Source organism: Triturus cristatus, chromosome 1_1, assembly GCF_964204655.1.
Source record: "Triturus cristatus chromosome 1_1, aTriCri1.1, whole genome shotgun sequence".
NCBI classification, from domain to species: domain Eukaryota; kingdom Metazoa; phylum Chordata; class Amphibia; order Caudata; family Salamandridae; genus Triturus; species Triturus cristatus.
This window is the reverse complement of record NC_140579.1, coordinates 1,105,693,312-1,105,765,400: the sequence shown is the minus strand read 5'-3', so window position 1 is coordinate 1,105,765,400 and position 72,089 is coordinate 1,105,693,312.

The window sequence follows — 72,089 nt, the reverse complement described above, 5'->3', positions numbered from 1 at the left end:
GACTATTTGCTCTGCACACGCCACCCGTGGACCTCCTGGTCACTAACTGACGTTAGCTCCTTGTAGGCCCAGCGATTCTAGAGGCCCTAGGCCTTTTCCCTTTTCTGTTCGTGGTACTTATACCACTATTTTAGTATATGGTTTGAGTGGCCACCAGGGCCTATCCATATAAAGTGCAACTTCTGTGTATTCTGTGATAATCTTGTTTGACGATTTGTGCTCCTGTGCTCATAAAGAGACTAGGGGTTACTTTGATAAATAAATACATATATATTTTGAATATATATCTGTGTGGTGTCCTTTCATTGGTATAAAAGGGGGTTGCATTTGGTAAAACAGCTGGATTAACACGCTTCACGAGTTTAGCCTCAAAGACTGCTTAGCCTACGCTACCACTAGGGCAGCTAGTCCAAAAAGGTTGACTTACAACCACACCATAAGGGTTGCTTGGCATGGTACAAGGTGGTCACTAGAACTAGTGAACAGCATATACCAGGCCAACTTCTCACAGTAACGATTCCTTAAACTCTGTGATACGGAGCCCACTGACACTGAGGAGCGACTCCTTACACTCTGTTATACTGAGCCCACTGACACTGAGGAGTGACACCTTACAATCTGTGATACTGAGCCCACTGACACTGAGGAGTGTTGCCTTACACTCTGTGATATGGAGCCCACTGAGACTGAGTAGCGATGCCTTACACTCTGTGATACGTAGCCCAGTGACACTGAGGAGCGATGCTTAACACTCTGTGATACGTAGCCCACTGACACTGAGGAGCGACGCCGTACACTCTCTGAGACGGAGCCCACTGTCATTCTGACACTGAGGAGCGACACCGTACACTCTGTAATACTGAGCCCACTGACACTGAGTAGCGACGCCTTACACTCTGTGATACGGAGCCCACTGACACTGAGGAGCGACGCCTTACACTCTGTGATACGGAGCCCACTGACACTGAGGAACGATGCCTTACACTCTTTGATACGAAACCCACTGTCATTCTGGCACAGAGGAGCGACGCCGTACACTCTGTGATACAGAGTCCAGTGACACTGAGAAGCGACGCCTTACACTCTATGATACGGAGCCCACTGACACTGAGTAGCGAAGCCTTACACTCTGTGCTACACAGCCCACTGAGGAGCGATACCTTAAACTCTGTGATACGGAGCTCACTGACACTGAGGAGCGATGCCTTACAAGCTGTGATACTGAGCTCACTAACACTGAGGAGCGACGCCTTACACGCTGTGATACGAAGCCCACTGACACTGAGGAGCGACACCTTACACTCTGTGATACGGAGCCCACTGACACTGAGGAGCGACGCCTTACACGCTGTGATACGGAGCCCACTGACACTGAGGAGCGACGCTGTACACTCTGTGATATGGAGCCCACTGACACTGAGTAACGATTCCTTAAACTCTGTGATACGGAGCCCACTGACACTGAGGAGCGACTCCTTACACTCTGTTATACTGAGCCCACTGACACTGAGGAGCGACACCTTACACTCTGTGATACTGAGCCCACTGACACTGAGGAGTGTCGCCTTACACTCTGTGATATGGAGCCCACTGAGACTGAGTAGCGATGCCTTACACTCTGTGATACGTAGCCCAGTGACACTGGGGAGCGATGCTTAACACTCTGTGATACGTAGCCCACTGACACTGAGGAGCGACGCCATACACTATGTGAGATGGAGCCCACTGTCATTCTGACACTGAGGAGCGACACCGTACACTCTGTAATACTGAGCCCACTGACACTGAGTAGCGACGCCTTACACTCTGTGATACGGAGCCCACTGACACTGAGTAGCGACGCCTTACACTCTGTGATACGGAGCCCACTGACACTGAGGAGCGACGCCTTACACTCAGTGATACTGAGCCCACTGACACTGAGTAGCGACGCCTTACACTCTGTGATAAGGAGCCCACTGACACTGAGGAGTGACGCCTTACACTCTGTGATACGGAGCCCACTGACACTGAGGAGCGACGCCGTACAATCTGTGATACGGAGCCCACTGACACTGAGGAGCGACACTTTACATTCAGTGATACGGAACCCATTGACACTGAGGAGCGACTCCATACACTCTGTGATACGGAGCCCACTGACACTGAGGAGCGACACCATACACTCTGTGATACAGAGCCCACTGACACTGAGAAGCGACGCCTTACACTCTGTGATACAGAGCCCACTGACACGGAGGAGCGACGCCTTACACTCTGTGATACGGAGCCCACTGACACTAAGGAGCGATGCCATACACTCTGTGATATGGAGCCCACTGACACTGAGGAGCGACGCCTTACACTCTGTGATACAGAGCCCACTGACACTGAGGAGCGACACCGTACACGCTGTGATACGGTGCCCACTGACACTGAGGAGCGACGCCTTACACTCTGTGATATGGAGCCCACTGACACTGAGGAGCGACGCCTTACACGCTGTGATACGAGGCCCACTGACACTGAGGAGCGACGCCTTACACTCTGTGATACGGAGCCCACTGACACTGAGGAGCGACGCCTTACACGCTGTGATACAGAGCCCACTGACACTGAGGAGTGACGCTGTACACTCTGTGATACGGAGCCCACTGACACTGAGGATCGACGTCTTACACTCTGTGGTACGGAGCCCACTGACACTGAAGAGCGACGCCTTACACTCTGTGGTACAGAGCCCAATAACACTGAGGAGCGACGCCTTACACTCTGTTATACGGAGCCCACTGACACTGAGGAGCGACACCGTACACTCTGTGATACGGAGCCCACTGACACTGAGGAAGGACACCTTACACTCTGTGATACGGAGCCCACTGACACTAAGGAGCGACGCCTTACACTCTGTGATACGGAGCCCACTCACACTGAGGAGCGATGCCTTACACTCTGTGATACGGAGCCCACTGACACTGAGGAGTGACGCCTTACACTCTGAGATACGGAGCCCAGTGACACTGAGGAGTGACGCCTTACACTCTGTGATACGGAACCCACTGACACTCAGGAGCGACGCCTTACACGCTGTGATACGAAGCCCACTGACACTGAGGAACGACACCTTACATTCTGTGATACGGAACCCACTGACACTGAGGAGCGACGCCGTACACTCTGTGATACGGAGCCCACTGACACTGAGGAGCGACGCCATACACTCTGTGATACGGAGCCCACTGACACTGAGAAGCGACGCCTTACACTCTGTGATACGGAGCCCACTGACACTGAGGAGCGATGCCATACACTCTGTGATATGGAGCCCACTGACACTGAGGAGCGACGCCATACACTCTGTGATACAGAGCCCACTGACACTGAGGAGCGACACCGTACACGCTGTGATACGGTGCCCACTGACACTGAGGAGCGACGCCTTACACTCTGTGATACGGAGCCCACTGACACTGAGGAGCGACGCCTTACACGCTGTGATACGAAGCCCACTGACACTGAGGAGCGACACCTTACATTCTGTGATACGGAACCCATTGACACTGAGGAGCAACGCCGTACACTCTGTGATACGGAGCCCACTGACACTGAGGAGCGACGCCATACACTCTGTGATACGGAGCCCACTGACACTGAGAAGCGACGCCTTACACTCTGTGATACAGAGCCCACTGACACGGAGGAGCGACGCCTTACACTCTGTGATACGGAGCCCACTGACACTGAGGAGCGATGCCATACACTCTGTGATATGGAGCCCACTGACACTGAGGAGAGACGCCATACACTCTGTGATACAGAGCCCACTGACACTGAGGAGCGACACCGTACACGCTGTGATACGGTGCCCACTGACACTGAGGAGCGACGCCTTACACTCTGTGATACGGAGCCCACTGACACTGAGGAGCGACGCGTTACATGCTGTGATAGGGAGCCCACTGACACTGAGGAGCGACGCTGTACACTCTGTGATACGGAGCCCACTGACACTGAGGATCGACGTCTTACACTCTGTGGTACGGAGCCCACTGACACTGAAGAGCGACGCCTTACACTCTGTGGTACGGAGCCCAATAACACTGAGGAGCGAGGCCTTACACTCTGTGATACGGAGCCCACTGACACTGAGGAGTGACGCCTTACACTCAGTGATACTGAGCCCACTGACACTGAGTAGCGATGCCTTACACTCTGTGATAAGGAGCCCACTGACACTGAGGAGTGACGCCTTACACTCTGTGATATGGAGCCCACTGACACTGAGGAGCGAGGCCGTACACTCTGTGATACGGAGCCCACTGACACTGAGGAGCGACACCTTACATTCTGTGATGCGGAACCCACTGACACTGAGGAGCGACGCCGTACACTCTGTGATACGGAGCCCACTGACACTGAGGAGCGACGCCGTACACGCCGTGATACGGAGCCCACTGACACTGAGGAGCGACGCTGTATACTCTGTGATACGGAGCCCACTGACACTGAGGAGCGACGCCTTACACTCTGTGATACGGAGCCCACTGACACTGAGGAGCGATGCCTTACACTCTTTGATACGAAACCCACTGTCATTCTAGCACAGAGGAGCGACGCCGTACACTCTGTGATACGGAGCCCAGTGACACTGAGAAGCGACGCCTTACACTCTATGATACGGAGCCCACTGACACTGAGTAGCGAAGCCTTACACTCTGTGCTACACAGCCCACTGAGGAACGATACCTTAAACTCTGTGATACGGAGCTCACTGACACTGAGGAGCGATGCCTTACAAGCTGTGATACTGAGCTCACTAACACTGAGGAGCGACGCCTTACACGCTGTGATTCGAAGCCCACTGACACTGAGAAGCGACGCCTTACACTCTGTGATACGGAGCCCACTGACACTGAGGAGCGACGCCTTACACGCTGTGATACGGAGCCCACTGACACTGAGGAGCGACGCTGTACACTCTGTGATATGGAGCCCACTGACATTGAGTAACGATTCCTTAAACTCTGTGATATGGAGCCCACTGACACTGAGGAGCGACTCCTTACACTCTGTTATACTGAGCCCACTGACACTGAGGAGCGACACCTTACACTCTGTGATACTGAGCCCACTGACACTGAGGAGTGTCGCCTTACACTCTGTGATATGGAGCCCACTGAGACTGAGTAGCGATGCCTTACACTCTGTGATACGTAGCCCAGTGACACTGAGGAGCGATGCTTAACACTCTGTGATACGTAGCCCACTGACACTGAGGGGTGACACCGTACACTCTGTGAGACGGAGCCCACTGTCATTCTGACACTGAGGAGCGACACCGTACATACTGTAATACTGAGCCCACTGACACTGAGTAGCGACGCCTTACACTCTGTGATACGGAGCCCACTGACACTGAGTAGCGACGCCTTACACTCTTTGATACGGAGCCCACTGACACTGAGGAGCGACGCCGTACACTCTGTGATACGGAGCCCACTGACACTGAGGAGCGACACCTTACATTCTGTGATACGGAACCCACTGACACTGAGGAGCGACGCCGTACACTCTGTGATACGGAGCCCACTGACACTGAGGAGCGACGCCATACACTCTGTGATACGGAGCCCACTGACACTGAGAAGCGACGCCTTACACTCTGTGATACAGAGCCCACTGACACGGAGGAGCGACGCCTTACACTCTGTGACACGGAGCCCACTGACACTGAGGAGCGATGCCATACACTCTGTGATATGGAGCCCACTGACACTGAGGAGCGACGACATACACTCTGTGATACAGAGCCCACTGACACTGAGGAGCGACACCGTACACGCTGTGATACGGTGCCCACTGACACTGAGGAGCGACGCCTTACACTCTGTGATATGGAGCCCACTGACACTGAGGAGCGACGCCTTACACGCTGTGATACGAAGCCCACTGACACTGAGGAGCGCAACTTACACTCTGTGATACGGAGCCCACTGACACTGAGGAGCGACGCCTTACACGCTGTGATACGGAGCCCACTGACACTGAGGAGCGACGCTGTACACTCTGTGATACAGAGCCCACTGACACTGAGGATCGACGTCTTACACTCTGTGATACGGAGCCCACTGACACTGAAGAGCGACGCCTTACACTCTGTGATACGGAGCCCATTGACACTGAGGAATGACACCTTACACTCTGTGATACGGAGCCCACTGACACTGAGGAGCGACGCCTTACACTCTGTGATACGGAGCCCACTCACACTGAGGAGCGATGCCTTACACTCTGTGATACGGAGCCCACTGACACTGAGGAGCGACGCCTTACACTCTGTGATACGGAGCCCAGTGACACTGAGGAGCGACGCTTTACACTCAGTGATACGGAACCCACTGACACTCAGGAGCGACGCCTTACACTCTGTGATACGGAGCCCAATAACACTGAGGAGCGATGCCTTACACTCTGTGGTATGGAGCCCACTGACACTGAGGAGCGACGCCGTACACTCTGTGATACAGAGCACACTGACACTGAGGAATGACACCTTACACTCTGTGATACGGAGCCCACTGACACTGAGGAGCGACGCCTTACACTCTGTGATACGGAGCCCACTGACACTGAGGAGCGACGCCTTACACTCTGTGATACGGAGCCCAGTGACACTGAGGAGCGACGCCTTACACTCTGTGATACGGAACCCACTGACACTCAGGAGCGATGCCTTACACTCTGTGATACAGAGGCCACTGACACTGAGGAGCGACGCCTTACACTCTGTGATATGGAGCCCACTGACACTCAGTAACGATTCCTTAAACTCTGTGATACGGAGCCCACTGACACTGAGGAGCGACTCCTAACACTCTGTTATACTGAGCCCACTGACACTGAGGAGCGACACCTTACACTCTGTGATACTGAGCCCACTGACACTGAGGAGTGTCGCCTTACACTCTGTGATATGGAGCCCACTGAGACTGAGTAGCGATGCCTTACACTCTGTGATACGTAGCCCAGTGACACTGAGGAGCGATGCTTAACACTCTGTGATACGTAGCCCACTGACACTGAGGAGCGACGCCGTACACTCTCTGAGACGGAGCCCACTGTCATTCTGACACTGAGGAGCGACACCGTACACTCTGTAATACTGAGCCCACTGACACTGAGTAGCGACGCCTTACACTCTGTGATACGGAGCCCACTGACACTGAGTAGCGACGCCTTACACTCTGTGATAAGGAGCCCACTGACACTGAGGAGTGACGCCTTACACTCTGTGATACGGAGTCCACTGACACTGAGGAGCGACGCTGTACACTCTGTGATACGGAGCCCACTGACACTGAGGAGCGACACCTTACATTCTGTGATGCGGAACCCACTGACACTGTGGAGCGACGCCGTACACTCTGTAATACGGAGCCCACTGACACTGAGGAGCGACGCCGTACACGCTGTGATACTGAGCCCACTGACACTGAGGAGCGACGCTGTATACTCTGTGATACGGAGCCCACTGACACTGAGGAGCGACGCCTTACACTCTGTGATACGGAGCCCACTGACACTGAGGAGCGATGCCTTACACTCTTTGATACGAAACCCACTGTCATTCTGGCACAGAGGAGCGACGCCGTACACTCTGTGATACGGAGTCCAGTGACACTGAGAAGCGACGCCTTACACTCTATGATACGGAGCCCACTGACACTGAGTAGCGAAGCCTTACACTCTGTGCTACTGTGAGAAGTTGGCCTGGTATATGATGCTCACTAGTTAAAGTGATCACCTTGTACCATGCCAAGCAACCCTTATGGTGTGGTTGTAAGTCAACCTTTTCGGACTAGCTGCCCTAGTGGTAGCGTAGGCTAAGCAGTCTTTGAGGCTAAACTCGTGAAGCGTGTTAAGCCAGCTGTTTTACCAAATGTAACCCCCTTTTATACCAATGAAAGGACACCACACAGATATATATTCAAAATATATATGTATTTATTTCTCAAAGTAACCCCTAGTCTCTTTATGAGCACAGGAGCACAAATCGTCAAACAAGATTATCACAGAATACACAGAAGTTGCACGTTATATGGATAGGCCCTGGTGGCCACTCAAACCATATACTAAAATAGTGGTATAAGTACCACGAACAGGAAAGGGAAAAGGCCTAGGGCCTCTAGAATCGCTGGGCCTACAAGGAGCTAACGTCAGTTAGTGACCAGGAGGTCCACGGGTGGCGTGTGCAGAGCAAATAGTCACACGCGTGCTCCCATAGGTTTCAATGGGTGCGTAAAAAGTACAAAGTTACTGCAAAGGAGATCTTCCGGGTTGACTAGGAACTTAAGATTTGGAACACAGGCACTAGAGATGTAATACTACACTTGGGCACAGGTGTGCCAGCTTTACCTCACCCACAGGAAGCGGGTGCATAGGCCTCGAAGTGCGTCGGGTTTCTTCTATCTGTTCCGTGGAGCTTGAAGACAAAGATGCTGCAGGCGGTCGGTCCGGGAGAGATGCAGTGGATCCAAGAGTGGATCGGAGATGTTGAAGACCTGTAAGCAGAGGGGACAGTGTTCACAGTCACTAGCCAGTGACCAGCGTGGCACCAGGTGGGTACCAGGCGATGTCGGGTGCAAACAGGTGATGAGGGGTAGCTTGTCTCCGCAGCCACGTGGTCCCTGAAGGTCGATGACGTCCAGGAGTCAGCTCACGAGCTGTCCCAAGCAGGCTCTCGCTGTCGGCGGTGTCGGCGACTTGATCGAAGCAAACAAGCCTTGGCAAAAGCAATTGTATGAGGATTCGGAAATCAGCTGTTGGTTCTGACCAGCAAGGTCAGAGGGATTGCTCCTTTGGAGGGGAGCAAGGGCCAGTCTGGAGCAACCAGACCAGCAGTGTATTTCGTAGAGTTCGTCGCCAAGATGGCCACTAGCCAGCGGGCCAGCAACCGGTTAGGCGCGTCGAGTGGCAAAATGCAGAAGGGCCCCACGCAGATCGTGGAGATGCTGGAGGGCTCACCTTTGGTGCAGATGCTGCTCGGGGGTTGGGCTTCTCAGATCCCAAAGCACAACTTGGAGGGAGCCTCGGTTGTTGCACTTGTCAGCTTGTCGTAGTCGTTCCAAGATGGCTGGCTCCACGTGTCTCGGTGCCTCCACGGGTCTCCTCTTTTCAGGGACTGTGGATCGGGCGGTGAGAGGTCTGGAGGTCCAGGTCTTGTCAGTCTCTGGGCTCGGGCTCCGGCGGGAGGCGGCGGCAAAGCAGACGGTGATTCGCTGGATGGTGCTTGCGTTAGCAAGGTGGTCACTCCCTGACCACAGGGGAGATTTTCTTCAGTCTTCTGTGCAGCAGAATGTCGAAGTTCCCGTCTTCTTCTTAGTTTCAAGTTGATTCCAGGATGTCTGAAGTCTTAGGACACAGCTCCTACCTTTAAGCGGATTCTAGGGGCCGGACTACCTGCTAGGTCCCTCCCTATGGGTGGGACCAGGAAGGGGGGTGGTTACACCCCCAATCCTTTGTCCAGCTCGCCCCAGGCCCAGGACTGGTGTGCCCCAGGACCGGTTTGAACTGGCATATGCACCGAGGCTCCTTGTGAGCCACAGGCATGTCTGGTTTCTTTCAAGCCCTACCTGACCAATACACAAAATCCTGTCTGGGGTGGTGCACGCACCTCCCCTGGCAGGAAACCCTTTGTCCACACCTCCCAAGCTGGAAGGACTCCCAGCAGCAGGAGGGCAGACTTGTGTCTGTGGTGGCAGCATCCATTTTGTGGAGCTGAGGCTATGTCTGATTTTACCCGGGTTTCAGGTACTGTACATGTCGTGTCCCTCTAGAAGGGTGGAATGCTAACCCCGTCGCCAGAATTGGCGAGGGGTTAGTATTCCAATTCGTATGACACCTTACTCGACATGTTTTGATAAAGCCAAACCAAAGATAGCATTTAACCGCGAGGTTCATAATGCACTTAAGAGTATATGGTATGACGATATCTGGAAACAGTAGAAGGAAGTTGTTCCGACCACTGCAGACAGGCTCAGCTCATGCCAGAGCACCATCTCACATGGAACCAAGCACTCTGCCTTCAGGATTGTTAAGGCCTGCCATAGGAGTGACTTATAGGTTTCCAGGTGTCCCATTTAAGGTTAGGTATAGGTACACTACACCTAAGTAAGAGGTGATTACACCAACTTACCCCAGCTGAGTGATCAGCCAGTTGTGTCAGATTGTTAGGCCAAGCCTGGGGTGGCATAATACATGCTGCAGCCCTTGGCAGGCCTTGGGTACACCAATGCCCTGGGTACCTAGTGTACACTGGTACAGGGGCTGACAGGGTGATCCACTTCCAATTGGTTATGCACCTAGGGTGCATAGTTTTAATTTAGTAGAGAGAACAGCAGGCTGGGGGTCTGATTGGCAGGCCCACAGCCTCAATATGTCAAAAACCAGTGAAGCAAAAAGCAAAAATTTGGGGTGACCATAGGATAGCAGACCCTACTCTCCTACACAACCCCCCCCAAACGCTGGGACATTAAACTAGCCTTGACCAGTCTCGTCTTCATGTCCTAAGTGGAAGTACCTGGAGAGACCATCTGCATTCCCATGGTCAGTACCTGGCCGGTGCTCCACTGTAAAGTCCATCCCCTGTAGGGAAATGGACCACCTAAGCAGTTTGGGGTTTTCACCCTTCATCTGATTTAGCCACAAGAGGGGCTTATGGTCGGTCTGAATCTTGAAGTGAGTGCCAAACAAGTATGGCCTCAGCTTCTTCAGGGCCCACACCACAGCAAAGGCCTCCCTCTCAATAGCTGACCAATTCTTCTCTCTGGGGGTCAACCTTCTGCTAATAAAAGCAATGGGTTGGTCTTGACCATCTACATTAAGTTGTGACAGCACAGCTCCCACACCCAACTCAGAAGCATCTGTTTGGACAATAAACTCTTTGGAGTAGTCAGGACTTTTCAGGATAGGTGCAGAGCACATGGCCTTCTTCAGGTCATCAAATGCCTTTTGACAGCTTACTGTCCACTGAACCTTTTTGGGCATCTTCTTGGATGTCAGATCATTAAGAGGAGTCACAATGGACCCATAGTTCTTAACAAACTTCCTGTAGTACCCAGTCAAGCCCAAGAAAGCTCGAACTTGAGTCTGGGTGGTTGGAGGGGACCAGTCCTTGATGGATTGTATCTTACTCTCCAGTGGTTGAACTTGGCCCCCAACTACAAGGTGGCCCAAATACACAACCTTACTCTGCCCTATCTGGCACTTAGTAGCCTTGATAGTGAGGCCTGCCCTCTGCAGGGCCTCAAGAGCCTTCTTCAGGTGGATCAGGTGATCCTCCCAGGTGGAGCTAAAGACAGCAATGTCATCAAGATATGCTGCACAAAAGTCATCCAACCCAGTAAGGACTTGGTTCACCAGCCTTTGGAAGGTGGCAGGTGCATTCTTCAGACCAAAGGGCATCACCACAAACTGATAATGCCCACCTGGGGTTGAGAATGCTGTTTTGGCCTTAGTCTCCTCAGCTAATCTGATTTGCCAATAGCCAGCTGTTAAGTCAAATGTGCTCAAAAACTTTGCAGAAGCTAGTTTGTCTATGAGCTCATCTGCCCTTGGAATAGGGTGTGCATCTGTCCTGGTGACAGCATTGAGTCCTCTGTAATCCACACAGAACCTCATCTCTCTCTTGCCATCTTTGGTGTGAGGTTTGGGGACCAGAACCACTGGGCTAGCCCAGGGGCTCTCTGAGGGTTCAATGACACCTAATTCCAGCATTTTATGTACCTCAGCCTTTATACAGTCCCTGACGTGGTCAGGTTGTCTGTAAAGTTTGTTCTTTACAGGCAGACTGTCACCAGTGTCCACAACATGGGTACACCAGTCAGTTTGACTAGGTATCAAGGAAAACATATGTGAAAATGATTGTAGAACCTGTCTACATTCAGTCTGCTGATGGGCAGTGAGGTTGCCTCCAAGGGTCACTCCTTCAACTGAGCCATCTTCAGGGTTCTGAGACAACAGGTCTGGGAGAGGGTCACTCTCTTCCTCCTGTCCCTCATCTGTAGCCATGAGCAAGCCCATGTCTGCCCCGTCAACATATGCTTTAAGCCTGTTAACATGAAGTACCCTGTGGGGACTCCTGGGAGTTCCTAGGTCCACCAAGTAGGTGACCTCTCCCTTCTTTTCCAGGATTGTATGGGGTCCAGACCATTTGTCTTGGAGTGCTGCTGGGGCCACTGGCTCCAACACCCATACCTTCTGTCCTGGCTGAAACTCAACCAAGACAGCCTTTTGGTCATGCCAAGCTTTCTGTAAGGCCTGGCTTGCCTCAAGGTTTTTGGATGCCTTCTCCATATACTCAGCCATCCTGGAGCGGAGACCAAGTACATAGTCCACTATGTCTAGCTTAGGCTTTTTGAGAGGTAACTCCCATCCTTCCTTCACCAAACACAGTGGGCCTCTCACAGGGTGCCCAAACAACAATTCAAAGGGGCTGTAGCCAACTCCTTTTTGTGGGACCTCTCTGTAAGCAAACAGAAGGCAGGGTAGAAGGATGTCCCATCTTCGCCTGAGCTTTTCAGGTAATCCTTTGATCATACCCTTTAGGGTCTTGTTGAATCTCTCAACAAGCCCATTGCATTGTGGGTGATAAGGGGTGGTGAACTTGTAGTTGACACCACATTCCTTCCACATAGCTGTCAAGTATCCTGACATAAAGTTGGTACCTCTGTCAGATACTACCTCCTTAGGAAACCCCACTCTGGAGAATACTCCCAGCAGGGCCCTGGCCACAACAGGTGCTGTAGTGGTCCTAAGGGGAATTGCCTCTGGATACCTGGTGGCATGATCCACTACCACCAGTATAAATCTGTGCCCAGATGCAGTGGGAGGATCCATGGGACCCACTATGTCTATTCCCACTCTTTCAAAGGGGACCCCCACCACAGGTAGTGGTATTAGGGGGGCCTTTGTTGTGCCACCTGATTTGCCACTGGCTTGGCAGGTGACACAGGAGCGACAAAACTCCTTTGTATCTTCATTCATATGAGGCCAGTGAAAGTGAGGGACAAGCCTGTCCCAGGTCTTGTTCTGGCCTAAGTGTCCTGCTAAAGGAATGTCATGGGCCAAGGTAAGAAGGAAGCCCCTAAATTGCAGAGGTATGACCAACCTCCTGGTTGCACCAGGCTTGGGGTCTCTAGCCTCTGAATAAAGGAGCCCTTCATCCCAATACACTTTATGTGTACCTTGAGCATTCCCAGCAGCCTCAGCAGCAGCCAGCTGTCTGAGGGGTTCAAGAGAGGGACAGGATAACTGAGCCTGCCTCAAGTCAGCCCTTGAAGGTCCCCCTGTCCCCAGAAACTCAACCTGATCAGGTTCAAGCTCTTCAGGGACAGTTCCTTCAGGGTCCTCTAGATCAGCTTCCTGGGAAGGCTGATCATCACTCTGAGGCAGGGGGGAAGGCACAGCCTTGACCCTCCTGTTCTTCTTCTTGGTAGGTGCTTGGTCCATTGTTCCAGGATCCAAGACCTGAGGTTCAGTGAGGCACTTTTTGGCCTGTGACCTGGTCACAGCAAGGACATGTGATGATATACCTAACATCTCTGCATGAGTCCTGTACTCCACTTCTGACCATAGAGAACTCTCTAGGTCATTGCCCAACAAACATTCTACTGGGAGGTCTGCACTAACCACAACCCTTTTGAGGCCAGTTACCCCTCCCCATGAGAAGTTAACAACTGCCACACTGTGTGAAGTAGTGGCATTGCTGGCATTGGTCACCAGGTAGTTCTCACCTGGTATGTACTGTCCAGGGTCCACAAAGCCTGGTGTCACCATAGTGACACTGGCACATGTGTCCCTGTAGGCTTGAGCCACTTTGTCATTAATTAAAGGAGTCTGTCTGTACTTGCCCAGATTACTGGGGCTCACAGTCAGGGACAAATCAATGTCCCCATCACAGATCAAGACTGCCTGTGTAAGGGTTCTGTCTAAGTCAGAATCTCCTTCAGTTCCCATAGTGATTCCCACTACACCCTTTGTCTGGGGACCAACACTGCTAACAGTAGTACGGGGAGCAGGTGCCTTAGGGGCAACAGTGTTGGGGGCTCCACCCTTTTTGCAATCACTAGTCCAGTGAGTTGTATTTTTACAATGATTGCACCAGGGTTTCTTCTGACCTTCTTTCTTCTTCTTGGACTGTTGGGACCCACCCTCCTTAGCAGTAGTTTGGGGCCCTGTTGAAGACTTCTGGTCTTTAGGTTTCTGATCTCCACCCTTTTGGTCTGTTTTCTTCTGATCACCCCCTTGGCCCTGGTTCTGGTTCTTTTGCTTAACCCTGGTTCTGACCCATTTGTCTGCCTTCTTTCCCAATTCTTGGGGAGAGGTCAGATCAGAGTCAACCAAGTGTTGATGCAGTTGCTGGTTTTGACAGTTATTTAAAATCTGTTCTCTCATCATCAAATTATACAATCCTGTAAAATCAGATACCTTACTTCCCAGCAACCAACCCTCCAAAGCCTTAGTGGCACATTCAACATATTCAGACCAGTCCTGAGTCTGTGTCTTTTGGGTGTCTCTGAACATTAACCTGTACTGTTCAGTGGTTAAGCCTAACCCATCTACCAGAACACTCTTCAGGACTCTGTAGTTTCTGACATCCTCTTCTCTAACAGTGAGGAGTCTGTCTCTGCCTCTTCCTTCAAAGGAGAGCCAGAGGATTGCTGCCCACTGGTCTTCAGGAACCTGCTGTACTTTGCAGGCTCTCTCAAGAGCAGTTATCCATTTGTGGATGTCATCCCCACTTTTGTAGGGGGGCACAACCTTAGACAGGTTCCTATTGTCAAAGACCCTATCTTTGTCCTTAGGGACAATGCTGCCACCAGTGGGTATAGACCCACTCTCTCTAGGTTGCCTAGCCTTGTTCAGTTTTTCTTCCATCAGGGCTACTTCTAGCTCCTGCTTCCTGATCCTCAGCTGGGCTTCCTGCATTCTGGCCTCATGTTCCCTCCTCTGAGGGGTGGTCATCCTTTTCCTGGAGTGACCTTGAGAGCCTCTAGAGCCATGAGAAGCATTGGAGTCACCTGAGTGATTCCTTTGCCTCCCAAGCCCTGTGTTAAGTCCACTGGGGAGATCCAATGGGGTGAACCCATTGTCAGTCCCCAATAGCCTTAGTTTAGCTGGGCCAAGTATAATACTTGGCACTGGGCTAGTTCTCCCTTCATCATCACTACTTTCTGTATCCTCACCACTTTCCTCCCCTGTAGTATGGTTCTCATCTAAGGGATGGCTATTGGAACTGGGTACCTCTGTAGTATCTTCAGAAGGGGGGCCTCCTGTTCCTGACCCTAAGGGGGCTAACTGGGAAGCTTTCTTGAGTGCTCTCTGATTCTCATCATTCTGTAAGAGCTCTCTGAGCTCAGCAGAGTTTGGGTTCTTGGGCTGTTTAAGGCCTCTAAGAGTTGCCAAATGCCTGAGCTCATTCTGATTAAGGGTAGCAAAGCTGGATGGTGCCCTCTGGGGGTCACTCTCAACAGAGATGGGTACAGTGGACCCCTCTGCCCCGGCCATTGCTCTTAAGTGTGGGTGGATGTGTTGCAATCTACCTACACTTGTGTTTACCTACTAAACCTATCTAGTAGTTGTAGTCAGGGTGTGCTACTCCCTTTGCTCTACAACAACTAAGTTCAGTAGAACTTATGTATATCTAATCTTGTTTTATATGTACCTACAGGTACCTATGTGATCTTTCAATTGGTAACCAAGAGATTACAATGGTAAAACACAGCAAGCTCAAATCCAACCGCTGCTCACCAATGTGAGAAGTTGGCCTGGTATATGATGCTCACTAGTTAAAGTGATCACCTTGTACCATGCCAAGCAACCCTTATGGTGTGGTTGTAAGTCAACCTTTTCGGACTAGCTGCCCTAGTGGTAGCGTAGGCTAAGCAGTCTTTGAGGCTAAACTCGTGAAGCGTGTTAAGCCAGCTGTTTTACCAAATGTAACCCCCTTTTATACCAATGAAAGGACACCACACAGATATATATTCAAAATATATATGTATTTATTTCTCAAAGTAACCCCTAGTCTCTTTATGAGCACAGGAGCACAAATCGTCAAACAAGATTATCACAGAATACACAGAAGTTGCACGTTATATGGATAGGCCCTGGTGGCCACTCAAACCATATACTAAAATAGTGGTATAAGTACCACGAACAGGAAAGGGAAAAGGCCTAGGGCCTCTAGAATCGCTGGGCCTACAAGGAGCTAACGTCAGTTAGTGACCAGGAGGTCCACGGGTGGCGTGTGCAGAGCAAATAGTCACACGCGTGCTCCCATAGGTTTCAATGGGTGCGTAAAAAGTACAAAGTTACTGCAAAGGAGATCTTCCGGGTTGACTAGGAACTTAAGATTTGGAACACAGGCACTAGAGATGTAATACTACACTTGGGCACAGGTGTGCCAGCTTTACCTCACCCACAGGAAGCGGGTGCATAGGCCTCGAAGTGCGTCGGGTTTCTTCTATCTGTTCCGTGGAGCTTGAAGACAAAGATGCTGCAGGCGGTCGGTCCGGGAGAGATGCAGTGGATCCAAGAGTGGATCGGAGATGTTGAAGACCTGTAAGCAGAGGGGACAGTGTTCACAGTCACTAGCCAGTGACCAGCGTGGCACCAGGTGGGTACCAGGCGATGTCGGGTGCAAACAGGTGATGAGGGGTAGCTTGTCTCCGCAGCCACGTGGTCCCTGAAGGTTGACGACGTCCAGGAGTCGGCTCACGAGCTGTCCCACGCAGGCTCTCGCTGTCGGCGGTGTCGGCGACTTGATCGAAGCAAACAAGCCTTGGCAAAAGCAATTGTAGGAGGATTCGGAAATCAGCTGTTGGTTCTGACCAGCAAGGTCAGAGGGATTGCTCCTTTGGAGGGGAGCAAGGGCCAGTCTGGAGCAACCAGACCACCAGTGTATTTTGTAGAGTTCGTCGCCAAGATGGCCACTAGCCAGCGGGCCAGCAACCGGTGAGGCGCGTCGAGTGGCAAAATGCAGAAGGGCCCCACGCAGATCGTGGAGATGCTGGAGGGCTCACCTTTGGTGCAGATGCTGCTCGGGGGTTGGGCTTCTCAGATCCCAAAGCACAACTTGGAGGGAGCCTTGGTTGTTGCACTTGTCAGCTTGTCGTAGTCGTTCCAAGATGGCTGGCTCCACGTGTCTCGGTGCCTCCACGGGTCTCCTCTTTTCAGGGACTGTGGATCGGGTGGTGAGAGGTCTGGAGGTCCAGGTCTTGTCAGTCTCTGGGCTCGGGCTCCGGCGGGAGGCGGCGGCAAAGCAGACGGTGATTCGCTGGATGGTGCTTGCGTTAGCAAGATGGTCACTCCCTGACCACAGGGGAGATTTTCTTCAGTCTTCTGTGCAGCAGAATGTCGAAGTTCCCGTCTTCTTCTTAGTTTCAAGTTGATTCCAGGATGTCTGAAGTCTTAGGACACAGCTCCTACCTTTAAGCGGATTCTAGGGGCCGGACTACCTGCTAGGTCCCTCCCTATGGGTGGGACCAGGAAGGGGGGTGGTTACACCCCCAATCCTTTGTCCAGCTCGCCCCAGGCCCGGGACTGGTGTGCCCCAGGACCGATTTGAACTGGCATATGCACCGAGGCTCCTTGTGAGCCACAGGCATGTCTGGTTTCTTTCAAGCCCTACCTGACCAATACACAAAATCCTGTCTGGGGTGGTGCACGCACCTCCCCTGGCAGGAAACCCTTTGTCCACACCTCCCAAGCTGGAAGGACTCCCAGCAGCAGGAGGGCAGACTTGTGTCTGTGGTGGCAGCATCCATTTTGTGGAGCTGAGGCTATGTCTGATTTTACCCGGGTTTCAGGTACTGTACATGTCGTGTCCCTCTAGAAGGGTGGAATGCTAACCCCGTCGCCAGAATTGGCGAGGGGTTAGTATTCCAATTCGTATGACACCTTACTCGACATGTTTTGATAAAGCCAAACCAAAGATAGCATTTAACCGCGAGGTTCATAATGCACTTAAGAGTATATGGTATGACGATATCTGGAAACAGTAGAAGGAAGTTGTTCCGACCACTGCAGACAGGCTCAGCTCATGCCAGAGCACCATCTCACATGGAACCAAGCACTCTGCCTTCAGGATTGTTAAGGCCTGCCATAGGAGTGACTTATAGGTTTCCAGGTGTCCCATTTAAGGTTAGGTATAGGTATACTACACCTAAGTAAGAGGTGATTACACCAACTTACCCCAGCTGAGTGATCAGCCAGTTGTGTCAGATTGTTAGGCCAAGCCTGGGGTGGCATAATACATGCTGCAGCCCTTGGCAGGCCTTGGGTACACCAATGCCCTGGGTACCTAGTGTACACTGGTACAGGGGCTGACAGGGTGATCCACTTCCAATTGGTTATGCACCTAGGGTGCATAGTTTTAATTTAGTAGAGAGAACAGCAGGCTGGGGGTCTGATTGGCAGGCCCACAGCCTCAATATGTCAAAAACCAGTGAAGCAAAAAGCAAAAATTTGGGGTGACCATAGGATAGCAGACCCTACTCTCCTACAGCTACACAGCCCACTGAGGAGCGATACCTTAAACTCTGTGATACGGAGCTCACTGACACTGAGGAGCGATGCCTTACAAGCTGTGATACTGAGCTCACTAACACTGAGGAGCGACGCCTTACACGCTGTGATACGAAGCCCACTGACACTGAGGAGCGACACCTTACACGCTGTGATACGGAGCCCACTGACACTGAGGAGCGACGCTGTACACTCTGTGATATGGAGCCCACTGACACTGAGTAACGATTCCTTAAACTCTGTGATACGGAGCCCACTGACACTGAGGAGCGACTCCTTACACTCTGTTATACTGAGCCCACTGACACTGAGGAGCGACACCTTACACTCTGTGATACTGAGCCCACTGACACTGAGGAGTGTCGCCTTACACTCTGTGATATGGAGCCCACTGAGACTGAGTAGCGATGCCTTACACTCTGTGATACGTAGCCCAGTGACACTGGGGAGCGATGCTTAACACTCTGTGATACGTAGCCCACTGACACTGAGGAGCGACGCCATACACTCTGTGAGATGGAGCCCACTGTCATTCTGACACTGAGGAGGGACACCGTACACTCTGTAATACTGAGCCCACTGACACTGAGTAGCGACGCCTTACACTCTGTGATACGGAGCCCACTGACACTGAGTAGCGACGCCTTACACTCTGTGATACAGAGCCCACTGACACTGAGGAGCGACGCCTTACACTCAGTGATACTGAGCCCACTGACACTGAGTAGCGACGCCTTACACTCTGTGATAAGGAGCCCACTGACACTGAGGAGTGACGCGTTACACTCTGTGATACGGAGCCCACTGACACTGAGGAGCGACGCCGTACAATCTGTGATACGGAGCCCACTGACACTGAGGAGCGACACTTTACATTCTGTGATACGGAACCCACTGACACTGAGGAGCGACTCCATACACTCTGTGATACGGAGCCCACTGACACTGAGGAGCGACACCATACACTCTGTGATACAGAGCCCACTGACACTGAGAAGCGACGCCTTACACTCTGTGATACAGAGCCCACTGACACGGAGGAGCGACGCCTTACACTCTGTGATACGGAGCCCACTGACACTAAGGAGCGATGCCATACACTCTGTGATATGGAGCCCACTGACACTGAGGAGCGACGCCTTACACTCTGTGATACAGAGCCCACTGACACTGAGGAGCGACACCGTACACGCTGTGATACGGTGCCCACTGACACTGAGGAGCGACGCCTTACACTCTGTGATATGGAGCCCACTGACACTGAGGAGCGACGCCTTACACGCTGTGATACGAGGCCCACTGACACTGAGGAGCGACGCCTTACACTCTGTGATACGGAGCCCACTGACACTGAGGAGCGACGCCTTACACGCTGTGATACGGAGCCCACTGACACTGAGGAGTGACGCTGTACACTCTGTGATACGGAGCCCACTGACACTGAGGATCGACGTCTTACACTCTGTGGTACGGAGCCCACTGACACTGAAGAGCGACGCCTTACACTCTGTGGTACAGAGCCCAATAACACTGAGGAGCGACGCCTTACACTCTGTGATACGGAGCCCACTGACACTGAGGAGCGACACCGTACACTCTGTGTTACGAAGCCCACTGACACTGAGGAAGGACACCTTACACTCTGTGATACGGAGCCCACTGACACTAAGGAGCGACGCCTTACACTCTGTGATACGGAGCCCACTCACACTGAGGAGCGATGCCTTACACTCTGTGATACGGAGCCCACTGACACTGAGGAGCGACGCCTCACACTCTGAGATACGGAGCCCAGTGACACTGAGGAGCGACGCCTTACACTCTGTGATACGGAACCCACTGACACTCAGGAGCGACGCCTTACACGCTGTGATACGAAGCCCACTGACACTGAGGAACGACACCTTACATTCTGTGATACGGAACCCACTGACACTGAGGAGCGACGCCGTACACTCTGTGATACGGAGCCCACTGACACTGAGGAGCGACGCCATACACTCTGTGATACGGAGCCCACTGACACTGAGAAGCGACGCCTTACACTCTGTGATACAGAGCCCACTGACACGGAGGAGCGACGCCTTACACTCTGTGATACGGAGCCCACTGACACTGAGGAGCGATGCCATACACTCTGTGATATGGAGCCCACTGACACTGAGGAGCGACGCTGTGAGAAGTTGGCCTGGTATATGATGCTCACTAGTTAAAGTGATCACCTTGTACCATGCCAAGCAACCCTTATGGTGTGGTTGTAAGTCAACCTTTTCGGACTAGCTGCCCTAGTGGTAGCGTAGGCTAAGCAGTCTTTGAGGCTAAACTCGTGAAGCGTGTTAAGCCAGCTGTTTTACCAAATGCAACCCCCTTTTATACCAATGAAAGGACACCACACAGATATATATTCAAAATATATATGTATTTATTTCTCAAAGTAACCCCTAGTCTCTTTATGAGCACAGGAGCACAAATCGTCAAACAAGATTATCACAGAATACACAGAAGTTGCACGTTATATGGATAGGCCCTGGTGGCCACTCGAACCATATACTAAAATAGTGGTATAAGTACCACGAACAGAAAAGGGAAAAGGCCTAGGGCCTCTAGAATCGCTGGGCCTACAAGGAGCTAACGTCAGTTAGTGACCAGGAGGTCCACGGGTGGCGTGTGCAGAGCAAATAGTCACACGCGTGCTCCCATAGGTTTCAATGGGTGCGTAAAAAGTACAAAGTTACTGCAAAGAGGATCTTCCGGATGGACTAGGAACTCAAGATTTGGAACACAGGCACTAGAGATGTAATACTACACTTGGACACAGATGTGCCAGCTTTACCTCACCCACAGGAAGCGGGTGCATAGGCCTCGAAGTGCGTCGGGTTTCTTCTATCTGTTCCGTGGAGCTTGAAGACAAAGATGCTACAGGCGGTCGGTCCGGGAGAGATGCAGTGGATCCAAGAGTGGATCGGAGATGTTGAAGACCTGTAAGCAGAGGGGACAGTGTTCACAGTCACTAGCCAGTGACCAGCGTGGCACCAGGTGGGTACCAGGCAATGTCGGGTGCAAACAGGAAGAAAGGTGTAGCTTGTCTCTGCAGCCACGTGGTCCCTGGAGGTCGACGACGTCCAGGAGTCGAGTCACGAGCTGTCCTACGCAGGCTCTCGCTGTCGGCGGTGTCGGCGACTTGATCGAAGCAAACAAGCCTTGGCAAAATCAATTGTTGTAGGAAAAGGAAATAAGCTGATGGTTCTGACCAGCAAGGTCAGAAGGACTGCTCCTTTGGAGGGGAGCAAGGGCTAGTCTGGAGCAACCAGACCAGTGGTGTATTTCTTGAAGTTCGTCGCCAAGATGGCTACTAGCCAGCGGGCCAGCAACCGGTTAGGCGCGTCGAGTGGCAAAATGCAGAAGGGCCCCACGCAGATCGTGGAGATGCTGGAGGGCTCACCTTTGGTGCAGATGCTGCTCGTGGGTGGGGCTTCTTAGATCCCAAAGCACAACTTGGAGGGAGCCTCGGTTGTTGCACTTGTCAGCTTGTCGTAGTCGTTCCAAGATGGCTGGCTCCACGTGTCTCGGTGCCTCCACGGGTCTCCTCTTTTCAGGGACTGTGGATCGGGCGGTGAGAGGTCTGGAGGTCCAGGTCTTGTCAGTCTCTGGGCTCGGGCTCCGGCGGGAGGCGGCGGCAAAGCAGACGTTGATTCGCTGGATGGTGCTTGCGTTAGCAAGGTGGTCACTCCCTGACCACAGGGGAGATTGGCTTCAGTCCTCTGTGCAGCAGAGCGTCGAAGTTCCCGTCTTCTTCTTAGTTTTAAGTTGATTCCAGGATGTCTGAAGTCTTAGGACACAGCTCCTACCTTTAAGCGGATTCTAGGGGCCGGACTACCTGCTAGGTCCCTCCCTATGGGTGGGACCAGGAAGGGGGGTGGTTACACCCCCAATCCTTTGTCCAGCTCGCCCCAGGCCCGGGACTGGTGTGCCCCAGGACCGGTTTGAACTGGCATATGCACCGAGGCTCCTTGTGAGCCACAGGCATGTCTGGTTTCTTTCAAGCCCTACCTGACCAATACACAAAATCCTGTCTGGGGTGGTGCACGCACCTCCCCTGGCAGGAAACCCTTTGTCCACACCTCCCAAGCTGGAAGGACTCCCAGCAGCAGGAGGGCAGACTTGTGTCTGTGGTGGCAGCATCCATTTTGTGGAGCTGAGGCTATGTCTGATTTTACCCGGGTTTCAGGCACTGTACATGTCGTGTCCCTCTAGAAGGGTGGAATGCTAACCCCGTCGCCAGAATTGGCGAGGGGTTAGTATTCCAATTCGTATGACACCTTACTCGACATGTTTTGATAAAGCCAAACCAAAGATAGCATTTAACCGCGAGGTTCATAATGCACTTAAGAGTATATGGTATGACGATATCGGGAAACAGTAGAAGGAAGTTGTTCCGACCACTGCAGACAGGCTCAGCTCATGCCAGAGCACCATCTCACATGGAACCACGCACTCTGCCTTCAGGATTGTTATGGCCTGCCATAGGAGTGACTTATAGGTTACCAGGTGTCCCATTTAAGGTTAGGTATAGGTATACTACACCTAAGTAAGAGGTGATTACACCAACTTACCCCAGCTGAGTGATCAGCCAGTTGTGTCAAATTGTTAGGCCAAGCCTGGGGTGGCATAATACATGCTGCAGCCCCTGGCAGGCCTTGGGTACACCAATGCCCTGGGTACCTAGTGTACACTGGTACAGGGGCTGACAGGGTGATCCACTTCCAATTGGTTATGCACCTAGGGTGCATAGTTTTAATTTAGTAGAGAGAACAGCAGGCTGGGGGTCTGATTGGCAGGCCCACAGCCTCAATATGTCAAAAACCAGTGAAGCAAAAAGCAAAAATTTGGGGTGACCATAGGATAGCAGACCCTACTCTCCTACAGACGCCATACACTCTGTGATACAGAGCCCACTGACACTGAGGAGCGACACCGTACACGCTGTGATACGGTGCCCACTGACACTGAGGAGCGACGCCTTACACTCTGTGATACGGAGCCCACTGACACTGAGGAGCGACACCTTACATTCTGTGATGCGGAACCCACTGACACTGAGGAGCGACGCCGTACACTCTGTGATACAGAGCCCACTGACACTGAGGAGCGACGCCGTACACGCCGTGATACGGAGCCCACTGACACTGAGGAGCGACGCTGTATACTCTGTGATACGGAGCCCACTGACACTGAGGAGCGACGCCTTACACTCTGTGATACGGAGCCCACTGACACTGAGGAGCGATGCCTTACACTCTTTGATACGAAACCCACTGTCATTCTAGCACAGAGGAGCGACGCCGTACACTCTGTGATACGGAGCCCAGTGACACTGAGAAGCGACGCCTTACACTCTATGATACGGAGCCCACTGACACTGAGTAGCGAAGCCTTACACTCTGTGCTACGTAGCCCAGTGACACTGAGGAGCGATGCTTAACACTCTGTGATACGTAGCCCACTGACACTGAGGGGTGACACCGTACACTCTGTGAGACGGAGCCCACTGTCATTCTGACACTGAGGAGTGACACCGTACATACTGTAATACTGAGCCCACTGACACTGAGTAGCGACGCCTTACACTCTGTGATACGGAGCCCACTGACACTGAGTAGCGACGCCTTACACTCTTTGATACGGAGCCCACTGACACTGAGGAGCGACGCCGTACACTCTGTGATACGGAGCCCACTGACACTGAGGAGCGACACCTTACATTCTGTGATACGGAACCCACTGACACTGAGGAGCGACGCCGTACACTCTGTGATACGGAGCCCACTGACACTGAGGAGCGACGCCATACACTCTGTGATACGGAGCCCACTGACACTGAGAAGCGACGCCTTACACTCTGTGATACAGAGCCCACTGACACGGAGGAGCGACGCCTTACACTCTGTGATACGGAGCCCACTGACACTGAGGAGCGATGCCATACACTCTGTGATATGGAGCCCACTGACACTGAGGAGCGACGACATACACTCTGTGATACTGAGCCCACTGACACTGAGGAGCGACACCGTACACGCTGTGATACGGTGCCCACTGACACTGAGGAGCGACGCCTTACACTCTGTGATATGGAGCCCACTGACACTGAGGAGCGACGCCTTACACGCTGTGATACGAAGCCCACTGACACTGAGGAGCGCAACTTACACTCTGTGATACGGAGCCCACTGACACTGAGGAGCGACGCCTTACACGCTGTGATACGGAGCCCACTGACACTGAGGAGCGACGCTGTACACTCTGTGATACGGAGCCCACTGACACTGAGGATCGACGTCTTACACTCTGTGATACGGAGCCCACTGACACTGAAGAGCGACGCCTTACACTCTGTGATACGGAGCCCATTGACACTGAGGAATGACACCTTACACTCTGTGATACGGAGCCCACTCACACTGAGGAGCGACGCCTTACACTCTGTGACACGGAGCCCACTCACACTGAGGAGCGATGCCTTACACTCTGTGATACGGAGCCCACTGACACTGAGGAGCGACGCCTTACACTCTGTGATACGGAGCCCAGTGACACTGAGGAGCGACGCTTTACACTCAGTTATACGGAACCCACTGACACTCAGGAGCGATGCCTTACACTCTGTGGTATGGAGCCCACTGACACTGAGGAGCGACGCCGTACACTCTGTGATACAGAGCACACTGACACTGAGGAATGACACCTTACACTCTGTGATACGGAGCCCACTGACACTGAGGAGCGACGCCTTACTGTAGGAGAGTGGGGTCTGCTATCCTATGGTCACCCCAAATTTTTGCTTTTTGCTTCACTGGTTTTTGACATATTGAGGCTGTGGGCCTGCCAATCAGAACCCCAGCCTGCTGTTCTCTCTACTAAATTAAAACTATGCACCCTAGGTGCATAACCAATTGGAAGTGGATCACCCTGTCAGCCCCTGTACCAGTGTACACTAGGTACCCAGGGCATTGGTGTACCCAAGGCCTGCCAGGGGCTGAAGCATGTATTATGCCACCCCAGGCTTGGCCTAACAATTTGACACAACTGGCTGATCACTCAGCTGGGGTAAGTTGGTGTAATCACCTCTTACTTAGGTGTAGTATACCTATACCTAACCTTAAATGGGACACCTGGTAACCTATAAGTCACTCCTATGGCAGGCCTTAACAATCCTGAAGGCAGAGTGCGTGGTTCCATGTGAGATGGTGCTCTGGCATGAGCTGAGCCTGTCTGCAGTGGTCGGAACAACTTCCTTCTACTGTTTCCAGATATCGTCATACCATATACTCTTAAGTGCATTATGAACCTCGCGGTTAAATGCTAACTTTGGTTTGGCTTTATCAAAACATGTCGAGTAAGGTGTCATACGAATTGGAATACTAACCCCTCGCCAATTCTGGCGACGGGGTTAGCATTCCACCCTTCTAGAGGGACACGACATGTACAGTACCTGAAACCCGGGTAAAATCAGACATAGCCTCAGATCCACAAAATGGATGCTGCCACCACAGACACAAGTCTGCCCTCCTGCTGCTGGGAGTCCTTCCAGCTTGGGAGGTGTGGACAAAGGGTTTCCTGCCAGGGGAGGTGCGTGCACCACCCCAGACAGGATTTTGTGTATTGGTCAGGTAGGGCTTGAAAGAAACCAGACATGCCTGTGGCTCACAAGGAGCCTCGGTGCATATGCCAGTTCAAACCGGTCCTGGGGCACACCAGTCCCGGGCCTGAGGCGAGCTGGACAAAGGATTGGGGGTGTAACCACCCCCCTTCCTGGTCCCACCCATAGGGAGGGACCTAGCAGGTAGTCCGGCCCCTAGAATCCGCTTAAAGGTAGGAGCTGTGTCCTAAGACTTCAGACATCCTGGAATCAACTTAACACTAAGAAGAAGACGGGAACTTCGACGCTCTGCTGCACAGAGGACTGAAGCCAATCTCCCCTGTGGTCAGGGAGTGACCACCTTGCTAACGCAAGCACCATCCAGCGAATCAATGTCTGCTTTGCCGCCGCCTCCCGCCGGAGCCCGAGCCCAGAGACTGACAAGACCTGGACCTCCAGACCTCTCACCGCCCGATCCACAGTCCCTGAAAAGAGGAGACCCGTGGAGGCACCGAGACACGTGGAGCCGGCCATCTTGGAACGACTACGACAAGCTGACAAGTGCAACAACCGAGGCTTCCTCCAAGTTGTGCTTTGGGATCTGAGAAGCCCAACACCCGAGCAGCATCTGCACCAAAGGTGAGCCCTCCAGCATCTCCACGATCTGCGTGGGGCCCTTCTGCATTTTGCCACTCGACGCGCCTAACCGGTTGCTGGCCCGCTGGCTAGTAGCCATCTTGGCGACGAACTTCAAGAAATACACCGCTGGTCTGGTTGCTCCAGACTGGCCCTTGCTCCCCTCCAAAGGAGCAGTCCTTCTGACCTTGCTGGTCAGAACCATCAGCTTATTTCATCTCCTACAACAATTGTTTTTCTCAAGGCTTGTTTGCTTCGATCAAGTCGCCGACACCGCTGACAGCGAGAGCCTGCGTGGGACAGCTCGTGAACCGACTCCTGGACGTCGTCGACCTCCAGGGACCACGTGGCTGCAGAGACAAGCTACACCTTTCTTCCTGTTTGCACCCGACATTGCCTGGTACCCACCTGGTGCCACGCCGGTCACTGGCTAGTGACTGTGAACACTGTCCCCTCTGCTTACAGGTCTTCAACATCTCCGATCCACTCTTGGATCCACTGCATCTCTCCCGGACCGACCGCCTGCAGCATCTTTGTCTTCAGGCTCCACGGAACAGATAGAAGAAACCCGACGCACTTCGAGGCCTATGCACCCGCTTCCTGTGGGTGAGGTAAAGCTGGCACACCTGTGCCCAAGTGTAGTATTACATCTCTAGTGCCTGTGTTCCAAATCTTGAGTTCCTAGTCCATCCGGAAGATCCTCTTTGCAGTAACTTTGTACTTTTTACGCACCCATTGAAACCTATGGGAGCACGCGTGTGACTATTTGCTCTGCACACGCCACCCGTGGACCTCCTGGTCACTAACTGACGTTAGCTCCTTGTAGGCCCAGTGATTCTAGAGGCCCTAGGCCTTTTCCCTTTTCTGTTCGTGGTACTTATACCACTATTTTAGTATATGGTTTGAGTGGCCACCAGGGCCTATCCATATAAAGTGCAACTTCTGTGTATTCTACTGTAATCTTGTTTGACGATTTGTGCTCCTGTGCTCATAAAGAGACTAGGGGTTACTTTGAGAAATAAATACATATATATTTTGAATATATATCTGTGTGGTGTCCTTTCATTGGTATAAAAGGGGGTTGCATTTGGTAAAACAGCTGGCTTAACACGCTTCACGAGTTTAGCCTCAAAGACTGCTTAGCCTACGCTACCACTAGGGCAGCTATTCCGAAAAGGTTGACTTACAACCACACCATAGGGGTTGCTTGGCATGGTACAAGGTGATCACTTTAACTAGTGAGCATCATATACCAGGCCAACTTCTCACATTGGTGAGCAGCGGTTGGATTTGAGCTTGCTGTGTTTTACCATTGTAATCTCTTGGTTACCAATTGAAAGATCACATAGGTACCTGTAGGTACATATAAAACAAGATTAGATATACATAAGTTCTACTGAACTTAGTTGTTGTAGAGCAAAGGGAGTAGCACACCCTGACTACAACTACTAGATAGGTTTAGTAGGTAAACCCAAGTGTAGGTAGATTGCAACACATCCACCCACACTTAAGAGCAATGGCCGGGGCAGAGGGGTCCACTGTACCCATCTCTGTTGAGAGTGACCCCCAGAGGGCACCATCCAGCTTTGCTACCCTTAATCAGAATGAGCGCAGGCATTTGGCAACTCTTAGAGGCCTTAAACAGCCCAAGAACCCTACCTCTGCTGAGCTCAGAGAACTCTTACAGAATGATGAGAATCAGAGAGAACTCAAGAAAGCTTCCCAGTTAGCCCCCTTAGGGTCAGGAACAGGAGGCCCCCCTTCTGAAGATGCTACAGAGGTACCCAGTACCAATAGCCATCCCTTAGATGAGAATCATACTACAGGGGAGGAAAGTGGTGAGGATACAGAAAGTAGTGATGATGAAGGGAGAACTAGCCCAGTGCCAAGTATTATACTTGGCCCAGCTAAACTAAGGCTATTGGGGACTGACAATGGGTTTACCACATTGGATCTCCCCAGTGGACTTAACACAGGGCTTGGGAGGCAAAGGAATCGCTCAGGTGACTCCAATGCTTCTCATGGCTCTAGAGGCTCTCAAGGTCACTCCAGGAAAAGGATGACCACCCCTCAGAGGAGGGAACATGAGGCCAGAATGCAGGAAGCCCAGCTGAGGATCAGGAAGCAGGAGCTAGAAGTAGCCCTGATGGAAGAAAAACTGAACAAGGCTAGGCAACCTAGAGAGAGTGGGTCTATACCCACTGGTGGCAGCATTGTCCCTAAGGACAAAGATAGGGTCTTTGATAATAGGAACCTGTCTAAGGTTGTGCCCCCCTACAAAAGTGGGGATGACATCCACAAATGGATAACTGCTCTTGAGAGAGCCTGCAAAGTACAGCAGGTTCCTGAAGACCAGTGGGCAGCAATACTCTGGCTCTCCTTTGAAGGAAGAGGCAGAGACAGACTCCTCACTGTTAGAGAAGAGGAAGTCAGAAACTACAGAGTCCTGAAGAGTGTTCTGGTAGATGGGTTAGGCTTAACCACTGAACAGTACAGGTTAATGTTCAGAGACACCCAAAAGACACAGACTCAGGACTGGTCTGAATATGTTGAATGTGCCACTACGGCTTTGTAGGGTTGGTTGCTGGGAAGTAAGGTATCTGATTTTACAGGATTGTATAATTTGATGATGAGAGAACAGATTTTAAATAACTGTCAAAACCAGCAACTGCATCAACACTTGGTTGACTCTGATCTGACCTCTCCCCAAGAATTGGGAAAGAAGGCAGACAAATGGGTCAGAACCAGGGTTAAGCAAAAGAACCAGAACCAGGGCCAAGGGGGTGATCAGAAGAAAACAGACCAAAAGGGTGGAGATCAGAAACCTAAAGACCAGAAGTCTTCAACAGGGCCCCAAACTACTGCTAAGGAGGGTGGGTCCCAACAACAGTCCAAAAAGAAGAAAGAAGGTCAAAAGAAACCCTGGTGCAATCATTGCAAAAATACAACTCACTGGACTAGTGATTGCAAAAAGGGTGGAGCCCCCAACACTGTTGCCCCTAAGGCACCTGCTCCCAATACTACTGTTAGCAGTGTTGGTCCCCAGACAAAGGGTGTAGTGGGAATCACTATGGGAACTGAAGGAGATTCTGACTTAGATAGAACCCTGACACAGGCAGTCTTGATCTGTGATGGGGACATTGACTTGTCCCTGACTGTGAGCCCCAGTAACCTGGGCAAGTACAGACAGACTCCTTTAATTAATGACAAAGTGGCTCAAGCCTACAGGGACACATGTGCCAGTGTCACTATGGTGACACCAGGCTTTGTGGACCCTGGACAGTACATACCAGGTGAGAACTACCTGGTGACCAATGCCAGCAATGCCACTACTTCACACAGTGTGGCAGTTGTTAACTTCTCATGGGGAGGGGTAACTGGCCTCAAAAGGGTTGTGGTTAGTGCAGACCTCCCAGTAGAATGTTTGTTGGGCAATGACCTAGAGAGTTCTCTATGGTCAGAAGTGGAGTACAGGACTCATGCAGAGATGTTAGGTATATCATCACATGTCCTTGCTGTGACCAGGTCACAGGCCAAAAAGTGCCTCACTGAACCTCAGGTCTTGGATCCTGGAACAATGGACCAAGCACCTACCAAGAAGAAGAACAGGAGGGTCAAGGCTGTGCCTTCCCCCCTGCCTCAGAGTGATGATCAGCCTTCCCAGGAAGCTGATCTAGAGGACCCTGAAGGAACTGTCCCTGAAGAGCTTGAACCTGATCAGGTTGAGTTTCTGGGGACAGGGGGACCTTCAAGGGCTGACTTGAGGCAGGCTCAGTTATCCTGTCCCTCTCTTGAACCCCTCAGACAGCTGGCTGCTGCTGAGGCTGCTGGGAATGCTCAAGGTACCCATAAAGTGTATTGGGATGAAGGGCTCCTTTATTCAGAGGCTAGAGACCCCTAGCCTGGTGCAACCAGGAGGTTGGTTATACCTCTGCAATTTAGGGGCTTCCTTCTTACCTTGGCCCATGACATTCCTTTAGCAGGACACTTAGGCCAGAACAAGACTTGGGACAGACTTGTCCCTCACTTTCACTGGCCTCACATGAATGAAGATACAAAGGAGTTTTGTCGCTCCTGTGTTACCTGCCAAGCCAGTGGCAAATCAGGTGGCACAACAAAGGCCCCCCTAATACCACTACCTGTGGTGGGGGTCCCCTTTGAAAGAGTGGGAATAGACATAGTGGGTCCCATGGATCCTCCCACTGCATCTGGGCACAGATTTATACTGGTGGTAGTGGATCATGCCACCAGGTATCCAGAGGCAATTCCCCTTAGGACCACTACAGCTCCTGTTGTGGCCAGGGCCCTGCTGGGAGTATTCTCCAGAGTGGGGTTTCCTAAGGAGGTAGTATCTGACAGAGGTACCAACTTTATGTCAGGATACTTGACAGCTATGTGGAAGGAATGTGGTGTCAACTACAAGTTCACCACCCCTTATCACCCACAATGCAATGGGCTTGTTGAGAGATTCAACAAGACCCTAAAGGGTATGATCAAAGGATTACCTGAAAAGCTCAGGCGAAGATGGGACATCCTTCTACCCTGCCTTCTGTTTGCTTACAGAGAGGTCCCACAAAAAGGAGTTGGCTACAGCCCCTTTGAATTGTTGTTTGGGCACCCTGTGAGAGGCCCACTGTGTTTGGTGAAGGAAGGATGGGAGTTACCTCTCAAAAAGCCTAAGCTAGACATAGTGGACTATGTACTTGGTCTCCGCTCCAGGATGGCTGAGTATATGGAGAAGGCATCCAAAAACCTTGAGGCAAGCCAGGCCTTACAGAAAGCTTGGCATGACCAAAAGGCTGTCTTGGTTGAGTTTCAGCCAGGACAGAAGGTATGGGTGTTGGAGCCAGTGGCCCCAGCAGCACTCCAAGACAAATGGTCTGGACCCCATACAATCCTGGAAAAGAAGGGAGAAGTCACCTACTTGGTCGACCTAGGAACTCCCAGGAGTCCCCACAGGGTACTCCATGTTAACAGGCTTAAAGGGATGTATGACGTTACAACGCACACTATTACAATGCATGCACTTACAACGCATTTTTTACAACGCATAATACATTACAACGCATGACATTACAACGCATGACACTACAACGCATTTTTAAAAAATACCTTTACAACGCACTACCATTACAACGCATACTACCTTTACAACGCATACCATTACAATGCATAATATTAAATTACATTTAAGGTAAGTATTAGATAGTATAAGGGTAAAAATTACTATTCTAACTCCAGGGGGTGCAACAGTAGGGTAAGTGTTGGATAGTGTAGGGGTAAAAATTACTATTCTAACTCCAGGGGGTGCAACAGTAGGGTAAGTGTTGGATAGTGTAGGGGTAAAAATTACTATTCTAACTCCAGGGGGTGCAACAGTAGGGTAAGTGTTGGATAGTGTAGGGGTAAAAATTACTATTCTAACTCCAGGGGGTGCAACAGTAGGGAAAGTGTTGGATAGTATAGGGGTAAAAATTACTATTCTAACTCCAGGGGGTGCAACAGTAGGGTAAGTGTTGGATAGTATAGGGGTAAAAATTACTATTCTAACTCCAGGGGGTGCATCAGTAGGGTAAGTGTTGGATAGTATAGGGGTAAAAATTACTATTCTAACTCCAGGGGGTGCATCAGTAGGGTAAGTGTTGGATAGTATAGGGGTAAAAATTACTATTCTAACTCCAGGGGGTGCATCAGTAGGGTAAGTGTTGGATAGTATAGGGGTAAAAATTACTATTCTAACTCCAGGGGGTGCATCAGTAGGGTAAGTGTTGGATAGTATAGGGGTAAAAATTACTATTCTAACTCCAGGGGGTGCATCAGTAGGGTAAGTGTTGGATAGTATAGTGTAATATTATGCGTTGTAATGGTATGCGTTGTAATGGTAGTATGCGTTGTAATGGAATGCGTTGTAAAGGTAGTTTTTAAAAATGCGTTGTAGTGTCATGCGTTGTAATATCATGCGTTGTAATGGATTATGCGTTGTAAAAAATGCGTTGTAATGGTAGTGCGTTGTAAAAGTTGCGTTGTAAAGGTTGTTCCCCGGCTTAAAGCATATGTTGACAGGGCAGACATGGGCTTGCTCATGGCTACAGATGAGGGACAGGAGGAAGAGAGTGACCCTCTCCCAGACCTGTTGTCTCAGAACCCTGAAGATGGCTCAGTTGAAGGAGTGACCCTTGGAGGCAACCTCACTGCCCATCAGCAGACTGAATGTAGACAGGTTCTACAATCATTTTCACATATGTTTTCCTTGATACCTAGTCAAACTGACTGGTGTACCAATGTGGTGGACACTGGTGACAGTCTGCCTGTAAAGAACAAGCTTTACAGACAACCTGACCACGTCAGGGACTGTATAAAGGCTGAGGTACATAAAATGCTGGAATTAGGTGTCATTGAACCCTCAGAGAGCCCCTGGGCTAGCCCAGTGGTTCTGGTCCCCAAACCTCACACCAAAGATGGCAAGAGAGAGATGAGGTTCTGTGTGGATTACAGAGGACTCAATGCTGTCACCAGGACAGATGCACACCCTATTCCAAGGGCAGATGAGCTCATAGACAAACTAGCTTCTGCAAAGTTTTTGAGCACATTTGACTTAACAGCTGGCTATTGGCAAATCAGATTAGCTAAGGAGTCTAAGGCCAAAACAGCATTCTCAACCCCAGGTGGGCACTACCAGTTTGTGGTGATGCCCTTTGGTCTGAAGAATGCACCTGCCACCTTCCAAAGGCTGGTGAACCAAGTCCTCACTGGGTTGGATGACTTTTGCGCAGCATATCTGGATGACATTGCTGTCTTTAGCTCCACCTGGGAGGATCACCTGATCCACCTGAAGAAGGCTCTTGAGGCTCTGCAAAGGGCAGGCCTCACTATCAAGGCTACAAAGTGCCAGATAGGGCAGAGTAAGGTTGTATATTTGGGCCACCTTGTAGGTGGAGGCCAAGTTCAACCACTGGAGAGTAAGATACAATCCATCAAGGACTGGTCCCCTCCAACAACCCAGACTCAAGTTCGGGCTTTCTTGGGCTTGACTGGGTACTACAGGAAGTTTGTTAAGAACTATGGGTCCATTGTGACTCCTCTTAATGATCTGACATCCAAGAAGATGCCCAAAAAGGTTCAGTGGACAGTAAGCTGTCAAAAGGCATTTGATGACCTGAAGGAGGCCATGTGCTCTGCACCTATCCTGAAAAGTCCTGACTACTCCAAAGAGTTTATTGTCCAAACAGATGCTTCTGAGTTGGGTGTGGGAGCTGTGCTGTCACAACTTAATGTAGATGGTCAAGACCAACCCATTGCTTTTATTAGCAGAAGGTTGACCCCCAGAGAGAAAAATTGGTCAGCTATTGAGAGGGAGGCCTTTGCTGTGGTGTGGGCCCTGAAGAAGCTGAGGCCATACTTGTTTGGCACTCACTTCAAGATTCAGACCGACCATAAGCCCCTCTTGTGGCTAAATCAGATGAAGGGTGAAAACCCCAAACTGCTTAGGTGGTCCATTTCCCTACAGGGGATGGACTTTACAGTGGAGCACCGGCCAGGTACTGACCATGGGAATGCAGATGGTCTCTCCAGGTACTTCCACTTAGGACATGAAGATGAGACTGGTCAAGGCTAGTTTAATGTCCCAGCATTTGGGGGGGGGGTTGTGTAGGAGAGTAGGGTCTGCTATCCTATGGTCACCCCAAATTTTTGCTTTTTGCTTCACTGGTTTTTGACATATTGAGGCTGTGGGCCTGCCAATCAGACCCCCAGCCTGCTGTTCTCTCTACTAAATTAAAACTATGCACCCTAGGTGCATAACCAATTGGAAGTGGATCACCCTGTCAGCCCCTGTACCAGTGTACACTAGGTACCCAGGGCATTGGTGTACCCAAGGCCTGCCAGGGGCTGAAGCATGTATTATGCCACCCCAGGCTTGGCCTAACAATTTGACACAACTGGCTGATCACTCAGCTGGGGTAAGTTGGTGTAATCACCTCTTACTTAGGTGTAGTATACCTATACCTAACCTTAAATGGGACACCTGGTAACCTATAAGTCACTCCTATGGCAGGCCTTAACAATCCTGAAGGCAGAGTGCGTGGTTCCATGTGAGATGGTGCTCTGGCATGAGCTGAGCCTGTCTGCAGTGGTCGGAACAACTTCCTTCTACTGTTTCCAGATATCGTCATACCATATACTCTTAAGTGCATTATGAACCTCGCGGTTAAATGCTAACTTTGGTTTGGCTTTATCAAAACATGTCGAGTAAGGTGTCATACGAATTGGAATACTAACCCCTCGCCAATTCTGGCGACGGGGTTAGCATTCCACCCTTCTAGAGGGACACGACATGTACAGTACCTGAAACCCGGGTAAAATCAGACATAGCCTCAGCTCCACAAAATGGATGCTGCCACCACAGACACAAGTCTGCCCTCCTGCTGCTGGGAGTCCTTCCAGCTTGGGAGGTGTGGACAAAGGGTTTCCTGCCAGGGGAGGTGCGTGCACCACCCCAGACAGGATTTTGTGTATTGGTCAGGTAGGGCTTGAAAGAAACCAGACATGCCTGTGGCTCACAAGGAGCCTCGGTGCATATGCCAGTTCAAACCGGTCCTGGGGCACACCAGTCCCGGGCCTGGGGCGAGCTGGACTAAGGATTGGGGGTGTAACCACCCCCCTTCCTGGTCCCACCCATAGGGAGGGACCTAGCAGGTATTCCGGCCCCTAGAATCCGCTTAAAGGTAGGAGCTGTATCCTAAGACTTCAGACATCCTGGAATCAACTTAACACTAAGAAGAAGACGGGAACTTCGACGCTCTGCTGCACAGAGGACTGAAGCCAATCTCCCCTGTGGTCAGGGAGTGACCACCTTGCTAACGCAAGCACCATCCAGCGAATCAACGTCTGCTTTGCCGCCGCCTCCCGCCGGAGCCCGAGCCCAGAGACTGACAAGACCTGGACCTCCAGACCTCTTACCGCCCGATCCACAGTCCCTGAAAAGAGGAGACCCGTGGAGGCACCGAGACACGTGGAGCCGGCCATCTTGGAACGACTACGACAAGCTGACAAGTGCAACAACCGAGGCTTCCTCCAAGTTGTGCTTTGGGATCTGAGAAGCCCAACACCCGAGCAGCATCTGCACCAAAGGTGAGCCCTCCAGCATCTCCACGATCTGCGTGGGGCCCTTCTGCATTTTGCCACTCGACGCGCCTAACCGGTTGCTGGCCCGCTGGCTAGTAGCCATCTTGGCGACGAACTTCAAGAAATACACCGCTGGTCTGGTTGCTCCAGACTGGCCCTTGCTCCCCTCCAAAGGAGCAGTCCTTCTGACCTTGCTGGTCAGAACCATCAGCTTATTTCATCTCCTACAACAATTGCTTTTGCCAAGGCTTGTTTGCTTCGATCAAGTCGCCGACACCGCCGACAGCGAGAGCCTGCGTGGGACAGCTCGTGAACCGACTCCTGGACGTCGTCGACCTCCAGGGACCACGTGGCTGCAGAGACAAGCTACACCTTTCTTCCTGTTTGCACCCGACATTGCCTGGTACCCACCTGGTGCCACGCCGGTCACTGGCTAGTGACTGTGAACACTGTCCCCTCTGCTTACAGGTCTTCAACATCTCCGATCCACTCTTGGATCCACTGCATCTCTCCCGGACCGACCGCCTGCAGCATCTTTGTCTTCAGGCTCCACGGAACAGATAGAAGAAACCCGACGCACTTCGAGGCCTATGCACCCGCTTCCTGTGGGTGAGGTAAAGCTGGCACACCTGTGCCCAAGTGTAGTATTACATCTCTAGTGCCTGTGTTCCAAATCTTGAGTTCCTAGTCCATCCGGAAGATCCTCTTTGCAGTAACTTTGTACTTTTTACGCACCCATTGAAACCTATGGGAGCACGCGTGTGACTATTTGCTCTGCACACGCCACCCGTGGACCTCCTGGTCACTAACTGACGTTAGCTCCTTGTAGGCCCAGCGATTCTAGAGGCCCTAGGCCTTTTCCCTTTTCTGTTCGTGGTACTTATACCACTATTTTAGTATATGGTTTGAGTGGCCACCAGGGCCTATCCATATAAAGTGCAACTTCTGTGTATTCTACTGTAATCTTGTTTGACGATTTGTGCTCCTGTGCTCATAAAGAGACTAGGGGTTACTTTGAGAAATAAATACATATATATTTTGAATATATATCTGTGTGGTGTCCTTTCATTGGTATAAAAGGGGGTTGCATTTGGTAAAACAGCTGGTTTAACACGCTTCACGAGTTTAGCCTCAAAGACTGCTTAGCCTACGCTACCACTAGGGCAGCTAGTACGAAAAGGTTGACTTACAACCACACCATAGGGGTTGCTTGGCATGGTACAAGGTGATCACTTTAACTAGTGAGCATCATATACCAGGCCAACTTCTCACACTTACACTCTGTGATACGGAGCCCACTGACACTGAGGAGCGACGCCTTACACTCTGTGATACGGAGCCCAGTGACACTGAGGAGCGACGCCTTACACTCTGTGATACGGAACCCACTGACACTCAGGAGCGATGCCTTACACTCTGTGATACAGAGGCCACTGACACTGAGGAGCGACGCCTTACACTCTGTGATATGGAGCCCACTGACACTCAGTAACGATTCCTTAAACTCTGTGATACGGAGCCCACTGACACTGAGGAGCGACTCCTTACACTCTGTTATACTGAGCCCACTGACACTGAGGAGCGACACCTTACACTCTGTGATACTGAGCCCACTGACACTGAGGAGTGTCGCCTTACACTCTGTGATATGGAGCCCACTGAGACTGAGTAGCGATGCCTTACACTCTGTGATACGTAGCCCAGTGACACTGAGGAGCGATGCTTAACACTCTGTGATACGTAGCCCACTGACACTGAGGAGCGACGCCGTACACTCTCTGAGACGGAGCCCACTGTCATTCTGACACTGAGGAGCGACACCGTACACTCTGTAATACTGAGCCCACTGACACTGAGTAGCGACGCCTTACACTCTGTGATAAGGAGCCCACTGACACTGAGTAGCGACGCCTTACACTCTGTGATACGGAGCCCACTGACACTGAGTAGCGACGCCTTACACTCTGTGATAAGGAGCCCACTGACACTGAGGAGTGACGCCTTACACTCTGTGATACGGAGTCCACTGACACTGAGGAGCGACGCTGTACACTCTGTGATACGGAGCCCACTGACACTGAGGAGCGACACCTTACATTCTGTGATGCGGAACCCACTGACACTGTGGAGCGACGCCGTACACTCTGTAATACGGAGCCCACTGACACTGAGGAGCGACGCCGTACAAGCTGTGATACTGAGCCCACTGACACTGAGGAGCGACGCTGTATACTCTGTGATACGGAGCCCACTGACACTGAGGAGCGACGCCTTACACTCTGTGATACGGAGCCCACTGACACTGAGGAGCGATGCCTTACACTCTTTGATACGAAACCCACTGTCATTCTGGCACAGAGGAGCGACGCCGTACACTCTGTGATACGGAGTCCAGTGACACTGAGAAGCGACGCCTTACACTCTATGATACGGAGCCCACTGACACTGAGTAGCGAAGCCTTACACTCTGTGCTACACAGCCCACTGAGGAGCGATACCTTAAACTCTGTGATACGGAGCTCACTGACACTGAGGAGCGATGCCTTACAAGCTGTGATACTGAGCTCACTAACACTGAGGAGCGACGCCTTACACGCTGTGATACGAAGCCCACTGACACTGAGGAGCGACACCTTACACTCTGTGATACGGAGCCCACTGACACTGAGGAGCGACGCCTTACATGCTGTGATACGGAGCCCACTGACACTGAGGAGCGACGCTGTACACTCTGTGATATGGAGCCCACTGACACTGAGTAACGATTCCTTAAACTCTGTGATACGGAGCCTACTGACACTGAGGAGCGACTCCTTACACTCTGTTATACTGAGCCCACTGACACTGAGGAGCGACACCTTACACTCTGTGATACTGAGCCCACTGACACTGAGGAGTGTCGCCTTACACTCTGTGATATGGAGCCCACTGAGACTGAGTAGCGATGCCTTACACTCTGTGATACGTAGCCCAGTGACACTGGGGAGCGATGCTTAACACTCTGTGATACGTAGCCCACTGACACTGAGGAGCGACGCCATACACTCTGTGAGATGGAGCCCACTGTCATTCTGACACTGAGGAGCGACACCGTACACTCTGTAATACTGAGCCCACTGACACTGAGTAGCGACGCCTTACACTCTGTGATACGGAGCCCACTGACACTGAGTAGCGACGCCTTACACTCTGTGATACGGAGCCCACTGACACTGAGGAGCGACGCCTTACACTCAGTGATACTGAGCCCACTGACACTGAGTAGCGACGCCTTACACTCTGTGATAAGGAGCCCACTGACACTGAGGAGTGACGCCTTTCACTCTGTGATACGGACGGAGCCCACTGACACTGAGGAGCAACGCCGTACAATCTGTGATACGGAGCCCACTGACACTGAGGAGCGACACCATACACTCTGTGATACGGAGCCCACTGACACTGAGGAGCGACACCATACACTCTGTGATACAGAGCCCACGGACACTGAGAAGCGACGCCTTACACTCTGTGATACAGAGCCCACTGACACGGAGGAGCGACGCCTTACACTCTGTGATACGGAGCCCACTGACACTAAGGAGCGATGCCATACACTCTGTGATATGGAGCCCACTGACACTGAGGAGCGACGCCTTACACTCTGTGATACAGAGCCCACTGACACTGAGGAGCGACACCGTACACGCTGTGATACGGTGCCCACTGACACTGAGGAGCGACGCCTTACACTCTGTGATATGGAGCCCACTGACACTGAGGAGCGACGCCTTACACGCTGTGATACGAGGCCCACTGACACTGAGGAGCGACGCCTTACACTCTGTGATACGGAGCCCACTGACACTGAAGAGCGACGCCTTACACGCTGTGATACGGAGCCCACTGACACTGAGGAGTGACGCTGTACACTCTGTGATACGGAGCCCACTGACACTGAGGATCGACGTCTTACACTCTGTGGTACGGAGCCCACTGACACTGAAGAGCGACGCCTTACACTCTGTGGTACAGAGCCCAATAACACTGAGGAGCGACGCCTTACACTCTGTGATACGGAGCCCACTGACACTGAGGAGCGACACCGTACACTCTGTGATACGAAGCCCACTGACACTGAGGAAGGACACCTTACACTCTGTGATGCGGAGCCCACTGACACTAAGGAGCGACGCCTTACACTCTGTGATACGGAGCCCACTCACACTGAGGAGCGATGCCTTACACTCTGTGATACGGAGCCCACTGACACTGAGGAGCGACGCCTTACACTCTGTGGTACGGAGCCCACTCACACTGAGGAGCGATGCCTTACACTCTGTGATACGGAGCCCAGTGACACTGAGGAGCGACGCCTTACACTCTGTGATACGGAACCCACTGACACTCAGGAGCGACGCCTTACACGCTGTGATACGAAGCCCACTGACACTGAGGAACGACACCTTACATTCTGTGATACGGAACCCACTGACACTGAGGAGCGATGCCGTACACTCTGTGATACGGAGCCCACTGACACTGAGGAGCGACGCCATACACTCTGTGATACGGAGCCCACTGACACTGAGAAGCGACGCCTTACACTCTGTGATACAGAGCCCACTGACACGGAGGAGCGACGCCTTACACTCTGTGATACGGAGCCCACTGACACTGAGGAGCGAAGCCATACACTCTGTGATATGGAGCCCACTGACACTGAGGAGCGACGCCATACACTCTGTGATACAGAGCCCACTGACACTGAGGAGTGACACCGTACACGCTGTGATACGGTGCCCACTGACACTAAGGAGCGACGCCTTACACTCTGTGATACGGAGCCCACTGACACTGAGGAGCGACGCCTTACACGCTGTGATACGAAGCCCACTGACACTGAGGAGCGACACCTTACATTCTGTGATACGGAACCCATTGACACTGAGGAGCGACGCCGTACACTCTGTGATACGGAGCCCACTGACACTGAGGAGCGACGCCATACACTCTGTGATACGGAGCCCACTGACACTGAGAAGCGACGCCTTACACTCTGTGATACAGAGCCCACTGACACGGAGGAGCGACGCCTTACACTCTGTGATACGGAGCCCACTGACACTGAGGAGCGATGCCATACACTCTGTGATATGGAGCCCACTGACACTGAGGAGCGACGCCATACACTCTGTGATACAGAGCCCACTGACACTGAGGAGCGACACCGTACACCCTGTGATACGGTGCCCACTGACACTGAGGAGCGACGCCTTACACTCTGTGATACGGAGCCCACTGACACTGAGGAGCAACGCCTTACATGCTGTGATACGGAGCCCACTGACACTGAGGAGCGACGCTGTACACTCTGTGATACGGAGCCCACTGACACTGAGGATCGACGTCTTACACTCTGTGGTACGGAGCCCACTGACACTGAAGAGCGACGCCTTACACTCTGTGGTACGGAGCCCAATAACACTGAGGAGCGAGGCCTTACACTCTGTGATACGGAGCCCACTGACACTGAGGAGCGACGCCTTACACTCAGTGATACTGAGCCCACTGACACTGAGTAGCGATGCCTTACACTCTGTGATAAGGAGCCCACTGACACTGAGGAGTGACGCCTTACACTCTGTGATACGGAGCCCACTGACACTGAGGAGCGAGGCCGTACACTCTGTGATACGGAGCCCACTGACACTGAGGAGCGACACCTTACATTCTGTGATGCGGAACCCACTGACACTGAGGAGCGACGCCGTACACTCTGTGATACGGAGCCCACTGACACTGAGGAGCGACGCCGTACACGCCGTGATACGGAGCCCACTGACACTGAGGAGCGACGCTGTATACTCTGTGATACGGAGCCCACTGACACTGAGGAGCGACGCCTTACACTCTGTGATACGGAGCCCACTGACACTGAGGAGCGATGCCTTACACTCTTTGATACGAAACCCACTGTCATTCTAGCACAGAGGAGCGACGCCGTACTGTAGGAGAGTAGGGTCTGCTATCCTATGGTCACCCCAAATTTTTGCTTTTTGCTTCACTGGTTTTTGACATATTGAGGCTGTGGGCCTGCCAATCAGACCCCCAGCCTGCTGTTCTCTCTACTAAATTAAAACTATGCACCCTAGGTGCATAACCAATTGGAAGTGGATCACCCTGTCAGCCCCTGTACCAGTGTACACTAGGTACCCAGGGCATTGGTGTACCCAAGGCCTGCCAGGGGCTGCAGCATGTATTATGCCACCCCAGACTTGGCCTAACAATCTGACACAACTGGCTGATCACTCAGCTGGGGTAAGTTGGTGTAATCACCTCTTACTTAGGTGTAGTATACCTATACCTAACCTTAAATGGGACACCTGGTAACCTCTAAGTCACTCCTATGGCAGGCCTTAACAATCCTGAAGGCAGAGTGCTTGGTTCCATGTGAGATGGTGCTCTGGCATGAGCTGAGCCTGTCTGCAGTGGTCGGAACAACTTCCTTCTACTGTTTCCAGATATCGTCATACCATATACTCTTAAGTGCATTATGAACCTCGCGGTTAAATGCTATCTTTGGTTTGGCTTTATCAAAACATGTCGAGTAAGGTGTCATACGAATTGGAATACTAACCCCTCGCCAATTCTGGCGACGGGGTTAGCATTCCACCCTTCTAGAGGGACACGACATGTACAGTACCTGAAACCCGGGTAAAATCAGACATAGCCTCAGCTCCACAAAATGGATGCTGCCACCACAGACACAAGTCTGCCCTCCCGCTGCTGGGAGTCCTTCCAGCTTGGGAGGTGTGGACAAAGGGTTTCCTGCCAGGGGAGGTGCGAGCACCACCCCAGACAGGATTTTGTGTATTGGTCAGGTAGGGCTTGAAAGAAACCAGACATGCCTGTGGCTCACAAGGAGCCTCGGGGCATATGCCAGTTCAAACCGGTCCTGGGGCACACCAGTCCCGGGCCTGGGGCGAGCTGGACAAAGGATTGGGGGTGTAACCACCCCCCTTCCTGGTCCCACCCATAGGGAGGGACCTAGCAGGTAGTCCGGCCCCTAGAATCCGAATAAAGGTAGGAGCTGTGTCCTAAGACTTCAGACATCCTGGAATCAACTTGAAACTAAGAAGAAGACGGGAACTTCGACATTCTGCTGCACAGAAGACTGAAGAAAATCTCCCCTGTGGTCAGGGAGTGACCACCTTGCTAACGCAAGCACCATCCAGCGAATCACCGTCTGCTTTGCCGCCGCCTCCCGCCGGAGCCCGAGCCCAGAGACTGACAAGACCTGGACCTCCAGACCTCTCACCGCCCGATCCACAGTCCCTGCAAAGAGGAGACCCGTGGAGGCACCGAGACACGTGGAGCCAGCCATCTTGGAACGACTACGACAAGCTGACCAGTGCAACAACCGAGGCTCCCTCCAAGTTGTGCTTTGGGTCCTGAGAAGCCCAACCCTCGAGCAGCATCTGCACCAAAGGTGAGCCCTCCAGCATCTCCACGATCTGCGTGGGGCCCTTCTGCATTTTGCCACTCGACGCGCCTAACCGGTTGCTGGCCCGCTGGCTAGTGGCCATCTTGGCGACGAAATCTACGACAAACACCGCTGGTCTAGTTGCTCCAGACTGGCCCTTGCTCCCCTCCAAAGGAGCAGTTCCTCTGACCTTGCTGGTCAGAACCATCAGCTTAAACTCCTTGCCTACAACAATTGCTTTTGCCAAGGCTTGTTTGCTACGATCAAGTCGCCGACACCGCCGACAGCGAGAGCCTGCGTGGGACAGCTCGTGACTCGACTCCTGGACGTCGTCGACCTTCAGGGACCACGTGGCTGCAGAGTCAAGCTACACCTTCCTTCCTGTTTGCACCCGACATCGCCTGGTACCCACCTGGTGCCACGCTGGTCACTGGCTAGTGACTGTGAACACTGTCCCCTCTGCTTACAGGTCTTCAACATCTCCGATCCACTCTTGGATCCACTGCATCTCTTCCCGACCGACCGCCTGCAGCATCTTTGTCCCAGGCTCAACGGAACAGATAGAAGAAACCCGACGCACTTTGAGGCCTATGCACCCGCTTCCTGTGGGTGAGGTAAAGCTGGTACTCCGGTGCCCATGTGTAGTAATACATCTCTAGTGCCTGTGTTCCAAATCTTAAGTTCCTAGGTCATCCGGAAGATTCCTTTTGCAGTAACTTTGTACTTTTTACGCACCCATTGAAACCTATGGGAGCACGCGTGTGACTATTTGCTCTGCACACGCCACCCGTGGACCTCCTGGTCACTAACTGACGTTAGCTCCTTGTAGGCCCAGCGATTCTAGAGGCCCTAGGCCTTTTCCCTTTTCTGTTCGTGGTACTTATACCACTATTTTAGTATATGGTTTGAGTGGCCACCAGGGCCTATCCATATAACGTGCAACTTCTGTGTATTCTGTGATAATCTTGCTTGACGATTTGTGCTCCTGTGCTCATAAAGAGACTAGGGGTTACTTTGAGAAATAAATACATATATATTTTGAATATATATCTGTGTGGTGTCCTTTCATTGGTATAAAAGGGGATTACTATTGGTAAAACAGCTTGCTTAACACGCTTCACGAGTTTAGCCTCAAAGACTGCTTAGCCTACGCTACCACTAGGGCGGCTAGTCCGAAAAGGTTGACTTACAACCACACCATAAGGGTTGCTTGGCATGGTACAAGGTGGTCACTAGAACTAGTGAACAGCATATACCAGGCCAACTTCTCACATTGGTGAGCAGCGGTTGGATTTGAGCTTGCTGTGTTTTACCATTGTAATCTCTTGGTTACCAATTGAAAGATCACATAGGTACCTGTAGGTACATATAAAACAAGATTAGATATACTTAAGTTCTACTGAACTTAGTTGTTGTAGAGCAAAGGGAGTAGCACACCCTGACTACAACTACTAGATAGGTTTAGTAGGTAAACCCAAGTGTAGGTAGATTGCAACACATCCACCCACACTTAAGAGCAATGGCCGGGGCAGAGGGGTCCACTGTACCCATCTCTGTTGAGAGTGACCCCCAGAGGGCACCATCCAGCTTTGCTACCCTTAATCAGAATGAGCTCAGGCATTTGGCAACTCTTAGAGGCCTTAAACAGCCCAAGAACCCAAACTCTGCTGAGCTCAGAGAGCTCTTACAGAATGATGAGAATCAGAGAGCACTCAAGAAAGCTTCCCAGTTAGCCCCCCTAGGGACAGGAACAGGAGGCCCCCCTTCTAAAGATGCCACTGAAGTACCCCTTCCCAATAGTCACCCCTTAGATGGGATGCCTACCACAGAGGATGAGAGTGAAAAGGATACTGACAGTAGTGAGGATGAAGGGAGAACTAGCCCAGTGCCAAGTATTATACTTGGCCCAGCTAAACCAAGGCTATTGGGGACTGACAGTGGGTTCAACCCACTGGATCTCCCCAGTGGACTTAACACAGGGCTTGGAAGGCAAAGGAATCGCTCAGGTGACTCCAATGCTTCCCATGGCTCTAGAGGCTCTCAAGGTCACTCCAGGAGAAGGATGACCACCCCTCAGAGGAGGGAACATGAGGCCAAGATGCAAGAGGCCCAGCTGAGGATCAGGAAGCAGGAGCTAGAAGTAGCCCTGATGGAAGAGAAACTTAGCAAGGCTAGACAGCATAAAGAGAGTGGGTCTATACCCACTGGTGGCAGCATTGTCCCTAAGGACAAAGATAGGGTTTTCGACAATAGAAACCTGTCTAAGGTTGTGCCCCCCTACAAAAGTGGGGATGACATCCACAAGTGGATAACTGCTCTTGAGAGAGCCTGCAAAGTACAGCAGGTTCCTGAAGATCAGTGGGCAGCAATCCTCTGGCTCTCCTTTGAAGGAAGAGGCAGAGACAGACTCCTCACTGTTAGAGAAGAGGATGTCAGAAACTACAGAGTCCTGAAGAGTGTTCTAGTTGATGGGTTAGGCTTAACCACTGAGCAGTACAGGTTAATGTTCAGAGACACCCAAAAGACACAGACTCAGGACTGGTCTGAATACATTGAATGTGCCACTAAGGCTTTGGAGGGTTGGTTGCTGGGAAGTAAGGTATCTGATTTTACAGGATTGTATAATTTGATGATGAGAGAACAGATTTTAAATAACTGTCAAAACCAGCAACTGCATCAACACTTGGTTGACTCTGATCTGACCTCTCCCCAAGAATTGGGAAAGAAGGCAGACAAATGGGTCAGAACCAGGGTTAAGCAAAAGAACCAGAACCAGGGCCAAGGGGGTGATCAGAAGAAAACAGACCAAAAGGATGGAGATCAGAAACCTAAAGACCAGAAGTCTTCGACAGGGCCCCAAACTACTGCTAAGGAGGGTGGGTCCCAACAGTCCAAGAAGAAGAAAGAAGGTCAGAAGAAACCCTGGTGCAATCATTGTAAAAATACAACTCACTGGACTAGTGATTGCAAAAAGGGTGGAGCCCCCAACACTGTTGCCCCTAAGGCACCTGCTCCCAGTACTACTGTTAGCAGTGTTGGTCCCCAGACAAAGGGTGTAGTGGGAATCACTATGGGAACTGAAGGAGATTCTGACTTAGACAGAACCCTTACACAGGCAGTCTTGATCTGTGATGGGGACATTGATTTGTCCCTGGCTGTGAGCCCCAGTAACCTGGGCAAGTACAGACAGACTCCTTTAATAAATGAAAAAGTGGCTCAAGCTTACAGGGACACATGTGCCAGTGTCACTATGGTGACACCAGGCTTTGTGGATCCTGGACAGTACATACCAGGTGAGAACTACCTGGTGACCAATGCCAGCAATGCCACTACTTCACATAGTGTGGCAGTTGTTAACTTCTCATGGGGAGGGGTAACTGGCCTCAAAAGGGTTGTGGTTAGTGCAGACCTCCCAGTAGAATGTTTGTTGGGCAATGACCTAGAGAGTTCTCTATGGTCAGAAGTGGAGTACAGGACTCATGCAGAGATGTTAGGTATATCATCACATGTCCTTGCTGTGACCAGGTCACAGGCCAAAAAGTGCCTCACTGAACCTCAGGTCTTGGATCCTGGAACAATGGACCAAGCACCTACCAAGAAGAAGAACAGGAGGTTCAAGGCTGTGCCTTCCCCCCTGCCTCAGAGTGATGATCAGCCTTCCCAGGAAGCTGATCTAGAGGACCCTGAAGGAACTGTCCCTGAAGAGCTTGAACCTGACCAGGTTGAGTTTCTGGGGACAGGGGGACCTTCAAGGGCTGACTTGAGGCAGGCTCAGTTATCCTGTCCCTCTCTTGAACCCCTCAGACAGCTGGCTGCTGCTGAGGCTGCTGGGAATGCTCAAGGTACCCATAAAGTGTATTGGGATGAAGGGCTCCTTTATTCAGAGGCTAGAGACCCCAAGCCTGGTGCAACCAGGAGGTTGGTCATACCTCTGCAATTTAGGGGCTTCCTTCTTACCTTGGCCCATGATATTCCTTTAGCAGGACACCTAGGCCAGAACAAGACCTGGGACAGACTTGTCCCTCACTTTCACTGGCCTCATATGAATGAAGATACAAAGGAGTTTTGTCGCTCCTGTGTTACCTGCCAAGCCAGTGGCAAATCAGGTGGCACAACAAAGGCCCCCCTAATACCACTACCTGTGGTGGGGGTCCCCTTTGAAAGAGTGGGAATAGACATAGTGGGTCCCATGGATCCTCCCACTGCATCTGGGCACAGATTTATACTGGTGGTAGTGGATCATGCCACCAGGTATCCAGAGGCAATTCCCCTTAGGACCACTACAGCTCCTGTTGTGGCCAGGGCCCTGCTGGGAGTATTCTCCAGAGTGGGGTTTCCTAAGGAGGTAGTATCTGACAGAGGTACCAACTTTATGTCAGGATACTTGACAGCTATGTGGAAGGAATGTGGTGTCAACTACAAGTTCACCACCCCTTATCACCCACAATGCAATGGGCTTGTTGAGAGATTCAACAAGACCCTAAAGGGTATGATCAAAGGATTACCTGAAAAGCTCAGGCGAAGATGGGATATCCTTCTACCCTGCCTTCTGTTTGCTTACAGAGAGGTCCCACAAAAAGGAGTTGGCTACAGCCCCTTTGAATTGTTGTTTGGGCACCCTGTGAGAGGCCCACTGTGTTTGGTGAAGGAAGGATGGGAGTTACCTCTCAAAAAGCCTAAGCTAGACATAGTGGACTATGTACTTGGTCTCCGCTCCAGGATGGCTGAGTATATGGAGAAGGCATCTAAAAACCTTGAGGCAAGCCAGGCCTTACAGAAAGCTTGGCATGACCAAAAGGCTGTCTTGGTTGAGTATCAGCCAGGACAGAAGGTATGGGTGTTGGAGCCAGTGGCCCCAGCAGCACTCCAAGACAAATGGTCTGGACCCCATACAATCCTGGAAAAGAAGGGAGAGGTCACCTACTTGGTGGACCTAGGAACTCCCAGGAGTCCCCACAGGGTACTCCATGTTAACAGGCTTAAAGCATATGTTGACAGGGCAGACATGGGCTTGCTCATGGCTACAGATGAGGGACAGGAGGAAGAGAGTGACCCTCTCCCAGACCTGTTGTCTCAGAACCCTGAAGATGGCTCAGTTGAAGGAGTGACCCTTGGAGGCAACCTCACTGCCCATCAGCAGACTGAATGTAGACAGGTTCTACAATCATTTTCACATATGTTTTCCTTGATACCTAGTCAAACTGACTGGTGTACCCATGTTGTGGACACTGGTGACAGTCTGCCTGTAAAGAACAAACTTTACAGACAACCTGACCACGTCAGGGACTGTATAAAGGCTGAGGTACATAAAATGCTGGAATTAGGTGTCATTGAACCCTCAGAGAGCCCCTGGGCTAGCCCAGTGGTTCTGGTCCCCAAACCTCACACCAAAGATGGCAAGAGAGAGATGAGGTTCTGTGTGGATTACAGAGGACTCAATGCTGTCACCAGGACAGATGCACACCCTATTCCAAGGGCAGATGAGCTCATAGACAAACTAGCTTCTGCAAAGTTTTTGAGCACATTTGACTTAACAGCTGGCTATTGGCAAATCAGATTAGCTGAGGAGTCTAAGGCCAAAACAGCATTCTCAACCCCAGGTGGGCATTATCAGTTTGTGGTGATGCCCTTTGGTCTGAAGAATGCACCTGCCACCTTCCAAAGGCTGGTGAACCAAGTCCTTACTGGGTTGGATGACTTTTGCGCAGCATATCTTGATGACATTGCTGTCTTTAGTTCCACCTGGGAGGATCACCTGATCCACCTGAAGAAGGCTCTTGAGGCTCTGCAAAGGGCAGGCCTCACTATCAAGGCTACTAAGTGCCAGATAGGGCAGAGTAAGGTTGTGTATTTGGGCCACCTTGTAGGTGGGGGCCAAGTTCAACCACTGGAGAGTAAGATACAGTCCATCAAGGATTGGTCCCCTCCAACCACCCAGACTCAAGTTCGAGCTTTCTTGGGCTTGACTGGGTATTACAGGAAGTTTGTTAAGAACTATGGGTCCATTGTGACTCCTCTTAATGATCTGACATCCAAGAAGATGCCCAAAAAGGTTCAGTGGACAGTAAGCTGTCAAAAGGCATTTGATGACCTGAAGGAGGCCATGTGCTCTGCACCTATCCTGAAAAGTCCTGACTACTCCAAAGAGTTTATTGTCCAAACAGATGCTTCTGAGTTGGGTGTGGGAGCTGTGCTGTCACAACTTAATGTAGATGGTCAAGACCAACCCATTGCTTTTATTAGCAGAAGGTTGACCCCCAGAGAGAAGAATTGGTCAGCTATTGAGAGGGAGGCCTTTGCTGTGGTGTGGGCCCTGAAGAAGCTGAGGCCATACTTGTTTGGCACTCACTTCAAGATTCAGACCGACCATAAGCCCCTCTTGTGGCTAAATCAGATGAAGGGTGAAAACCCCAAACTGCTTAGGTGGTCCATTTCCCTACAGGGGATGGACTTTACAGTGGAGCACCGGCCAGGTACAGACCATGGGAATGCAGATGGTCTCTCCAGGTACTTCCACTTAGGACATGAAGACGAGACTGGTCAAGGCTAGTTTAATGTCCCAGCGTTTGGGGGGGGGTTGTGTAGGAGAGTAGGGTCTGCTATCCTATGGTCACCCCAAATTTTTGCTTTTTGCTTCACTGGTTTTTGACATATTGAGGCTGTGGGCCTGCCAATCAGACCCCCAGCCTGCTGTTCTCTCTACTAAATTAAAACTATGCACCCTAGGTGCATAACCAATTGGAAGTGGATCACCCTGTCAGCCCCTGTACCAGTGTACACTAGGTACCCAGGGCATTGGTGTACCCAAGGCCTGCCAGGGGCTGCAGCATGTATTATGCCACCCCAGGCGTGGCCTAACAATCTGACACAACTGGCTGATCACTCAGCTGGGGTAAGTTGGTGTAATCACCTCTTACTTAGGTGTAGTATACCTATACCTAACCTTAAATGGGACACCTGGTAACCTCTAAGTCACTCCTATGGCAGGCCTTAACAATCCTGAAGGCAGAGTGCTTGGTTCCATGTGAGATGGTGCTCTGGCATGAGCTGAGCCTGTCTGCAGTGGTCGGAACAACTTCCTTCTACTGTTTCCAGATATCGTCATACCATATACTCTTAAGTGCATTATGAACCTCGCGGTTAAATGCTATCTTTGGTTTGGCTTTATCAAAACATGTCGAGTAAGGTGTCATACGAATTGGAATACTAACCCCTCGCCAATTCTGGCGACGGGGTTAGCATTCCACCCTTCTAGAGGGACACGACATGTACAGTACCTGAAACCCGGGTAAAATCAGACATAGCCTCAGCTCCACAAAATGGATGCTGCCACCACAGACACAAGTCTGCCCTCCCGCTGCTGGGAGTCCTTCCAGCTTGGGAGGTGTGGACAAAGGGTTTCCTGCCAGGGGAGGTGCGAGCACCACCCCAGACAGGATTTTGTGTATTGGTCAGGTAGGGCTTGAAAGAAACCAGACATGCCTGTGGCTCACAAGGAGCCTCGGGGCATATGCCAGTTCAAACCGGTCCTGGGGCACACCAGTCCCGGGCCTGGGGCGAGCTGGACAAAGGATTGGGGGTGTAACCACCCCCCTTCCTGGTCCCACCCATAGGGAGGGACCTAGCAGGTAGTCCGGCCCCTAGAATCCGAATAAAGGTAGGAGCTGTGTCCTAAGACTTCAGACATCCTGGAATCAACTTGAAACTAAGAAGAAGACGGGAACTTCGACATTCTGCTGCACAGAAGACTGAAGAAAATCTCCCCTGTGGTCAGGGAGTGACCACCTTGCTAACGCAAGCACCATCCAGCGAATCACCGTCTGCTTTGCCGCCGCCTCCCGCCGGAGCCCGAGCCCAGAGACTGACAAGACCTGGACCTCCAGACCTCTCACCGCCCGATCCACAGTCCCTGCAAAGAGGAGACCCGTGGAGGCACCGAGACACGTGGAGCCAGCCATCTTGGGACGACTACGACAAGCTGACCAGTGCAACAACCGAGGCTCCCTCCAAGTTGTGCTTTGGGTCCTGAGAAGCCCAACCCTCGAGCAGCATCTGCACCAAAGGTGAGCCCTCCAGCATCTCCACGATCTGCGTGGGGCCCTTCTGCATTTTGCCACTCGACGCGCCTAACCGGTTGCTGGCCCGCTGGCTAGTGGCCATCTTGGCGACGAAATCTACGACAAACACCGCTGGTCTGGTTGCTCCAGACTGGCCCTTGCTCCCCTCCAAAGGAGCAGTTCCTCTGACCTTGCTGGTCAGAACCATCAGCTTAAACTCCTTGCCTACAACAATTGCTTTTGCCAAGGCTTGTTTGCTACGATCAAGTCGCCGACACCGCCGACAGCGAGAGCCTGCGTGGGACAGCTCGTGACTCGACTCCTGGACGTCGTCGACCTTCAGGGACCACGTGGCTGCAGAGTCAAGCTACACCTTCCTTCCTGTTTGCACCCGACATCGCCTGGTACCCACCTGGTGCCACGCTGGTCACTGGCTAGTGACTGTGAACACTGTCCCCTCTGCTTACAGGTCTTCAACATCTCCGATCCACTCTTGGATCCACTGCATCTCTTCCCGACCGACCGCCTGCAGCATCTTTGTCCCAGGCTCAACGGAACAGATAGAAGAAACCCGACGCACTTTGAGGCCTATGCACCCGCTTCCTGTGGGTGAGGTAAAGCTGGTACTCCGGTGCCCATGTGTAGTAATACATCTCTAGTGCCTGTGTTCCAAATCTTAAGTTCCTAGGTCATCCGGAAGATTCCTTTTGCAGTAACTTTGTACTTTTTACGCACCCATTGAAACCTATGGGAGCACGCGTGTGACTATTTGCTCTGCACACGCCACCCGTGGACCTCCTGGTCACTAACTGACGTTAGCTCCTTGTAGGCCCAGCGATTCTAGAGGCCCTAGGCCTTTTCCCTTTTCTGTTCGTGGTACTTATACCACTATTTTAGTATATGGTTTGAGTGGCCACCAGGGCCTATCCATATAACGTGCAACTTCTGTGTATTCTGTGATAATCTTGCTTGACGATTTGTGCTCCTGTGCTCATAAAGAGACTAGGGGTTACTTTGAGAAATAAATACATATATATTTTGAATATATATCTGTGTGGTGTCCTTTCATTGGTATAAAAGGGGATTACTATTGGTAAAACAGCTTGCTTAACACGCTTCACGAGTTTAGCCTCAAAGACTGCTTAGCCTACGCTACCACTAGGGCGGCTAGTCCGAAAAGGTTGACTTACAACCACACCATAAGGGTTGCTTGGCATGGTACAAGGTGGTCACTAGAACTAGTGAACAGCATATACCAGGCCAACTTCTCACACGTACACTCTGTGATACGGAGCCCAGTGACACTGAGAAGCGACGCCTTACACTCTATGATACGGAGCCCACTGACACTGAGTAGCGAAGCCTTACACTCTGTGCTACACAGCCCACTGAGGAACGATACCTTAAACTCTGTGATACGGAGCTCACTGACACTGAGGAGCGATGCCTTACAAGCTGTGATACTGAGCTCACTAACACTGAGGAGCGACGCCTTACACGCTGTGATTCGAAGCCCACTGACACTGAGGAGCGACGCCTTACACTCTGTGATACGGAGCCCACTGACACTGAGGAGCGACGCCTTACACGCTGTGATACGGAGCCCACTGACACTGAGGAGCGACGCTGTACACTCTGTGATATGGAGCCCACTGACATTGAGTAACGATTCCTTAAACTCTGTGATATGGAGCCCACTGACACTGAGGAGCGACGCCGTACACTCTGTGATACGGAGCCCACTGACACTGAGGAGCGACGCCATACACTCTGTGATACGGAGCCCACTGACACTGAGAAGCGACGCCTTACACTCTGTGATACAGAGCCCACTGACACGGAGGAGCGACGCCTTACACTCTGTGATACGGAGCCCACTGACACTGAGGAGCGAAGCCATACACTCTGTGATATGGAGCCCACTGACACTGAGGAGCGACGCCATACACTCTGTGATACAGAGCCCACTGACACTGAGGAGTGACACCGTACACGCTGTGATACGGTGCCCACTGACACTAAGGAGCGACGCCTTACACTCTGTGATACGGAGCCCACTGACACTGAGGAGCGACGCCTTACACGCTGTGATACGAAGCCCACTGACACTGAGGAGCGACACCTTACATTCTGTGATACGGAACCCATTGACACTGAGGAGCGACGCCGTACACTCTGTGATACGGAGCCCACTGACACTGAGGAGCGACGCCATACACTCTGTGATACGGAGCCCACTGACACTGAGAAGCGACGCCTTACACTCTGTGATACAGAGCCCACTGACACGGAGGAGCGACGCCTTACACTCTGTGATACGGAGCCCACTGACACTGAGGAGCGATGCCATACACTCTGTGATATGGAGCCCACTGACACTGAGGAGCGACGCCATACACTCTGTGATACAGAGCCCACTGACACTGAGGAGCGACACCGTACACCCTGTGATACGGTGCCCACTGACACTGAGGAGCGACGCCTTACACTCTGTGATACGGAGCCCACTGACACTGAGGAGCGACGCCTTACATGCTGTGATACGGAGCCCACTGACACTGAGGAGCGACGCTGTACACTCTGTGATACGGAGCCCACTGACACTGAGGATCGACGTCTTACACTCTGTGGTACGGAGCCCACTGACACTGAAGAGCGACGCCTTACACTCTGTGGTACGGAGCCCAATAACACTGAGGAGCGAGGCCTTACACTCTGTGATACGGAGCCCACTGACACTGAGGAGCGACGCCTTACACTCAGTGATACTGAGCCCACTGACACTGAGTAGCGATGCCTTACACTCTGTGATAAGGAGCCCACTGACACTGAGGAGTGACGCCTTACACTCTGTGATACGGAGCCCACTGACACTGAGGAGCGAGGCCGTACACTCTGTGATACGGAGCCCACTGACACTGAGGAGCGACACCTTACATTCTGTGATGCGGAACCCACTGACACTGAGGAGCGACGCCGTACACTCTGTGAAACGGAGCCCACTGACACTGAGGAGCGACGCCGTACACGCCGTGATACGGAGCCCACTGACACTGAGGAGCGACGCTGTATACTCTGTGATACGGAGCCCACTGACACTGAGGAGCGACGCCTTACACTCTGTGATACGGAGCCCACTGACACTGAGGAGCGATGCCTTACACTCTTTGATACGAAACCCACTGTCATTCTAGCACAGAGGAGCGACGCCGTACACTCTGTGATACGGAGCCCAGTGACACTGAGAAGCGACGCCTTACACTCTATGATACGGAGCCCACTGACACTGAGTAGCGAAGCCTTACACTCTGTGCTACACAGCCCACTGAGGAACGATACCTTAAACTCTGTGATACGGAGCTCACTGACACTGAGGAGCGATGCCTTACAAGCTGTGATACTGAGCTCACTAACACTGAGGAGCGACGCCTTACACGCTGTGATTCGAAGCCCACTGACACTGAGGAGCGACGCCTTACACTCTGTGATACGGAGCCCACTGACACTGAGGAGCGACGCCTTACACGCTGTGATACGGAGCCCACTGACACTGAGGAGCGACGCTGTACACTCTGTGATATGGAGCCCACTGACATTGAGTAACGATTCCTTAAACTCTGTGATATGGAGCCCACTGACACTGAGGAGCGACTCCTTACACTCTGTTATACTGAGCCCACTGACACTGAGGAGCGACACCTTACACTCTGTGATACTGAGCCCACTGACACTCAGGAGTGTCGCCTTACACTCTGTGATATGGAGCCCACTGAGACTGAGTAGCGATGCCTTACACTCTGTGATACGTAGCCCAGTGACACTGAGGAGCGATGCTTAACACTCTGTGATACGTAGCCCACTGACACTGAGGGGCGACGCCGTACACTCTGTGAGACGGAGCCCACTGTCATTCTGACACTGAGGAGCGACACCGTACATACTGTAATACTGAGCCCACTGACACTGAGTAGCGACACCTTACACTCTGTGATACGGAGCCCACTGACACTGAGTAGCGACGCCTTACACTCTTTGATACGGAGCCCACTGACACTGAGGAGCGACGCCGTACACTCTGTGATACGGAGCCCACTGACACTGAGGAGCGACACCTTACATTCTGTGATACGGAACCCACTGACACTGAGGAGCGACGCCGTACACTCTGAGATACGGAGCCCACTGACACTGAGGAGCGACGCCATACACTCTGTGATACGGAGCCCACTGACACTGAGAAGCGACGCCTTACACTCTGTGATACAGAGCCCACTGACACGGAGGAGCGACGCCTTACACTCTGTGATACGGAGCCCACTGACACTGAGGAGCGATGCCATACACTCTGTGATATGGAGCCCACTGACACTGAGGAGCGACGACATACACTCTGTGATACAGAGCCCACTGACACTGAGGAGCGACACCGTACACGCTGTGATACGGTGCCCACTGACACTGAGGAGCGACGCCTTACACTCTGTGATATGGAGCCCACTGACACTGAGGAGCGACGCCTTACACGCTGTGATACGAAGCCCACTGACACTGAGGAGCGCAACTTACACTCTGTGATACGGAGCCCACTGACACTGAGGAGCGACGCCTTACACGCTGTGATACGGAGCCCACTGACACTGAGGAGCGACGCTGTACACTCTGTGATACGGAGCCCACTGACACTGAGGATCGACGTCTTACACTCTGTGATACGGAGCCCACTGACACTGAAGAGCGACGCCTTACACTCTGTGATACGGAGCCCATTGACACTGAGGAATGACACCTTACACTCTGTGATACGGAGCCCACTGACACTGAGGAGCGACGCCTTACACTCTGTGATACGGAGCCCACTCACACTGAGGAGCGATGCCTTACACTCTGTGATACGGAGCCCACTGACACTGAGGAGCGACGCCTTACACTCTGTGATACGGAGCCCAGTGACACTGAGGAGCGACGCTTTACACTCAGTGATACGGAACCCACTGACACTCAGGAGCGACGCCTTACACTCTGTGATACGGAGCCCAATAACACTGAGGAGCGATGCCTTACACTCTGTGGTATGGATCCCACTGACACTGAGGAGCGACGCCGTACACTCTGTGATACAGAGCACACTGACACTGAGGAATGACACCTTACACTCTGTGATACGGAGCCCACTGACACTGAGGAGCGACGCCTTACACTCTGTGATACGGAGCCCACTGACACTGAGGAGCGACGCCTTACACTCTGTGATACGGAGCCCAGTGACACCGAGGAGCGACGCCTTACACTCTGTGATACGGAACCCACTGACACTCAGGAGCGATGCCTTACACTCTGTGATACAGAGGCCACTGACACTGAGGAGCGACGCCTTACACTCTGTGATATGGAGCCCACTGACACTCAGTAACGATTCCTTAAACTCTGTGATACGGAGCCCACTGACACTGAGGAGCGACTCCTTACACTCTGTTATACTGAGCCCACTGACACTGAGGAGCGACTCCTTACACTCTGTGATACTGAGCCCATTGACACTGAGGAGTGTCGCCTTACACTCTGTGATATGGAGCCCACTGAGACTGAGTAGCGATGCCTTACACTCTGTGATACGTAGCCCAGTGACACTGAGGAGCGATGCTTAACACTCTGTGATACGTAGCCCACTGACACTGAGGAGCGACGCCGTACACTCTCTGAGACGGAGCCCACTGTCATTCTGACACTGAGGAGCGACACCGTACACTCTGTAATACTGAGCCCACTGACACTGAGTAGCGACGCCTTACACTCTGTGATACGGAGCCCACTGACACTGAGTAGCGACGCCTTACACTCTGTGATACGGAGCCCACTGACACTGAGTAGCGACGCCTTACACTCTGTGATAAGGAGCCCACTGACACTGAGGAGTGACGCCTTACACTCTGTGATACGGAGTCCACTGACACTGAGGAGCGACGCTGTACACTCTGTGATACGGAGCCCACTGACACTGAGGAGCGACACCTTACATTCTGTGATGCGGAACCCACTGACACTGAGGAGCGACGCCGTACACTCTGTGATACAGAGCCCACTGACACTGAGGAGCGACGCCGTACACGCTGTGATACTGAGCCCACTGACACTGAGGAGCGACGCTGTATACTCTGTGATACGGAGCCCACTGACACTGAGGAGCGACGCCTTACACTCTGTGATACGGAGCCCACTGACACTGAGGAGCGATGCCTTACACTCTTTGGTACGAAACCCACTGTCATTCTGGCACAGAGGAGCGACGCCGTACACTCTGTGATACGGAGTCCAGTGACACTGAGAAGCGACGCCTTACACTCTATGATACGGAGCCCACTGACACTGAGTAGCGAAGCCTTACACTCTGTGCTACACAGCCCACTGAGGAGCGATACCTTAAACTCTGTGATACGGAGCTCACTGACACTGAGGAGCGATGCCTTACAAGCTGTGATACTGAGCTCACTAACACTGAGGAGCGACGCCTTACACGCTGTGATACGAAGCCCACTGACACTGAGGAGCGACACCTTACACTCTGTGATACGGAGCCCACTGACACTGAGGAGCGACGCCTTACACGCTGTGATACGGAGCCCACTGACACTGAGGAGCGACGCTGTACACTCTGTGATATGGAGCCCACTGACACTGAGTAACGATTCCTTAAACTCTGTGATACGGAGCCCACTGACACTGAGGAGCGACTCCTTACACTCTGTTATACTGAGCCCACTGACACTGAGGAGCGACACTTACACTCTGTGATACTGAGCCCACTGACACTGAGGAGTGTCGCCTTACACTCTGTGATATGGAGCCCACTGAGACTGAGTAGCGATGCCTTACACTCTGTGATACGTAGCCCAGTGACACTGGGGAGCGATGCTTAACACTCTGTGATACGTAGCCCACTGACACTGAGGAGCGACGCCATACACTCTGTGAGATGGAGCCCACTGTCATTCTGACACTGAGGAGCGACACCGTACACTCTGTAATACTGAGCCCACTGACACTGAGTAGCGACGCCTTACACTCTGTGATACGGAGCCCACTGACACTGAGTAGCGACGCCTTACACTCTTTGATACGGAGCCCACTGACACTGAGGAGCGACGCCGTACACTCTGTGATACGGAGCCCACTGACACTGAGGAGCGACACCTTACATTCTGTGATATGGAACCCACTGACACTGAGGAGCGACGCCGTACACTCTGAGATACGGAGCCCACTGACACTGAGGAGCGACGCCGTACACTCTGTGATACGGAGCCCACTGACACTGAGAAGCGACGCCTTACACTCTGTGATACAGAGCCCACTGACACGGAGGAGCGACGCCTTACACTCTGTGATACGGAGCCCACTGACACTGAGGAGCGATGCCATACACTCTGTGATATGGAGCCCACTGACACTGAGGAGCGACGACATACACTCTGTGATACAGAGCCCACTGACACTGAGGAGCGACACCGTACACGCTGTGATACGGTGCCCACTGACACTGAGGAGCGACGCCTTACACTCTGTGATACGAAACCCACTCTCATTCTGACACAGAGGAGCGACGCCGTACACTCTGTGATACGGAGTCCAGTGACACTGAGAAGCGACGCCTTACACTCTATGATACGGAGCCCACTGACACTGAGTAGCGAAGCCTTACACTCTGTGCTACACAGCCCACTGAGGAGCGATACCTTAAACTCTGTGATACGGAGCTCACTGACACTGAGGAGCGATGCCTTACAAGCTGTGATACTGAGCTCACTAACACTGAGGAGCGACGCCTTACACGCTGTGATACGAAGCCCACTGACACTGAGGAGCGACACCTTACACTCTGTGATACGGAGCCCACTGACACTGAGGAGCGACGCCTTACACGCTGTGATACGGAGCCCACTGACACTGAGGAGCGACGCTGTACACTCTGTGATATGGAGCCCACTGACACTGAGTAACGATTCCTTAAACTCTGTGATACGGAGCCCACTGACACTGAGGAGCGACTCCTTACACTCTGTTATACTGAGCCCACTGACACTGAGGAGCGACACCTTACACTCTGTGATACTGAGCCCACTGACACTGAGGAGTGTCGCCTTACACTCTGTGATATGGAGCCCACTGAGACTGAGTAGCGATGCCTTACACTCTGTGATACGTAGCCCAGTGACACTGGGGAGCGATGCTTAACACTCTGTGATACGTAGCCCACTGACACTGAGGAGCGAGGCCATACACTCTGTGAGATGGAGCCCACTGTCATTCTGACACTGAGGAGCGACACCGTACACTCTGTAATACTGAGCCCACTGACACTGAGTAGCGACGCCTTACACTCTGTGATACGGAGCCCACTGACACTGAGTAGCGACACCTTACACTCTTTGATACGGAGCCCACTGACACTGAGGAGCGACGCCGTACACTCTGTGATACGGAGCCCACTGACACTGAGGAGCGACACCTTACATTCTGTGATACGGAACCCACTGACACTGAGGAGCGACGCCGTACACTCTGAGATACGGAGCCCACTGACACTGAGAAGCGACGCCTTACACTCTGTGATACAGAGCCCACTGACACGGAGGAGCGACGCCTTACACTCTGTGATACGGAGCCCACTGACACTGAGGAGCGATGCCATACACTCTGTGATATGGAGCCCACTGACACTGAGGAGCGACGACATACACTCTGTGATACAGAGCCCACTGACACTGAGGAGCGACACCGTACACGCTGTGATACGGTGCCCACTGACACTGAGGAGCGACGCCTTACACTCTGTGATATGGAGCCCACTGACACTGAGGAGCGACGCCTTACACGCTGTGATACGAAGCCCACTGACACTGAGGAGCGCAACTTACACTCTGTGATACGGAGCCCACTGACACTGAGGAGCGACGCCTTACACGCTGTGATACGGAGCCCACTGACACTGAGGAGCGACGCTGTACACTCTGTGATACGGAGCCCACTGACACTGAGGATCGACGTCTTACACTCTGTGATACGGAGCCCACTGACACTGAAGAGCGACGCCTTACACTCTGTGATACGGAGCCCATTGACACTGAGGAATGACACCTTACACTCTGTGATACGGAGCCCACTGACACTGAGGAGCGACGCCTTACACTCTGTGATACGGAGCCCACTCACACTGAGGAGCGATGCCTTACACTCTGTGATACGGAGCCCACTGACACTGAGGAGCGACGCCTTACACTCTGTGATACGGAGCCCAGTGACACTGAGGAGCGACGCTTTACACTCAGTGATACGGAACCCACTGACACTCAGGAGCGACGCCTTACACTCTGTGATACGGAGCCCAATAACACTGAGGAGCGATGCCTTACACTCTGTGGTATGGATCCCACTGACACTGAGGAGCGACGCCGTACACTCTGTGATACAGAGCACACTGACACTGAGGAATGACACCTTACACTCTGTGATACGGAGCCCACTGACACTGAGGAGCGACGCCTTACACTCTGTGATACGGAGCCCACTGACACTGAGGAGCGACGCCTTACACTCTGTGATACGGAGCCCAGTGACACTGAGGAGCGACGCCTTACACTCTGTGATACGGAACCCACTGACACTCAGGAGCGATGCCTTACACTCTGTGATACAGAGGCCACTGACACTGAGGAGCGACGCCTTACACTCTGTGATATGGAGCCCACTGACACTCAGTAACGATTCCTTAAACTCTGTGATACGGAGCCCACTGACACTGAGGAGCGACTCCTTACACTCTGTTATACTGAGCCCACTGACACTGAGGAGCGACTCCTTACACTCTGTGATACTGAGCCCACTGACACTGAGGAGTGTCGCCTTACACTCTGTGATATGGAGCCCACTGAGACTGAGTAGCGATGCCTTACACTCTGTGATACGTAGCCCAGTGACACTGAGGAGCGATGCTTAACACTCTGTGATACGTAGCCCACTGACACTGAGGAGCGACGCCGTACACTCTCTGAGACGGAGCCCACTGTCATTCTGACACTGAGGAGCGACACCGTACACTCTGTAATACTGAGCCCACTGACACTGAGTAGCGACGCCTTACACTCTGTGATACGGAGCCCACTGACACTGAGTAGCGACGCCTTACACTCTGTGATACGGAGCTCACTGACACTGAGTAGCGACGCCTTACACTCTGTGATAAGGAGCCCACTGACACTGAGGAGTGACGCCTTACACTCTGTGATACGGAGTCCACTGACACTGAGGAGCGACGCTGTACACTCTGTGATACGGAGCCCACTGACACTGAGGAGCGACACCTTACATTCTGTGATGCGGAACCCACTGACACTGAGGAGCGACGCCGTACACTCTGTGATACGGAGCCCACTGACACTGAGGAGCGACGCCGTACACGCTGTGATACTGAGCCCACTGACACTGAGGAGCGACGCTGTATACTCTGTGATACGGAGCCCACTGACACTGAGGAGCGACGCCTTACACTCTGTGATACGGAGCCCACTGACACTGAGGAGCGATGCCTTACACTCTTTGATACGAAACCCACTGTCATTCTGGCACAGAGGAGCGACGCCGTACACTCTGTGATACGGAGTCCAGTGACACTGAGAAGCGACGCCTTACACTCTATGATACGGAGCCCACTGACACTGAGTAGCGAAGCCTTACACTCTGTGCTACACAGCCCACTGAGGAGCGATACCTTAAACTCTGTGATACGGAGCTCACTGACACTGAGGAGCGATGCCTTACAAGCTGTGATACTGAGCTCACTAACACTGAGGAGCGACGCCTTACACGCTGTGATACGAAGCCCACTGACACTGAGGAGCGACACCTTACACTCTGTGATACGGAGCCCACTGACACTGAGGAGCGACGCCTTACACGCTGTGATACGGAGCCCACTGACACTGAGGAGCGACGCTGTACACTCTGTGATATGGAGCCCACTGACACTGAGTAACGATTCCTTAAACTCTGTGATACGGAGCCCACTGACACTGAGGAGCGACTCCTTACACTCTGTTATACTGAGCCCACTGACACTGAGGAGCGACACCTTACACTCTGTGATACTGAGCCCACTGACACTGAGGAGTGTCGCCTTACACTCTGTGATATGGAGCCCACTGAGACTGAGTAGCGATGCCTTACACTCTGTGATACGTAGCCCAGTGACACTGGGGAGCGATGCTTAACACTCTGTGATACGTAGCCCACTGACACTGAGGAGCGACGCCATACACTCTGTGAGATGGAGCCCACTGTCATTCTGACACTGAGGAGCGACACCGTACACTCTGTAATACTGAGCCCACTGACACTGAGTAGCGACGCCTTACACTCTGTGATACGGAGCCCACTGACACTGAGTAGCGACGCCTTACACTCTGTGATACGGAGCCCACTGACACTGAGGAGCGACGCCTTACACTCAGTGATACTGAGCCCACTGACACTGAGTAGCGACCCCTTACACTCTGTGATAAGGAGCCCACTGACACTGAGGAGTGATGCCTTACACTCTGTGATACGGAGCCCATTGACACTGAGGAGCGACGCCGTACAATCTGTGATACGGAGCCCACTGACACTGTGGAGCGACACTTTACATTCTGTGATACGGAACCCACTGACACTGAGGAGCGACTCCATACACTCTGTGATACGGAGCCCACTGACACTGAGGAGCGACACCATACACTCTGTGATACAGAGCCCACTGACACTGAGAAGCGACGCCTTACACTCTGTGATACAGAGCCCACTGACACGGAGGAGCGACGCCTTACACTCTGTGATACGGAGCCCACTGACACTAAAGAGCGATGCCATACACTCTGTGATATGGAGCCCACTGACACTGAGGAGCGACGCCTTACACTCTGTGATACAGAGCCCACTGACACTGAGGAGCGACACCGTACACGCTGTGATACGGTGCCCACTGACACTGAGGAGCGACGCCTTACACTCTGTGATATGGAGCCCACTGACACTGAGGAGCGACGCCTTACACGCTGTGATACGAGGCCCACTGACACTGAGGAGCGACGCCTTACACTCTGTGATACGGAGCCCACTGACACTGAGGAGCGACGCCTTACACGCTGTGATACGGAGCCCACTGACACTGAGGAGTGACGCTGTACACTCTGTGATACGGAGCCCACTGACACTGAGGATCGACGTCTTACACTCTGTGGTACGGAGCCCACTGACACTGAAGAGCGACGCCTTACACTCTGTGGTACGGAGCCCAATAACACTGAGGAGCGACGCCTTACACTCTGTGATACGGAGCCCACTGACACTGAGGAGCGACACCGTACACTCTGTGATACGGAGCCCACTGACACTGAGGAAGGACACCTTACACTCTGTGATACGGAGCCCACTGACACTAAGGAGCGACGCCTTACACTCTGTGATACGGAGCCCACTCACACTGAGGAGCGATGCCTTACACTCTGTGATACGGAGCCCACTGACACTGAGGAGCGACGCCTTACACTCTGAGATACGGAGCCCAGTGACACTGAGGAGCGACGCCTTACACTCTGTGATACGGAACCCACTGACACTCAGGAGCGATGCCTTACACTCTGTGATACAGAGGCCACTGACACTGAGGAGCGACGCCTTACACTCTGTGATATGGAGCCCACTGACACTGAGTAACGATTCCTTAAACTCTGTGATACGGAGCCCACTGACACTGAGGAGAGACTCCTTACACTCTGTTATACTGAGCCCACTGACACAGAGGAGCGACACCTTACACTCTGTGATACTGAGCCCACTGACACTGAGGAGTGTCGCCTTACACTCTGTGATATGGAGCCCACTGAGACTGAGTAGCGATGCCTTACACTCTGTGATACGTAGCCCAGTGACACTAAGGAGCGACGCCTTACACTCTGTGATACGGAGCCCACTGACACTGAGGAGCGACGCCTTACACTCAGTGATACTGAGCCCACTGACACTGAGTAGCGACGCCTTACACTCTGTGATAAGGAGCCCACTGACACTGAGGAGTGACGCCTTACACTCTGTGATACGGAGCCCACTGACACTGAGGAGCGACGCCGTACACTCTGTGATACGGAGCCCACTGACACTGAGGAGCGACACCTTACATTCTTTGATGCGGAACCCACTGACACTGAGGAGCGACGCCGTACACTCTGTGATACGGAGCCCATTGACACTGAGGAGCGACGCCGTACACGCTGTGATACGGAGCCCACTGACACTAAGGAGCGACGCTGTATACTCTGTGATACGGAGCCCACTGACACTGAGGAGCGACGCCTTACACTCTGTAATACGGAGCCCACTGACACTGAGGAGCGATGCCTTACACTCTTTGATACGAAACCCACTGTCATTCTGGCACAGAGGAGCGACGCCGTACACTCTGTGATACGGAGCCCACTGACACTGAGTAACGATTCCTTAAACTCTGTGATACGGAGCCCACTGACACTGAGGAGCGACTCCTTACACTCTGTTATACTAAGCCCACTGACACTGAGGAGCGACACCTTACACTCTGTGATACTGAGCCCACTGACACTGAGGAGTGTCGCCTTACACTCTGTGATATGGAGCCCACTGAGACTGAGTAGTGATGCCTTACACTCTGTGATAAGTAGCCCAGTGACACTGAGGAGCGATGCTTAACACTCTGTGATACGTAGCCCACTGACACTGAGGAGCGACGCCGTACACTCTGTGAGACGGAGCCCACTGTCATTCTGACACTGAGGAGCGACACCGTACACTCTGTAATACTGAGCCCACTGACACTGAGTAGCGACGCCTTACACTCTGTGATACGGAGCCCACTGACACTGAGTAGCGACACCTTACACTCTGTGATAAGGAGCCCACTGACACTGAGGAGTGACACCTTACACTCTGTGATACGGAGCCCACTAACACTGAGGAGCGATGCCGTACACTCTGTGATATGGAGCCCACTGACACTGAGGAGCGACACCTTACATTCTGTGATACGGAACCCACTGACACTGAGGAGCGACGCCGTACTGTGAGAAGTTGGCCTGGTATATGATGTTCACTAGTTAAAGTGACCACCTTGTACCATGCCAAGCAACCCTTATGGTGTGGTTGTAAGTCAACCTTTTCGGACTAGCTGCCCTAGTGGTAGCGTCGGCTAAGCAGTCTTTGAGGCTAAACTCGTGAAGCGTTTTAAGCCAGCTGTTTTACCAAATGCAACCCCCTTTTATACCAATGAAAGGACACCACACAGATATATATTCAAAATATATATGTATTTATTTCTCAAAGTAACCCCTAGTCTCTTTATGAGCACAGGAGCACAAATCGTCAAACAAGATTACAGTAGAATACACAGAAGTTGCACTTTATATGGATAGGCCCTGGTGGCCGTTCAAACCATATACTAAAATAGTGGTATAAGTACCACGAACAGAAAAGGGAAAAGGCCTAGGGCCTCTAGAATCGCTGGGCCTACAAGGAGCTAACTTTAGTTTGTGACCAGGAGGTCCACGGGTTGCGTGTGCAGAGCAAATAGTCACACGCGTGCTCCCATAGGTTTTCAATGGGTGCGTAAAAAGTACAAAGTTACTGCAAAAAGGATCTTCCGGATGGACTATGAACTCAGGATTGGAAACACAGACACTAGAGATGTTACTCTACACTTGGGCACCGGAGTGCCAGCTTTACCTCACCCACAGGAAGCGGGTGCATAGGTGTCGAAGTGCGTCGGGTTTCTTCTATCTGTTCAATGGAGCCTGTGGACAAAGATGCTGCAGGCGGTCGGTCCGGAAGGGATGCGGTGGATCCAAGGGTGGATCGGAGTTGTAGAAGACCTGTAAGCAGAGGGGACAGTGTTCACAGTCACTAGCCAGTGACCAGCGTGGCACCAGGTGGGTACCAGGCGATGTCGGGTGCAAACAGGAAGAAAGGTGTAGCTTGTCTCTGCAGCCACGTGGTCCCTGAAGGTCGACGACGTTCAGGAGTCGGTTCACAAGCTGTCCCACGCCGGCTCTCGCTGTCGGCGCTGTCGGCGACTTGGTCGAAGCAAACAAGCCTTGGCAAAAGCAATTGTTGTGGAAAAAAAAAAAAGCTGATGGTTCTGACCAGCAAGGTCAGAGGAATTGCTCCTTTAGAGGGGAGCAAGGGCCAGTCTGGAGCAACCAGACCGGCGGTGTATTTCTTGAAGTTCGTCGCCAAGATGGCCACTAGCCAACGGGCCAGCAACCGGTTAGGCGCGTCGAGTGGCAAAATGCAGAAGGGCCCCAAGCAGATCGTGGAGATGCTGGAGGGCTCACCTTTGGTGCAGATGCTGCTCGAGGGTTGGGCTTCTCAGATCCCAAAGCACAACTTGGAGGGAGCCTCGGTTGTTGCACTTGCAGCTTGTCGTGGTCGTTTCAAGATGGCTGGCTCCACGTGTCTCGTTGCCTCCACGGGTCTCCTCTTTTCAGGGACTGTGGATCGGGCGGTGAGAGGTCTGGAGGTCCAGGTCTTGTCAGTCTCTGGGCTCGGGCTCCGGCGGGAGGCGGCGGTTAAAGCAGACGTTGATTCGCTGGATGGTGCTTGCGTTAGCAAGGTGGTCACTCCCTAACCACAAGGGAGATTTCCTTCAGTCTTCTGTGCAGCAGAATGTCGAAGTTCCCGTCTTCTTCTTAGTTTCAAGTTGATTCCAGGATGTCTGAAGTCTTAGGACACAGCTCCTACCTTTAAGCGGATTCTAGGGGCCGGACTACCTGCTAGGTCCCTCCCTAAGGGTGGGACCAGGAAGGGGGGTGGTTACACCCCCAATCCTTTGTCCAGCTCGCCCCAGGCCCGGGACTGGTGTGCCCCAGGACCGGATTGAACTGGCATATGCACCGAGGCTCCTTGTGAGCCTCAGGCATGTCTGGTTTCTTTCAAGCCCTACCTGACCAATACACAAAATCCTGTCTGGGGTGGTGCATGCACCTCCCCTGGCAGGAAACCCTTTGTCCACACCTCCCAAGCTGGAAGGACTCCCAGCAGCAGGAGGGCAGACTTGTGTCTGTGGTGGCAGCATCCATTTTGTGGAGATGAGGCTATGTCTGATTTTACCCGGGTTTCAGGTACTGTACATGTCGTGTCCCTCTAGAAGGGTGGAATGCTAACCCCGTCGCCAGAATTGGCGAGGGGTTAGTATTCCAATTCGTATGACACCTTACTCGACATGTTTTGATAAAGCCAAACCAAAGATAGCATTTAACCGCGAGGTTCATAATGCACTTAAGAGTATATGGTATGACGATATCTGGAAACAGTAGAAGGAAGTTGTTCCGACCACTGCAGACAGGCTCAGCTCATGCCAGAGCACCATCTCACATGGAACCAAGCACTCTGCCTTCAGGATTGTTAAGGCCTGCCATAGGAGTGACTTATAGGTTGACATGTGTCCCATTTAAGGTTAGGTATAGGTATACTACACCTAAGTAAGAGGTGGTTACACCAACTTACCCCAGCTGAGTGATCAGCCAGTTGTGTCAAATTTGTTAGGCCAGGCCAGGGGTGGCACAATACATGCTTCAGCCCCTGGTAGGCCTTAGATACACCAATGCCCTGGGTACCTAGTGTACACTGGTGCAGGGGCTCACAGGGTGATCCACTTCCAATTGGTTATGCACCTAGGGTGCATAGTGTAAATTTAGTAGAGAGAACAGCAGGCTGGGGGTCTGATTGGCAGGCCCACAGCCTCAATATGTCAAAAACCAGTGAAGCAAAAAGCAAAAATTTGGGGTGACCATAGGATAGCAGACCCTACTCTCCTACACGTACACTCTGTGATACGGAGCCCACTGACACTGAGGAGCGACGCCATACACTCTGTGATACGGAGCCCACTGACACTGAGAAGCGACGCCTTACACTCTGTGATACAGAGCCCACTGACACGGAGGAGCGACGCCTTACACTCTGTGATACGGAGCCCACTGACACTGAGGAGCGATGCCATACACTCTGTGATATGGAGCCCACTGACACTGAGGGGCGACGCCATACACTCTGTGATACAGAGCCCACTGACACTGAGGAGCGACACCGTACACGCTGTGATACGGTGCCCACTGACACTGAAGAGCAACGCCTTACACTCTGTGATATGGAGCCCACTTACACTGAGGAGCGACGCCTTACACGCTGTGATACGAAGCCCACTGACACTGAGGAGCGACGAATTACACTCTGTGATACGGAGCCCACTGACACTGAGGAGCGACGCCTTATATGCTGTGATACGGAGCCCACTGACACTGAGGAGCGACGCTGTACACTCTGTGATACGGAGCCCACTGACACTGAGGATCGACGTCTTACACTCTGTGGTACGGAGCCCACTGACACTGAAGAGCGACGCCTTACACTCTGTGGTACTGAGCCCAATAACACTGAGGAGCGACGCCTTACACTCTGTGATACGGAGCCCACTGACACTGAGGAGCGACACCGTACACTCTGTGATACGGAGCCCACTGACATTGAGGAATGACACCTTACACTCTGTGATACGGAGCCCACTGACACTGAGGAGCGCCGCCTTACACTCTGTGATACGGAGCCCACTCACACTGAGGAGCGATGCCTTACACTCTGTGATACGGAGCCCACTGACACCGAGGAGCGACGCCTTACACTCTGTGATACGGAGCCCAGTGACACTGAGGAGCGACGCCTTACACTCTGTGATACGGAACCCACTGACACTCAGGAGCGACGCCTTACACTCTGTGATACAGAACCCACTGACACTCAGGAGCGACGCCTTACACTCTGTGATACAGAGGCCACTGACACTGAGGAGCGATGCCTTACACTCTGTGATACGGAGCCCACTGACACTAAGGAGCGACGCCTTACACTCTGTGATATGGAGCCCACTGACACTGAGGAGCGACGCCTTACACTCTGTGATACGGAGCCCACTGACACTGAGGAGCGACGCCTTACACTCTGTGATACGGAGCCCAGTGACACTGAGGAGCGACGCCTTACACTCTGTGATACAGAACCCACTGACACTCAGGAGCGACGCCTTACACTCTGTGATACAGAGGCCACTGACACTGAGGAGTGACGTTTTACACTCTGTGATACGGAGCCCACTGACACTCAGGAGCGACGCCTTACACTCTGTGATACAGAGCCCACTGACACTGAGGAGCGAAGGCTTACACTCTGTGATACGAAGCCCACTGACACTGAGGAGCGACGCCTAACACGCTGTGATGCGAAGCCCACTGACACTGAGGAGCGACGCCGTACACTCTGTGATACGGAGCCCACTGGCACTGAGGAGCGACGTCTTACACTCTGTGATACGGAGCCCACTGACAAAGATGAGCGATGCCTTACACTCTGATACGGAGCCCACTGACACTGAGGAGCGATGCTTTACACTCTGTGATACGGAGCCCAGTGACACTGAGGAGCGACGCCTTACACTCTGTGATACAGAACCCACTGACACTCAGGAGCGACGCCTTACACTCTGTGATACAGAGGCCACTGACACTGAGGAGCGACGTTTTACACTCTGTGATACGGAGCCCACTGACACTCAGGAGCGACGCCTTACACTCTGTGATACAGAGCCCACTGACACTGAGGAGCGAAGCCTTTCACTCTGTGATACGGAGGCCACTGACACTGAGGAGCGACGCCTTACACTCTGTGATATGGAACCCACTGACACTGAGGAGCGACGCCATACACTCTGTGATACGGAGCCCACTGACACTGAGGAGTGATGCCTTACACTCTGTGATACAGAGCCCACTGACACGGAGGAGCGACGCCTTACACTCTGTGATACGGAGCCCACTGACACTGAGGAGCGATGCCATACACTCTGTGATATGGAGCCCACTGACACTGAGGAGTGACGCCTTATACTCTGTGATACAGAGCCCACTGACACTGAGGAGCGACGCCGTACACTCTGTGAGACGGAGCCCACTGTCATTCTGACACTGAGGAGCGACGCCGTACACTCTGTGATACTGAGCCCACTGACACTGAGTAGCGACGCCTTACACTCTGTGATACGGAGCCCACTCACACTGAGTAGCGACGCCTTACACTCTGTGATACGGAGCCCAGTGACACTGAGGTGCGACGCCTTACACTCAGTGATACTGAGCCCACTGACACTGAGGAGCGACGCCTTACACTCTGTGATACGGAACCCACTGACACTGAGGAGCGACAATGTACACTCTGTGATACGGAGCCCACTGACACTGAGGAGCGACACCATACACTGTGATACGGAGCCCACTGACACTGAGAAGCGAGGCCTTACACTCTGTGATACAGAGCCCACTGACACGGAGGAGCGACGCCTTACACTCTGTGATACGGAGCCCACTGACACTGAGGAGCGATGCCATACACTCTGTGATATGGAGCCCACTGACACTGAGGAGTGACGCCTTATACGCTGTGATACAGAGCCCACTGACACTGAGGAGAGACGCCGTACACTCTGTGATACGGAACCCACTGACACTGAGGAGCGACACCGTACATGCTGTGATACGGTGCCCACTGACACTGAGGAGCGACGCCTTACACTCTGTGATACGGAGCCCACTGACACTGAGGAGCGACGCCTTACACGCTGTGATAGGGAGCCCACTGACACTGAGGAGCGACGCTGTACACTCTGTGATAGGAGCCCACTGACACTGAGGAGCGACGTCTTAGACTCTGTGGTACGGAGCCCACTGACACTGAAGAGCGACGCCTTACACTCTGTGGTACGGAGCCCACTGACACTGAGGAGCGACGCCGTACACTCTGTGATACGGAGCCCACTGACACTCAGGAGCGACACCTTACACTCTGTGATACAGAGGCCACTGACACTGAGGAGCGACGCCTTACACTCTGTGATACGGAGCCCACTGACACTGAGGAGCGACGCCTTACACTCTGTGATACAGAGCCCACTGACACTGAGGAGCGACGCCTTACACTCTGTGATACGGAGCCCACTGACACTGAGGAGCGACGCCTTACACTCTGTGATACGGAGCCCAGTGACACTGAGGAGCGACGCCTTACACTCTGTGATACAGAACCCACTGACACTCAGGAGCGACGCCTTACACTCTGTGATAGAGAGGCCACTGACACTGAGGAGCGACGCCTTACACTCTGTGATACGGAGCCCACTGACACTCAGGAGCGACGCCTTACACGCTGTGATACAGAGCCCACTGACACTGAGGAGCGACGCCTTACACTCTGTGATACGGAGTCCACTGACACTGAGGAAGGATGCTTTACACTCTGTGATACGGAGCCCACTGACACTGAGGAGCGACGCCTTATACGCTGTGATACAGAGCCCACTGACACTGAGGAGAGACGCCGTACACTCTGTGATACGGAGCCCACTGACACTGAGGAGCGACACCGTACATGCTGTGATACGGTGCCCACTGACACTGAGGAGCGACGCCTTACACGCTGTGATATGGAGCCCACTGACACTGAGGAG